General features: G+C 43.0%; 3 protein-coding genes across 3 annotated transcripts; all 3 read right to left on the bottom strand.

The window, feature by feature from the left end:
* Positions 1–25,962: 25,962 nt before the first annotated feature.
* LOC139464700 (uncharacterized) lies at positions 25,963–31,447 on the bottom strand. Its single transcript, XM_071246216.1, has 2 exons — positions 30,164–31,447; positions 25,963–26,883 (listed from the first exon to the last, which is right to left on the bottom strand). The coding sequence occupies exons 1-2, from the start codon at positions 31,445–31,447 to the stop codon at positions 25,963–25,965; spliced, it is 2,205 nt and encodes a 734-aa protein (XP_071102317.1).
* Positions 31,448–33,611: 2,164 nt separating this feature from the next.
* LOC139464699 (uncharacterized) lies at positions 33,612–34,391 on the bottom strand. The gene has a single exon (XM_071246215.1). It carries the CDS (start codon positions 34,389–34,391, stop codon positions 33,612–33,614), a length of 780 nt encoding a protein of 259 aa, XP_071102316.1.
* Positions 34,392–50,743: 16,352 nt separating this feature from the next.
* On the bottom strand, positions 50,744–56,640 carry LOC139464698 (uncharacterized). The gene is made up of 2 exons (XM_071246214.1): positions 55,327–56,640; positions 50,744–51,298 (listed from the first exon to the last, which is right to left on the bottom strand). The coding sequence occupies exons 1-2, from the start codon at positions 56,638–56,640 to the stop codon at positions 50,744–50,746; spliced, it is 1,869 nt and encodes a 622-aa protein (XP_071102315.1).
* Between the last annotated feature and the right edge of the window lie 15,449 nt (positions 56,641–72,089).

Below are 72,089 nucleotides of genomic sequence, written 5' to 3'. Positions count from 1 at the left end.
GGTGTGGTGTGTCGTGTATGGTGGTGTTTGTGTCGGGTATGGTGGTGTCAAGGTGTGGTGGTGTTTGTGTCGGGTGTGGTGTGTCGTGTATGGTGGTGTCGGGTGTGGCGGTTTTGGGTGTGGTGGTGTTGGGTGTGGTGGTGTTTGTGTCGGGTGTGGTGTGTCGTGTATGGTGGTGTTTGTGTCGGGTATGGTGGTGTCAAGGTGTGGTGGTGTTTGTGTCGGGTGTGGTGTGTCGTGTATGGTGGTGTCGGGTGTGGCGGTTTTGGGTGTGGTGGTGTTGGGTGTGGTGGTGTTTGTGTCGGGTGTGGTGTGTCGTGTATGGTGGTGTTTGTGTCGGGTATGGTGGTGTCAAGGTGTGGTGGTGTTTGTGTCGGGTGTGGTGTGTCGTGTATGGTGGTGTCGGGTGTGGCGGTTTTGGGTGTGGTGGTGTTTGTGTCGGGTATGGTGGTGTTGGGTGTGGTGGTGTCGGGCGTGGTGGTGTCGTTTATGGCGGTGTCGTGTATGGTGGTGTTTGTGTCGTGTATGGTGGTGTCGGGTGTGGTGGTGTTTGTGTCAGGTATGGTGGTGTTGGGTGTCGTTGTGTCGGGTATGGTGGTGTCGGGTATGGTGCATCTTCCCGAGGCAAGAGAGTTTAAAAGTCCAGTTTCCACCCTTGCCGAACTAGGCTGGAATTACTGGGCTCGATCGTAGCGCCACTAGTGGCTATTACGAGTTATGTCATGTCCATACCTCTCCTATTGACCAATCAGATTCAACCTCTCGTATCACTTGCATTTGCTTCAAACAAAACGCTGGCGCCCACTCAAGACGATCTGATTGATAATCAAGATATACTAGTATATTGTGATAAAACGAGTCTTACATCGCGAAGTGCATCAAATCACGTGAGCACCTTCATTAAAAGCGTGAAAAGATTGAGAAAATATCTGTTGACAACGACTTAGCGGTGCACATGCTTTGCAAATCCTGCAGTCGACCGAAATCTGCATGACACTTTACGAACCGGATTTCGATTTCAGTGCGCGATTTTGATTGGACTATATAGACTCGTTAGTCCAGCTAAAATGTAACTCCATAATACCAGCCTAGTTCGGCACGGGTGGAAACTGGACATTTATAGTCAGTTAACTCACTTGCCTCGGGAAGATGGGTATGGTGGTGTCAGGGTGTGGTGGTGTTTGTGTCGGGTGTGTTTGTGTTGGGTATGGTGTAGTCGGGTATGGTGGTGTCGGGTGTGGTGGTGTTTTTATCGGGTATGGTGGTGTCGGATGTGGTGGTGTCGGGTATGGTGGTGTCGGGGTGTGGTGGTTTTGGGTGTGGTGGTGTCGTTTATGGTGGTGTCGGGGTGTGGTGGTGTCGAGTATGGTGGTGTTGGGTGTGGTGGTGTCGGGTATGGCAGTGTCGGGTGTGATGTGTCGTGTATGGTGGTGTTGGGTGTGGTGGTGTTTGTGTCGGGTATGGTGGTGTCGGGGTGTGGTGGTGTTTGTGTCTGTCGGGATGGTGTCGGGTATGGTGGTGTTGGGTGTGGTGGTGTCGTTTATGGTGGTGTCGGGGTGTGGTGGTGTCGGGTATGGTGGTGTTGGGTGTAGTGGTGTCGGGTATGGCAGTGTCGGGTGTGATGTGTCGGGTATGGTGGTGTTGGGTGTGGTGGTGTCGGCCGGTTGGTGTCAGGTATGGTGGTGTCGGGTATGGTAGTGTCAGAGTGTGGTGTGTCATGTATGGTGGTGTCGGGGTGTGGTGGTGTTTGTATCGGGTGCGGTGGTGTCGGGTATGGGGGTGTTGGGTATGGTAGTGTCAGGGTGTGGTGTGTCATGTATGGTGGTGTCTGGTGTGGTGGTGTTTGTGTCGGGTATGGTGGTGTCGGGTATGGTGGTGTCTGGTGTGGTGTGTCATGTATGGTGGTGTCGGGGTATGGTGGTGTTTGTGTCGGGTGTCATGGTGTCGGATTTGGTGGTGTTTGTGTCGGGTGTGGTGGTGTCGGGTATGGTGGTGTCGGGTATGGTAGTGTCGGGGTGTTTTGGTGTTTGTGTCGGGTGTGGTGGTGTCGGATTTGGTGGTGTTTGTGTCGGGTGTGGTGGTGTCGGGTATGGTGGTGTCGGGGTGTTGTGGTGTCGGGTATCTCAGTGTCGGGTGTGATGTGTCGGGTATGGTTTTGTCGGGGTGTGGTGGTGTTTGTGTCGGGTATGCTGGTGTCGGGGTGTGGTGGTGTCAGGGTGTGGTTGTGTCAGGGAAAGTTGGTGTCGGGGTGTGGTTGTGTTGGTGTCGGGGTGTAGTGGTGTTGGATGTGATGGTGTCGGGTGTGGTGGTGTAGGGTGTGATGGTGTCGGGTGTGGTGGTGTCGGCATGTGGAGGTGTCGGGTGTGGTGGTGTTGGGATGTGGAGGTGTCGGGTGTGGTGGTATCAGGATGTGGAGGTGTCGGGTCGTATTGGTGTTGGGTGTGGTGGTATAGGGATGTTGGGGTGTGTTGATGTCGGGTATGGTGGTGTTGTTGTCGGGTGTGGTAGTGTTGGGATGTTGAGGTGTCGGGGTGTGGTGATATCAGGATGTCGAGATGTTGGGGTATGGTGGTATCGGGATGTGGTGGTGTCAGGTGTTGTGGTATCGGGATGTGGTGGTGTGGGGTGTGGTGTTGGGTTTGGTGGTGTTGGTGTATGGTGGTGTTGGTGTGTGGTGGTGTTGAGTTGGTGTTTTTGGTGTGTGGTGGTGTTGGGTTTGGTGGTGTTGGGGTTTGGTCTTGTTGGGGTTTGGTGTTGTTGGGTTTGATGGAGTTGGGTTTGGGGGTGTTGGTGTGTGGTGTTGTTGAGTTTGGTGGTGTTGGTGTGTGGTGGAGTTGGGTTTGGTGGTGTTGGTGTGTGGTGTTGTTGAGTTTGGTGGTGTTGGGGTGTGGTGGTGTTGGGTTTGGTGGTGTTGGTGTGTGGTGGTGTTGGGTTTGGTGTTGTTGGGTTTGGTGGTGTTTGGTGTGTGGTGGTGTTCGTGTGTGATGGTGTTGGGTGTGGTTGTGTTGGGTTTGGTGGTGTTGGTGTGTGGTGGTGTTGGGTTTGGTGGTGTTGGGGTTTGGTCTTGTTGGGGTTTGGTGTTGTTGGGTTTGATGGAGTTGGGTTTGGGGGTGTTGGTGTGTGGTGTTGTTGAGTTTGGTGGTGTTGGTGTGTGGTGGAGTTGGGTTTGGTGGTGTTGGTGTGTGGTGTTGTTGAGTTTGGTGGTGTTGGGGTGTGGTGGTGTTTCGTTTGGTAGTGTTGGGGTGTGGTGGTGTTGGGTTTGATGGTGTTAGGGTGTGGCGGTGTTGGGTTTGGTGGTGTTGGGGTTTTGGTGTTGTTGGGGTTTGGTGGTGTTGGGTGTGGTGGAGTTGGGTTTGGTGGTGTTGGTGTGTGGTGGTGTTCGTGTGTGATGGTGTTGGGATGTGGTTGTGTTGGGTTTGGTGGTGTTGGGTTGTGGTGGTGTTGCGTTTGATGGTGTTGGTGTGTGGTGGTGTTGGGTTTGGTGGTGTTGGGGTGTGGTGGTGTTGCGTTTGGTAGTGTTGGGGTGTGGTGGTGTTGGGTTTGATGGTGTTAGGGTGTGGCGGTGTTGGGTTTGGTGGTGTTGGTGTTTGGTGTTGTTGGGGTTTGGTGGTGTTGGGTGTGGTGGAGTTGGGTTTGGTGGTGTTGGTGTGTGGTTGTGCTGGGTTTGGTGGTGTTGGGTTGTGGTGGTGTTCGTGTGTGATGGTGTTGGGTGTGGTTGTGTTGGGTTTGGTGGTGTTGGGGTGTGGTGGTGTTGCGTTTGGTAGTGTTGGGGTGTGGTGGTGTTGGGTTTGATGGTGTTAGGGTGTGGCGGTGTTGGGTTTGATGGTGTTAGGGTGTGGCGGTGTTTGGTGTGGTGGAGTTGGGTTTGCTGGTGTTGGTGTCTGGTGGTGTTGGGTTTGGTGTTGTTGGGGTTTGGTGGTGTTGGGTTTGGTGGTGTTGGTGTGTGGTGGTGTTGGGATGTGGTGGTGTTCGGATGTGTTGGTGTTTGGATGTGGTGGTGTTTGGATGTGGTGGTGTTGGGATGAGGTGGTGTTGGGATGGGGTGGTATTGGGATGTGGTGGTGTTGGGATGTGGTGGTGTTGGTGTGTGGTGGTGTTTGTGTGTGGTGGTGTTGGGGTTTGGTTGTGTTGGTGTGTGTTGGTGTTGGTGTGTGGTGGTGTTGGTGTGTGGTGGTGTTGGGGTGTGGTGGTGTTGCGTTTGGTTGTGTTGGTGTGTGTTGGTGTTAGTGTTGTGTGGTGTTGGTGTGTGGTGATGTTGGGGTTTAGTGGTGTTGGTGTGTGGCGGTGTTGGTGTGTGTGTGTTGGTGTGTGTTGGTGTTGGGTTTGGCGGTGTTTGTTTGTGGTGGTGTTGTGGTGTAGTGTTGGTGTTGGTGTGTGGTGATGTAGTCGTGTGATGGTGTTGGTGTGGTGGTGTGTGGTGTTTTTAGGGTGTGGTTATGTTGACGTTTGGTGGTGTCGGAGTGTGATGGTGTAGGGTGTGATGCTGAGGTATGGTATTGTCGGTTTGTGGTGTTCTTTGAATGCGCTCGTTCTGGAGTGTGATGATGTCGGGTGTGGTGGTGTTGAGGTGTTGTGTCGGGTGTAGTGGTGCGATTGTGTTGGGGTGTGGTGGTGTCTGCATGTGGTGGTTTTGGAGCGTGGTGGTGTTGTGGTGTGTTTTTGGAGTGTTTTGGTGTCGGGTAAAGTGATGTTAAGGTGCGGTTGTATCGGGGTGTGGTGGTGTTTGGGTGCCGTGGGGATGGGGTGTGGTGTGTTTGGGTGCCGTGGGGATGGGTGGGGTGTGGTGGTGTTTGGGTGCCGTGGGGATGGGGTGTGGTGGTTTTAGGGGTGTGGTGGTGTTTGGGTGCCGTGGGGATGGGGTGTGATGATTTAGGGGTTAGGTGGTGTTTGGGTGCTGTGGGAATGGGATGGGGTGGTGTTTGGGTGCCGTGGGGATGGGGTGTGATGGTTTAGGGGTGTGACGATGTTGGGGTTCATCTGTATCAAGGTGTGGTTGTTTTAGTGGTGTTGTTTCAGGATGTTTGTTAGCATCAAATGTTAAAAGATATACCTGCTTACTAGTTTCTTTAAACCAAGAGAAGCTATCTATGAAGACAATCAACTTGGATGTGCTAATTAGTCTTCTCCCTTTACATGCTATACGGGAAATTATCTTGAATGATAGGGTCAGATACGGGAAGTACGTGATAATTAGATACAGGAGATATGTAGCAGGTAATAGGTCTAATACACATTAAATACATGAACAGGAAGATAAGGAGCAGTTATGGCTGGCGACACCACTAATTAGGAAAATTCAGATCGTCTTACTTTATAATTTGTATTGATTCTGGTCAACAATAACAGTGAGCGGTATTTATAATAAGTAAGTTAGGCATGTTTACCAAGTCCTTTCAAGTTTATTTGAATAGAATATGTTTAAACTACAAATCAAGGTTGCTGTCCGGAGATTCACGGGTGCATGGACACGTGGTAGATCATAAAAATGGCTGTCTGGAAACCAGATTTGTATTTTAAACTGGTGAGCCTTTTTTCTCTCTCTAAAACATACATTGCAACAATGTAATTTATAAATACACAAGCTTGAACATCTAGATTGGCACAAAACCGTGAAAGTGTCATGTAAGTCTGCATGTAGGGCTGCAAATAATCCTTGCCATCAAAGCTTTGTTTGTTTGTTTGTTGTATAACGCCGCACTTAGCAATATTCCATCTATATGACGGCAGTCTGTAAATAATAGAGTCTGGACCAGACAATCCAGTGATTGACATCACGATCCACGCCATAGAGATACGACGACATGTATGAACCAAGTCAGCGAGTCTGACCACCCGATCCCGTTAGTCGCCTTTTACGATAAGCATAGTCGCCCTTTACGGCAAGCATGGGTTGCTGAAGACCTATTCTACCCCGGATCTTCACGGGTCTTTGCTATATATGAGACATGATATTGGCTGGAACTGTGTGAAGGTTACATAGCTTGTTAAATGCTGTAGACTGTAGAATTCAAAAAGTACATTTCATCCATAACCATTTACCGTTTAGTTAATTCTAACATGAAATTCTTGTTAACTTATAAATAATGGACTACGTTTTCATCTTGTAAAAGAACCTTCAGGATTAATATAGATTTTTAAATTTGAGTTTTTCCGATAAACTAATTTTTATCATGAATTAAGATTCATTGCAAGCAACTCAAGCTAAATGTATTTTTTATGTGTTTAAAATAGTGATAGTGAAGGTGTATGGATGAAAAATGTCTGAAAACTTAATTCCGTTCGTGTAAGTTAGTATCTGGTGTGTCTGCCATTTTGAGCGATAGGTGCATAACACCTCGATGGCATACTGTTGACAAAGTGACGTATTACTAGCCTTATTTCCTGACGGTGCTTTATACAAAATTCAACAAAAATAAATTTAATCTGAAATTAAATAATGCCCTTTTCAATATATATTCATAAAGACATCTCGACTTTAAGGTTGTGGTTCACGTGCTTCTTAATGCGCCCCCCACAAATTAGATGTTTGCGTGTTTGTTGGGAGCAGTATACTCATACACGTGTTTTTTTTAATGTCAACAGCACACAATGTTTGTTTAGCTATCAGGTGATCATAAAAGCACTTTTGTTTAACCGTATATAACGCTAACGCAATGTAACGGCTTGCTAAAAATCATGTTCATCAAAACACAATATTATCTCTTTGGAGACGTGATCTATAGCAGGGTCGTCTACGCGTGACTTCAAGTCAACAAGACAACCATATTCGGTTGGTGCATCTTCGGAATCGATGCCAAACTACCACATAAACAGCTGGGACTATTCCTGGTTTGAGAGCAATTAGTGACAGAACCATACGCAACCGGTTGAGGGAGCACAACATCCGGTCCCGATGTCCGGGATACGCCCAATTTTGCTTCCACCTCACCGGCAGTGTGGTGTAGACAGCATCAGAGGATCAGTATGCATGACTAGGACAGTATATATTCTTCACAGATGAGCCAGATTTCATATGGACAGCTCTGATGGTCATGAATGGGTCTTCAGGCGCCCAGTAGAACGTTTAAGCGACGCTTGCGTTAGTCAACGTCGTCAATACAGGGTTGAATTACAACTCTTGGGAAAACGCAACTCATCATTGTTAATGGCAACTTGAATTGAGTACGATGACGGAACGACATCGTTCGAGTTCCAAGCTCTACCCTTGCCGGGACGCAGCGTCACCGTGCAGCAGGATAATGCCCGCCCACATGTTGCATGCGTTGTAGCAGTTTTGGAGGCAGCATAACAGTGTTTCTCCATACCTCTCCCAAATAGGTCATGTCTGCGATGAGATGGAGCGACACCTACACCAGCACTAGAACCAGCCGGTAACGCTAGCTCAGTTGAGCTTATGTTTGGTTGACCTTTGCCACTATATTCGCCGATGTTCTTGTTTCTTCAATCTACGGGACGGTCGGGTAGCCTAGTGGTTAAAGCAATCGTCACGCCGAAGACCCGGGTTCGATTCCTGACATGGGTACACTGTGTGAAGCCCATTTCTTGTGTCCCCCCGCCGTGATATTGCTGGAATATTGCTAAAAGTGGCGTAAAACCATACTCACTCACTCACTCACTCACTCACTCACTCACTCACTCACTCACTCACTTCTTCAATCTAGCACCACTATCATGGTTTTATTTTCAATAACACAAGATTTACACCACTTTGTAAGAGACACAATTACTTTTTCCCGCTTGTATATCTTTAAATATGCCCGTTCTAGTTTACACATTTTGCATAGTTTTATAGTCATTGTGTCTCGTAATACGTCTGGTTGTGCAGGCTATATATGCGTGAAAGTATATCCTGATTTTACTTTATACACTCTTCAAAAAAAGAAACACACAGGTAGTATGTACTTAATTGAACCTGACTCCACAAAAATCCGGTATATAAATTGGATATATGTTATTGGAAAATGTTGGTGGTCACAACGCAGCCATTGTCGATTTGCAATGTCTTAAACGGTATTGTTTTCACATTTGTTCAAAAAATGTCATGGAGGAAAACAGTGAAGCAAAATGCCCTTGCAAGTTATGGCATTCGTAACTCGTGGTAGTGGCTATGAAAAGGCAAGCATAAGCCAATAATTTGTCATTCATTTTTCAAGTTCGAAAATGCTGAGACTCGGGGCTGTCGATCGGAACATCGCCATAGGACGTAACCAAAGAGGGGAATCGCAGTCTTCTGTTGCACTCCACTTCAAAGTCCACCACAATACCATTTGCCGCCTTTGGGACCGATACACACAGTTCAATTCCACTGCAGTCCGTCCGAGAACCGGCCAACCAAGAGTTACTACCCCTGCACAGGGTCGCTACATTCGACTGTTCCACCAACGTCATCGCAATGCCACAGCTACGGAGACTGCAGGGCTAATACACATAAATTACGTGTAGAAACAGGAAGATAAGGAGCAGTTATGGTTGGCAACACCACTAATTAGAAGAATTCAGATCATCTTACTTTACAATTTGTATTGATTCTGTGTGACCTTTAAGTTTTGACGTCAACAATAACAGTGAGCGGTATTTATAATAAGTCAGTTAGGCATGTTTACCAAGTCCTTTCAAGTTACTTTGAATAGAATATGTTTAAACTACAAATCAGGTTTGCTGTTCGGGGATTCACGGGTGCATGGACACGTGTTAGTTCATAAAAATGGCTGTCTGGAAACCAGATTTTCAATTTATACTGATGAGCCTTTTTTTCTCTCTAAAACATACATTGCAACAATGTAATTTATATATACACAAGCTTGAACATCTAGATTTGCACAAAACAGTGAAAGTGCCATGTAAGTCTGCATGTAGGGCTGCAAATAATCCTTGTCATCAAAGCTTTGTTTGTTTGTTTGTTGTATAACGCCGCACTTAGCAATATTCCATCTATATGACGGCAGTCTGTAAATAATAGAGTCTGGACCAGACAATCCAGTGATTGACATCACGATCCACGCCATAGAGATACGACGACATGTATGAACCAAGTCAGCGAGTCTGACCACCCGATCCCGTTAGTCGCCTTTTACGATAAGCATAGTCGCCCTTTACGGCAAGCATGGGTTGCTGAAGACCTATTCTACCCCGGATCTTCACGGGTCTTTGCTATATATGAGACATGATATTGGCTGGAACTGTGTGAAGGTTACATAGCATGATAAATGCTGTAGACTGTAGAATTCAAAAAGTACATTTCATCCATAACCATTTACCGTTTAGTTAATTCTAACATGAAGTTCTTATTAACTTATAAATAATGGACTACGTTTTCATCTTGTAAGAAAACCTTCAGGATTAATATAGATTTTTAAATTTGAGTTTTTCCGATAAACTAATTATTATTATGAATTAAGATTCATTGCAAGGAATTCAAGCTAAATGTATTTTTAATGTGTTTAAAATAGTGATAGTGAAGGTGTATGGATGATAAATGTCTGAAAACTTAATTCCGTTCGTGTATATCAGTATCTGGTGTGTCTGCCATGTTGAGCGATACGTGGATGACACCTCGATGGCATACTGTTGACAAAGTGACGTATTACTAGCCTTATTTCCTGACGGTGCTTTATACAAAATTCAACAAAAATAAATTTAATCTGAGATTAAATAATGCCCTTTTCAATACATATTCATAAAGACATCTCGTCTTTAATGTTGTGGTTCACGTGCTTCTTCATGCGCCCCCCACAAATTAGATGTTTGCATGTTTGTTGGGAGCAGTATACTCATACACGTGTTTATATTAATGTAAACAGCAGACAATGTTTGTTTAGCTATCAGGTGATCATAAAAGCACTTTTGTTTAACCGTATATAACGCTAACGCAATGTCACGGCTTGCTAAAAATCATGTTCATCAAAACACAATATTATGTCTTTGGAGACGTGATCTATAGCAGGGTCGTCTACGCGTGACTTCAAGTCAACAAGACAACCATATTCGGTTGGTGCATCTTCGGAATCGATGCCAAACTACCACATAAACAGCTGGGACTATTCCTGGTTTGAGAGCAATTAGTGACAGAACCATACGCAACCGGTTGAGGTAGCACAACATCCGGTCCCGATGTCCGGGATACGCCCAATTTTGCTTCCACCTCACCGTCAGTGTGGTGTAGACAGCATCAGAGGATCAGTAGGCAAGACTAGGACAGTATATATTCTTCACAGATGAGCCAGATTTCATATGGACAGCTCTGATGGTCATGAATGGGTCTTCAGGCGCCCAGTAGAACGTTAAAGCGACGCTTGCGTTAGTCAACGTCGTCAATATAGGGTTGAATTACAACTCTTGGGAAAACGCAACTCATCATTGTTAATGGCAACTTGAATTGAGTACGATGACGGAACGACATCGTTCGAGTTCCAAGCTCTACCCTTGCCGGGACGCAGCGTCACCGTGCAGCAGGATAATGCCTGCCCACATGTTGCACGCGTTGTAGCAGAGTTTTGAAGGCAGCATAACAGTGTTGTGCTGCCAGGGCAGGCTGTTTCTCCATACCTCTCCCAAATAGGGCATGTCTGCGATGAGATGGAGCGACACCTACACCAGCTCTGGAACCAGCCGGTAACGCTAGCTCAGTTGGACTGATGTTTGGTTGACATTTGCCACTATATTCGCCAATGTTCTTGTTTCTTCAATCTAGGGGACGGTCGGGTAGCCTAGTAGTTAAAGCGTTCGCTCGTCACGCCGAAGACCCGGGTTCGATTCCTGACATGGGTACAATGTGTGAAGCCCATTTCTTGTGTCCCCCCGCCGTGATATTGCTGGAATATTGCTAAAAGTGGCGTAAAACCATACTCACTCACTCACTCACTCACTTCTTCAATCTAGCACCACTATCATGGTTTTATTTTCAATAACACAAGATTTACACCACTTTGTAAGAGACATGTTGCACTGGGCGAACAGGGCAGAAGTTCCAGTCGCTCAAGTTTTGGAAGTCCCAGGACTCCCAGTCTGCTTGGATGTTCCCTGACCGTCCAAAAGTCCCATAAGCCATTGGTTATCCGTACCAACGTTGGAGAGTTGGTCCCTCCCAAACAGTTCAGACATTTATCATAGCATCACTCATCAAACTCTGTTAATGCTCAATAGATTGAAAAAGGATATTTTAACAAGATATTAACAAACTACAGAATAATGTCGTTTGCATGCTTTCAGTTATTACGATATTAAAATTTGCCACAAGAAAAGACGACTAAACGTGCACCAAGGTTGTCAATAACTAATTTCCAAACAAACAATTAAATACTTAAATCATCTTCCCTATCCATTTATTGTAGCTTTGCTTAAGATTGTTGATAACTGTTTTCCCACAACAAAACAAGTTAAACATCGCCCCTATCTATTTATGGTATCTTTGCTTAAGATTATCGATAACTATTTTCCCAAAACAAAACAAGTTAAACATCGCCCCTAACTATTTATTGTATCTTTGCTTAAGATTAACGATAACTATTTTCCCAAAACAAAACAAGTTAAACATCGCCCCTATCTATTTATTGTTTATCATCCAAAACTGGCTCCCACGGGAGATATGATCGCTTGGATGAGATTAAGCGATATCTACACTGTAGATATCGCTGCAATAAAATTACATCACAATGGTTTGCAGAACCATACACGTGCACGTGCTCGTGGGTGTCGCCAAATGTGGTAAACGTCTGAGACCTGCATCACTTCGGGCTTCCCTCCCACATTAAGCTGAAACGCCGTGATATAACTGTAATACTGTTAAAAGCGGCGTTAAGCCAACCCCACTCACTCACTCACTCTCATTTGTTTCGACGGTGTCCCGGATGTAGCAGCATATGTGTCTTGGGTGTTCTTATTGTAGTCGGCAGTTTCTTGATGCGAGGTGGGTTCGAGTTGGACTTTGCGAAGAGTTGACAACAACAGACAGGCTTTCTGATTTCTTGCAAGTCTTAATACTCTGGGTCAACATTAATAAACATTTGTACATTACAGTTTACTGAAATATTTCTAGAAGTGTGTTTAACATTATTTCCTGAATGTCTTTTGGGTTGTTTTTCGTTCAACTTTAGTTGGTTTATTCAGTTTTTCAGTATTTAATTTCCTTTTATTACCTTTATTAGTTTTGAACTGTGTTATTAAGATGTTGCCAGATGTTTCGCTTATTGGTTGTGCAGTTGTTCATTTTTCTGTTTGTTTCAACATATAAATAACGATTTTTCTGCGGAGTGAGTGAGTGAGTGAGTGAGTGAGTTATATATAAATCAGGCAGGTCACACATTGTAACGATCCGCTCCGTCAGTGTACGATAATGTATTGAATATATGCACAACTCGTAATATTTGCTGGTCGTCTTTTCGTAGACATTTAAAAAAGAAACGCTGGTAAGTGTTTGTGTTGTTGCGTGAACGGTGCAAGGATATATGCTGTTCACTGTCAGTCTTCACCGAGATTGTAATTTAAAACTGATCCTTCTAAAATACTAGCGACTAATAGGAAATCACTCCAGGAAATCCATGTAGGAAACTGACCCAACAGATGAGACGCCTAAATGACACGTCCCAACGATACAAGAAGTTATCAATAGACGAGTCAACACCAATAGTATTGTTACTGTAGTCTGTAATAAACAGTGTCACCTTTATCGAGGTGGTCTGTAGTCAACAACAGCAGTGTTAATGCGGTAGTCTGTAATAAACAGTGACACCTTCATCGAGGTGGTCTGTAGTCAACACAAACAGCGTTAATACGACAGTCTGTAATCAACAATGACACTTTTATCGTGGTGGTCTGTGGTCAATACCAACAGCGTTATTATGTAGTCTGTAATAAACAGTGACACCTTTATCGAGGTTGTCTGTAGTCAACACCAACAGCGTTATAACAGTAGTCTGTAAGAAGCAGTGACACCTTTATCGAGATGGTCTGTAGTCAACACCAACAGCGTTATTATGTATTCTGTAATAAACAGTGGCACCTTTATCGACGTGGTCTGTAGTCAACAACAGCAGTGTTAATACGGTAGTCTGTAATAAACAGTGACACCTTTATCGAGGTGGTCTGTAGTCAACACCAACAGCGTTAATACGACAGTCTGTAATAAACAATGACACTTTTATCGTGGTGGTCTGTCGTCAACACCAAGAGCTTTTTATGTAGTCTGTAATAAACAGTGACACCTTTATCGAGGTTGTCTGTAGTCAACACAAACAGAGTTATTACGTAGTCTGTAATAAACATTGACACCTATATCGTGGCGATCTGTAGTCAACACACTGTAGTTATTGGTGAGTTGGTAGGAAACAATGACACCTTTATCGAGGTTGTCTGAAATGACGTCATCCCGACAAGTGAGTTAGTTTTAACTTTTATAAACCTCCAGTGACGTCATCCTATTGTTCGCTAGTCGGGTTAAATGTCATGAACAGGGATGTTATAATATCTCGGGGATTTTATTTATACAAAATCAAGCGACATTGTGAATGTCTCTCGTTAAAGTTTTAGTTTGAATGTAATGAGTGAGTGAGTTGTGTTTAACGACGCTTCTAACAGTTATATCACAGCTTGTCAGCTTAATGTGGGAGGAGAGCCTGAAGTGATGCAGGTCTCAGACGTTTACCATTTCGGTGAAACCCACGAGAACGGGTTTGGTGCTGACAAACCTAGAAACGTAATCGGGGCGAACCGGGATTCGAACCCACAATCATAGATTTCTGGCGTGCCCAAAGGACGCAACTCTGCACAGCGAATCGCGGAGCCCTAGACGACTGGGCCACCCGTGCCCCAGTTTGAATGTAAACACATTGTTCATGATGCTGGATGACGTAGAGTCACATGACAAATGTTTTGTTTATATTTCGGTCGATCCAACTACCAACCTTCGTATCTGGAGCTCAATGAGTGAACTAGTTTAGTGCAGTATAGGGGCGCTGATGAACGACTGCTTTTGAGAAACAAATCTACTTTTGAAGTGCCTGTTCACAACAGAAGATATTTTACGCCCGTTTCCAAAGATTCACGGAACGTTAGTTTGAAACATAAAATTGTTGATAAATGTTGTTTTAAATTTCTTTCTTCGGTTTATAAGTTAGACATAACACTTCCCCTCAGGATTTTAGATTTAAACCTCTCTCATTCCTACACATAACAGTACCGTATTCGACGTATTAAGGGCTCTGATCCAAGAAACGCACCTCTCACCAAATTCTAGACCAATCTGCAAGTAATCTTAATAAGCGCCCCCTACTAAGACTGAGAATATTCATGACAGTCCACATTGTCCTGTGTATATAACATATTTTGTACAGCAGTCGAGTTATTGACCAGTTACTATTGTCGCAAAAGATTAGTTTCATCGACGTTTGAAATAGGTTTATTCACTACCGCTCGAGCTCTGAAATTCGATTTGCTCGTATGTTGTTCAATAAGCGCTCCCTTTGTCAATTTTCTAAGCGTCCGGGGATCTTATTATGGCGAATACAGTATTGCAGTTTTATCACGGCGTGTCAGCTTAATGTGGGAGAAAAAACCCCGAGGTGATTCAGGTCGTGGGGAGACCCACGAGGAGGGTCATATAAACCAAGGATCTTTACAGCGAGTTGCGGCGTCTGCTGGACGACGACTATGCCTCCACACCCTCTGAACTCGGTCGTTAGGGTAGCCAAGTGGTTAAAGAGCTTGCTCAGCACACCGACGTTCCGGGTTCGAATCGGCACATAGGTACACTGTGTGAAGCCTTCTTCTCGTGTCACCCAGCCTTGATTTCGCTGTAATATTTCTAGATGCGGCGTAAAATCCTAACGTAACTCAGTCACTCACTGAAGTTTCAGAAATTATTAACTTTTGTAGATACATTGGATAGTTGTTGCGTAGCTTGATGAGTATGGTGGGTATATTTCTGTCACAACAGCTGTAATAAAATATTAAGTTGTTTTTAAATCTTCCTTTTCTGCCCAGTTGATAATATATATGTTTTTTATTTGAAGTATTGACCTTACCTCATGGTTTCTAAAATACTGTAGGGAATACCTCCACCCCCACCCCCTCTCTCCCCAACCCCTCTCTCCCCACCCCCTCTCTCCCCACCCCCTATTCCCTACATTCCATGCTTGTGGTATGATCGGAATCGTTCTTTGGGCTCTGCTTTTCAGCTGATATTTCTTGAAGAATTTCATCATGCTAAAAATAAAGCGTTTGCTGTAAGTGTTTCAGTTATTCAACAAATCTTATGAATGAAAAGACGACTAAAACGTGCACCAAGGTTGTCAAAAACTAATTTCCAAACAAACAATTAAATACTTAAATCATCTTCCCTATCCATTTATTGTAGATTTGCTTAAGATTGTTGATAACTGTTTTCCCACAACAAAACAAGTTAAACATCGTCCCTATCTATTTATTGTATCTTTGCTTAAGATTATCTTTGCTTAAGATACTGTAGATATCGCTGCAATAAAATTACATCACAATGGTTTGCAGCACCATACACGTGCTCGTGGGTGTCACAAAATGTGGTAAACGTCTGAGACCTGCATCACTTCGGGCTTTCCTCCCACATTAAGCTGAAACGCCGTGATATAACTGTAATACTGTTAAAAGCGGCGTTAAACCCACCCCACTCACTCACTCACTCTCATTTGTTTCGACGGTGTCCCGGATGTAGCAGCATATGTGTCTTGGGTGTTCTTATTGTAGTCGGCAGTTTCTTGATGCGAGGTGGGTTCGAGTTGGACTTTGCGAAGAGTTGACAACAACAGACAGGCTTTTTGATTTCTTGCAAGTCTTAATACTCTGGGTCAACATTAATAAACATTTGTACATTACAGTTTACTGAAATATTTCTAGAAGTGTGTTTAACATTATTTCCTGAATGTCTTTTGGGTTGTTTTTCGTTCAACTTTAGTTGGTTTATTCAGTTTTTCAGTATTTAATTTCCTTTTATTACCTTTATTAGTTTTGAACTGTGTTATTAAGATGTTGCCAGATGTTTCGCTTATTGGTTGTGCAGTTGTTCATTTTTCAGTTTGTTTCAACATATAAATAACGATTTTTCTGCGGAGTGAGTGAGTGAGTGAGTTATATATAAATCAGGCAGGTCACACATTGTAACGATCCGCTCCGTCAGTGTACGATAATGTATTGAATATATGCACAACTCGTAATATTTGCTGGTCGTCTTTTCGTAGACATTTAAAAAAGAAACGCTGGTAAGTGTTTGTGTTGTTGCGTGAACGGTGCAAGGATATATGCTGTTCGCTGTCAGTCTTCACCGAGATTGTAATTTAAAACTGATCCTTCTAAAATACTAGCGACTAATAGGAAATCACTCCAGGAAATCCATGTAGGAAACTGACCCAACGGATGAGACGCCTAAATGACACGTCCCAACGATACAAGAAGTTATCAATAGACGAGCCAACACCAATAGCGTTGTTACTGTAGTCGGTAATAAACAGTGCCCCCTTTATCGGTCTGTAGTCAACAACAGCAGTGTTAATGCGGTAGTCTGTAATAAACAGTGACACCTTCATCGAGGTGGTCTGTGGTCAACACCAACAGCGTTATAACAGTAGTCTGTAAGAAGCAGTGACACCTTTATCGAGGTTGTCTGTAGTCAACACCAACAGCGTTATAACAGTAGTCTGTAAGAAGCAGTGACACCTTTATCGAGGTTGTCTGTAGTCAACACCAACAGCGTTATAACAGTAGTCTGTAAGAAGCAGTGACACCTTTATCGAGATGGTCTGTAGTCAACACCAACAGCGTTATTATGTATTCTGTAATAAACAGTGGCACCTTTATCGAGGTGGTCTGTAGTCAACAACAGCAGTGTAAATACGGTAGTCTGTAATAAACAGTGACACCTTTATCGAGGTGGTCTGTAGTCAACAACATAAGCGTTAATATGACAGTCTGTAATAAACAATGACACTTTTATCGTGGTGGTCTGTGGTCAACACCAACAGCGTTATTATGTAGTCTGTAATAGACAGTGACACCTTTATCGAGGTGGTCTGTAGTCAACAACATCAGCGTTAAGACGGAAATCTGTAATAAACAGTATCACCTTTATTGGGTGGTCTGTAGTCAACACCAACAGCTTTTTATGTAGTCTGTAATAAACAGTGACACCTTTATCGAGGTGGTCTGTAGTCAACACAAACAGCGTTATTACGTAGTCTGTAATAAACATTGACACCTATATCGTGGCGATCTGTAGTCAACACACTGTAGTTATTGGTGAGTTGGTAGGAAACAATGACACCTTTATCGAGGTTGTCTGAAATGACGTCATCCCGACAAGTGAGTTAGTTTTAACTTTTATAAACCTCCAGTGACGTCATCCTATTGTTCGCCAGTCGGGTTAAATGTCATGAACATGGATGTTATAATATCTCGGGGATTTTATTTATACAAAATCAAGCGACATTGTGAATGTCTCTCGTTAAAGTTTTAGTTTGAATGTAATGAGTAAGTGAGTTGTGTTTAACGCCGCTTTTAACAGTTATATCGCGGCTTGCTTAATGTGGGAGGAAAGCCTGAAGTGATGCAGGTCTCAGACGTTTACCACTTCGGTGAAACCCACGAAAACGGGTTTGGTGCTGACAAACCTAGAAACGTAATCGGGGCGAACCGGGATTCGAACCCACAATCATAGATTTCTGGCGTGCCCAAGGGACGCAACTTTGCACAGCGAATCGCGGCGCCCTAGACGACTGGGATACCCGTGCCCCAGTTTGAATGTAAACACATTGTTCATGATGCGGGATGACGTAGAGTCACATGACAAATGTTTTGTTATGTGGTTTTTAAATCTTCCTTTTCTGCCCAGTTGATAATATATATGTTTTTATTTGAAGTATTGACCTTCCCTCATGGTTTCTAAAATACTGGAGGGAATACCCCCACCCCCACCACCATCCCCACCCCAACCCCCTCTCTCCCCACCCCCCATTCCTTAGTTTCCATGCTTGTGGTCTGATCGGAATCGTTCTTTGGGCTCTGCTTTCAGCTGATATTTCTTGAAGAATTTCATCATGCTAAAAATAAAGCGTTTGCTGTAAGTGTTTCAGTAATTTAACAAATCTTATGAATGCAAATTGTGTTTTCATAACCCAATTTAGAAAAAATAAAAAGAAGCTAAGTTGTGTATGTTTGGGGTTGCATTCCAAAATCCTGACTAATAAGAGAGATATTTAGTTATATTAGATTATTAGATATATTCCTTATCCTCGTTTTGTAAACTAATATCTTTACATTGGTCAGAACCCGTGAAGATCCGGGTTAAATTTGGTCTTCCGAAAAAGAAGGATCTGGTTTGAATGTAATGAGTAAGTGAGTTGTGTTTAACGCCGCTTTTAACAGTTATATCGCGGCTTGTCAGCTTAATGTGGGAGGAAAGCCTGAAGTGATGCAGGTCTCAGACATTTACCACTTCGGTGAAACCCACGAAAACGGGTTTGGTGCTGACAAACCTAGAAACGTAATCGGGGCGAACCGGGATTCGAACCCACAATCATAGATTTCTGGCGTGCCAAAGGGACGCAACTTTGCACAGCGAATCGCGGCGCCCTAGACGACTGGGATACCCGTGCCCCAGTTTGAATGTAAACACATTGTTCATGATGCTGGATGACGTAGAGTCACATGACAAATGTTTTGTTTATATTTCGGTCGATCCAACTACCAACCTTCGTATCTGGAGCTCAGTGAGTGAACCCGTTTAGTGGAGTATAGGGGCGCTGATGAACGACTGCTTTTGAGAAACAAATCTGCTTTTGAAGTGCCTGTTCACAACAGAAGATATTTTACGCCCGTTTCCAAAGATTCACGGAACGTTAGTTTGAAACATAAAATTGTTGATAAAGGTTGTTATAAATTTCTTTCTTCGGTTTATAAGTTAGACACAACACTTCCCCTCAGGATTTTAGATTTAAACCTCTCTCATTCCTACACATAACAGTACCGTATTCGACGTATTAAGGGCTCTGATCCAAGAAACGCCCTTCTCACCAAATTCTAGACCAATCTGCAAGTAATCTTAATAAGCGCCCCCTTCTAAGACTGAGAATATTCATGACAGTCCACATTGTCCTGTGTATATAACATATTTTGTACAGCAGTCGAGTTATTGGCCAGTTACTATTGTCGCAAAAGATTAGTTTCATCGACGTTTGAAATAGGTTTATTCACTACCGCTCGAGCTCTGAAATTCGATTTGCTCGTATGTTGTTCAATAAGCGCTCCCTTTGTCAATTTTCTAAGCGTCCGGGGATCTTATTATGACGAATACAGTATTGCAGTTTTATCACGGCGTGTCAGCTTAATGTGAGAGAAAAACCCCGAGGTGATTCAGGTCGTGGGGAGACCCACGAGGAGGGTCATATAAACCAAGGATCTTTACAGCGAGTTGCGGCGTCTGCTGGACGACGACTATGCCCCCACACCCTCTGAACTCGGTCGTTAGGGTAGCCAAGTGGTTAGAGCGCTGGCTCAGCACACCGATGTTCCGGGTTCGAATCGGCACATAGGTACACTGTGTGGAGCCTTCTTCTCGTGTCACCCAGCCTTGATTTCACTGTAATATTTCTAGATGCGGCGTAAAATCCTAACGTAACTCAGTCACTCACTGAAGTTTCAGAAATTATTAACTTTTGTAGATATATTGGATAGTTGTTGCGTAGCTTGATGAGTATGGTGGGTATATTTCTGTCACAACAGCTGTAATAAAATATTAAGTTGTTTTTAAATCTTCCTTTTCTGCCCAGTTGATAATATATATGTTTTTATTTGAAGTATTGACCTTCCCTCATGGTTTCTAAAATACTGGAGGGAATACCCCCACCCCCACCACCATCCCCACCCCAACCCCCTCTCTCCCCACCCCCCATTCCTTAGTTTCCATGCTTGTGGTATGATCGGAATCGTTCTTTGGGCTCTGCTTTCAGCTGATATTTCTTGAAGAATTTCATCATGCTAAAAATAAAGCGTTTGCTGTAAGTGTTTCAGTAATTTAACAAATCTTATGAATGCAAATTGTGTTTTCATAACCCAATTTAGAAAAAATAAAAAGAAGCTAAGTTGTGTATGTTTGGGGTTGCATTCCAAAATCCTGACTAATAAGAGAGATATTTAGTTATATTAGATTATTAGATATATTCCTTATCCTCGTTTTGTAAACTAATATCTTTACTTTGGTCAGAACCCGTGAAGATCCGGGTTAAATTTGGTCTTCCGAAAAAGAAGGATCTGGTGGTCAGACTCGCTGACTTGGTTGATGCATGTCATCGTATCCCATAACAAACAAACACAAACAACAATCAATAGCTGTTGTCCAGTTGTCCAAGGGATCGCTGATTGGAAATGGACGAGTGGCTTTTCACACAGAATACATTTGGTCCCGAAACTTAAATCAAAAACAAACACAGCCTACTTCACTTCCAAATTATTTTTATTTGTCATATTGCAGACAGCTGGGTTATATAAAGAACCATGCAATTGCCTTTGGGGCATATGGAACGCAACAGAATGGACAATGTGACAAAAGTCAAAATTTAGTTTTTGAGCCAAGTCATTGTTACGCATTATATGTCCATGCCCTGTTAGGTATAAGCAGTCAAATGTTTAGCCAAAAAGAATGAACGTGTGTTGACACTAAATGTATTTCATCCAAATACGTTAACGTGATCTGCTTGTCGAGCGAGGACGGAAGGACATTGACCTGGCATCCAAGTTACCTTCGTGTTCAAATCAATACACGGATCTGCTGTGAATGTTGTCACAGACATTCTTGTACGACCACATTGGGTACAGCAGCATCATTAAACTCAGATACTGTACCCAAATACTGTGCCCAAATACTGTACTTCTCTCCATCGACGATGAACCGTATCGAATTGGAGTGAAGTTTGCATGTTACGGACGGATGGACAACGGGTTGACAGATGGTATATCATAAGATCACTTGCGACTTTGCACCTTTGGTTTCGGATCCACTCGGCTTATTCCGTTACCTACGTCATACTCTGGACTGCAGTAGAGGGGTGATATTGAATGATTTCATTTTAAATTGCACACCCACTGATGTCTTTAGTGCCGACAAAATAAGGGGTGGTTTTAAATGGTTGAAGAATATCATATGATACGCAAAAAATCTGATATCTAGCAACGTTTGTATGATGGTCAGACTGCCACCGAAGTGTGACATCGAAGTCACGTGAACAGATGACCTTGTGAAATATGGATTCCCACCAATGCTGACCAAGATGTCCTATGGTGTTGAGGTGGGTCAAGTGACCTTTTGTCTTGATAAGATTACAATAAAACTTTCTATGCATGATCGAAATACCGGCGTATTGTGTACAGTCATGTATGAAATGAAAGTGGAAGTGACTATTTTTTTAACACACTACACAAGACCAAAGAACAACACTGGTTTATATCTAGAATGATAAACACATGTTTTAATTAAGTTCTTGACAAGCAAATGGTTTTCTTCAAACACCATACTGTCAACAAATAATCACAGTGCTGCAGCGGAATGATCCCTGACCTGAAGGATTGTTGTTTACGTTAAGTGCTGCAAACGAATAGTCATATCTTCCTGACGTTATTCACTTCAGGGCTTTATCAAGCAAACTAATTTGGGATAACTATTTAATAATATTAAATAAGCAGCAACTCCCGATATCACTAGTTGACTGTTTTTTCTTACGACTTTACCTCATTTTGTAAAGTTAATACTGGTCTTCATCCACGGCATCCGGGTACTCTGGTTCATTTGTTCTGAGGGATGACCAGCGTACACGGATGCATCCACGGGAATTCCAGTAGAAATTGAATCGACAGATTTGAGAAAACTGTATGGTGTTGAAAGCACGTTTACAATACAAAACCTATAACATTTCACACAACTAGAAAAGTGTTTGCACGACATAAACCCGGAAGCAGACCCGTCTCCACATTTTCCCCGAATGCCCCAAAATTATGCTATTGATATGTCTCATGCAATTAGCAGCCTGGTTCCATGGGTATGTTGCGCTGGCGCTACACTGACCCAGGCAATGGCTACACAATGGCCGCCTCCACTAGAAGAACAAACATGGCAGACACGCCATGTATTTTCTATAGAAATCCTCTAGAACGTGTGGTTAAATTTCTTTCTTAGCATTCTCATGAATGCTCTTGCAATGTATATGTCACGAGAATAACGTCCATTCTCGCTTTTAGTAAAGGAAAACATTATTTAAGCTGTTAGATGAAATATCTGTGTACGAAATTATCTACAAACAAACTACTCAAATAAAGAAATTAAGTTACATTATTGTTCAAGCAAAGGAAAATCCCAGTATGATCTTGATGGTAATGAATAACATTAAATGTGCACAGAAATTGTAATATTTGAGAATAAAAGCTGGAGACATGTGTACTTTCCACTATTTATTTGTGAACTGTTTAACTAGGCGTAATGATTACCAGTACCAATGGAACCTGTCTTGACTAGGAGTACCATAGTTTTATGTTTATGACAATAGACAGATGGGAACATAATACATTTTAACAACAGCTTAGCTTTTCACCAAATATGTCTTTGATAAACTACAGCCCTTGAAAGTGTGTGTTTCAAACATAGTTTCCTATGGTTTTCTTGACAAAATCAGAGGCCACTTTCAGGACAAACTGTTTGGGTGTCTGGATCTCAAACATGGCATTGGTATCTAGTAGAATTTCATGACATAGTGATTTTCCATATCAACTAGAAAACCTGCCAATGGTGTAATTTATAATAAAGTTGTCTATAACCTCATACTGTGTCCTCAGTTGATTAATTGCCACACCAGGACTACTGTTACATTTCTATTTATCATCCTGTTAAAAAGAGAATACACATGGACGTGTATGCCACTGTACTAAATTAATTCAAAATAATGAACATATTCTTTATTATTATGCCATTCACACCCGACATTTTTACAAGCACATACATAGTTAAAAAACACTAGATTGGAATGAATCAATTATTAGATTTATTTATGATTAATTTCATTTTGTACTGAGAAAACCAATGCCCAATAGATGGCTTTTCATGAGAATAAAATCCAAAGGCCAAATGTCAGAACCAATGACAGACGCCATCATTAAATACCATTACGGAACAAAAGTGTTTAATTTTTCTAGTTATTATACTGGGCACTAACTCCTCTAAACCCGCCACTTTACAATGGGAGAAAACGGGGCATAATCGGCGACAATTGCGTAGTCAGATTTTCTAAAATAAAGATGCTAACGGTATTTCATTGACGTGGTCGTTTAATTCCACGTATTATGTATACAATTTCGTGATAACAGTGAGCTGACACGAAATATAAACGCACATAACACTGTTGAAAATGAGGTATGTGTCATTGTTTACATTTCACCGATATGACGACCACTTTCGAGCCTCGAAACAGTTTAAATAATGTTTTCCTTCACCAAAAGTAAGAATGGAAAAAATAAACCACCCGTTCTAGGCTTTTTCTAACGTATATACATGTGGTGTCCGCCATGTTTGTTCGTCTAGTGGAGGTGGCCATTGTGCAGTCATTGCCTGGGTCAGTGTAGCCAGTGGGAACCAAGCTGATGCAATTTGGTACTCTCATTGAAAAGTTATATCCACTTCCGGTTTAATGACATCATTTCCGGTTTGGGAAAACATGTCAATTGACGACCACTTTAAAACAGAAACTACTATGCCTTTCACAAGATTAATGAAAAAATTAAATGCACTTAAATGTCATTACTTCCGGTTTGGGAAAACACATATCTAAGGCATTTGAACAGAACGTCCTATGCCTGCACTTCCGTTTGGATGCTATCACTTCCGGTTTGAGGATATACAGACCATAAGCAGTGCTACTCTAAAACAGAATGTCCCATGCCTCTATAGCTAAACTAACAATGAAACCCTTAGATTTTCATAAGAAATCTCTGCCCCCCCTCCCCCCCCCCAAAAAAAATAAAAATCGAGTTCATTTGATTGTCGAGTTCTTATGATTCTTGAAATGATTTGGTCGTTTTTATTTACATCCACTTCAGGTTTCATAATTTTGCTCCCGAGTTTAAAAAACGCATATGCAATACAAGAAATATTTATGACAGAGAGTACCAACCTCTAGATAAGATTAATGCACTTCCGGTTGCACTGATCTTGATCCTCAATTTTAGCCATAACATCCTTCACTGTTCTGAGTTGAAAACATGGGTTCTTGCTCTTACAAACATCTCGGAAAAACACAGAGGGTTTGTTCAGTATACAAAGAAGCATCACAATACCTCAGGAATGACAATTCCAGTGACTTTGAACTTCAATTACGGTCGCTCAAAGCCTGGCCATTTCAATGCCCTCCCAAAGGATGACATGTGCCAATCACAGTGAACACTTGAGTTATCACGAACATTATACATTTTTTGAGTGCATGACCTAGAAAGTGAATTTGAACGTCAATATCGGTGACATATATTTCAAGAACATTTCAAAGGGCAATCCAGCATATAAATCAAATACGATGTCCTTTGGTAGCATGTGTTTTTCATTAAAAATAGGCCACAGTGACCTACCACTGATGCCACAAGATTATTATCACTTGTCATACTTAGGTATTCAAACATAATAATCACTATATGCATACAACTTTAAACAAATCGGCAGAAAAGGACATTTTAGTGAAATGTGACATTGATTTTCATCAGACTATAATCCTAAGGATGACCTTGATCACTGTCATGAGTGGGCAATGTTCCAAAACGTAGCCATACATGATAGGATTTCCATGAGACGTCCACACTCCGCGTGGTTTCAAAAAGGAAGGTGGCGGGACGGCGTCACCGGTGTAGTAGGCTAAAACGACTCCCCCTACTTTTGACTCTATGGGTTGTCATTTGAACCTGGGGAGTCACTTGAGCCTCCTCCACCGACAAAACTCGAAAACAAAACACCCAAACATTCCCATTCAAACATACACTCAAGAGCGTGGCGTGTCTTGACCACACAGCCAGTGGGACAGAAGATGTTCTTGCCGTATTGTATACTTATATAAGCAAGAGAGACTTTGGTAAATATAAAATGAAAATGTTTCAAATCAAAATACGCTTAAATGCCAAATACATTTATTTTTGTAATTCTATTTTTATGTCATGAGTCATATCACATTTATGGTTTCGGGTGCTTCAGTACATAAACTGCCGGGCAAAAGAAAGTATACACCCATGTTTGATGGTGACTAAAAATGAAACAAACGTCATATAGCTGGAATATTGTTGAGTGCGGCGTTATACAATAAACAAACAAACTCACATCAGGTGACTCGCACACGACGTCTCAAGGGAAAATAGGGGTCGCAATTTCACAGTGAAGCAGGTATTGTTAGTGTACACTTTCGACATGTCCGGCAGTTTATATCAATGGTGTATATTTCAGTGTATACGCTACAGCTATGTATAAGTGAGTGAGAATGGTTTAACGTCGCTTTGTGTTTCAGTTCGGTGTGGCCGCATAGTGTGAGAGAGAAGCAAGAAAACCCCCACTAAATTCATCAACGAAGTGTGAAACACGAAAACAACAAACATCTTAAAAATAATCAATAAAATGTGAAACAATTAACGGTGAATAATCAAGTATGACACTTTGCTATTAGTCAATTCCTTTTAGCAAAAATAATATCAGCATGACACGCAGAAAAATAAGTATATCTAAGTCCAAGCCTTGAGCTTCAGGTGTACATGTTGTGTGGGTGGAGTCGTGGGCTTCAGGTGTACAGGTTGTGAGGGAGGAGTCTCGAGCTCCAGGTGAACATGTTGTGTTGGTGGAGGCTTGAGCTTCAGGTGTATACGTTGTGAGGGAGTAGTATCAAGCTTCAGGTGTACATGTTGTGTTGGTGGAGGCTTGAGCTTCAGGTGAACATGTTACGTGGGAGGAGTCTCGAGCTTCAGGTGTACATGTTGTGTGGGAGTTGTGGAGAGCTTCAGGTGTACATGTTGTGTTGGTGGAGGCTTGAGCTTCAGGTGTACAAGTTGTGTTGGTGGAGGCTTGAGCTTCAGGTGTACATGTTGTGTGGGAGGAGGCTTGAGCTTCAGGTGTACAGGTTGTGTGGGAGTTGTGGAGAGCTTCAGGTGTACATGTTGTGTTGGTGGAGGCTTGAGATTCAGGTGTACAGGTTGTGAAGGAGGAGTCTCGAGCTTCAGGTGTACATGTTGTGTGGGAGTTGTGGAGAGCTTCAGGTGTACATGTTGTGGTTGTGGAGGCTTGAGCTGCAGGTGTACAGGTTGTGTGGGGTTGTGGAGAGCTTCAGGTGTACAAGTTGTGTTGGGAGGAGGATTGAGCTTAAGGTGTATGGGTTGTGTTGGTGGAGGCTTGACCTTCAGGTGTACATGTTGTGTGGGAGGAGTGGACAGCTTCAGGTGTACATGGTGTGTGGGAGGAGCTGACAGCTTCAGGTGTACATTTTGTTTGGATAGAGGCTTGAGCTTCAGGTGTACAGGTTGTGTTTGTGGAGGCTTGAGCTTCAGTTGTACAGGTTGTGTTGATGGAGGCTTGAGTTTCAGGTGTACATATTGTGTGGGGATAGTATCGAGCTTCAGGTGAACATGTTGTGTTGGTGGAGGCTTGAGCTTCAGGTGTACAGATTGTGTGGGGGTAGTATCGAGCTTCAGGTGTACAGATTGTGAAGGAGGAGTCTCGAGCTTCAGGTGAACATGTTGTGAGGGTAGAGGCTTGAGTTTCAGGTGTACACGTTGCGTGGGAGTAGTATCGAGCTTCAGGTTAACATGTTGTATTGGTGGAGGCTTGAGCTTCAGGTGTACAGGTTGTGAAGGAGGAGTCTGGAGCTTCAGGTGTACATGTTGTGTTGGTAGGCTTGAGCTTCAGGTGTACAGGTTGTGTGGGAGAAGTATCGAGCATCAGGTGTAGACGTTGGCTGGAGTGTAAGGTGTTGTGTGGAAGGGAGAAGGGTGTAGTTTCAGGTATTGTGTGGAAGGCTTAAGGTAGGAGTTTCAGGTGTGTTGGAGGCTGGGGGCTGGGGTACCAGGTGTTGAGTGGAAGGAAGCAGACTGGAGTTTCAAGGGTTGTGTGGGAGCCTGTAGTTTCAGGTGTTGTGTTGGAGGCTGGAGGTAGCATTTTTAGGTATTGAGTGTGAGGTTTGAGACTGGAGTTTCAAGGGTTGTGTGGGGGGTTGAGGATTTTGTGACAGAAACCTGATAATCGATCATTGGGTTGGAACGAAGTGGATCACACTTTCTGGGACTGCCAATTTTCACGAGTCTGGTCCCCCTTTAAATATGATTAAACAGAATGTGTGTACAATCATGTGTGAAAGCTTCGTTTACTTCCCTGTCAGCATCAGCAGAAAGAGTCTATCATGAATACTGGCCCCATGCAGTTGGAGACAGTTTGTTGGAGTGTAGCGCTGTTCATAGCCATTTAGGTGGCGACCTGTAAGAGAACAACAGATACAGGAAAATGTTCAGATGCAGCATACACATATGAAACGATGATATGAGTGTAATATTCTTTGACGCAACATCAAACCCCATTTCACCTCCGTATCATAAACATCACTTTAGGAATAACACATATGCATAAAGGCCCGCATAATACAATTCTTATTCCTGATATAGGATATTTACGATACAAAAACACACTCATCTAATAATCTCTATTTAATCAGACAATATGACTGAGAAGATAACAAGGTATCCGTAATCCACCTGGAATCTCTGATTTATCAGGCAATCTATTAAGTTTATTTAAAATTTCAAACAAGATAAATCTGGACACAGGATGTATTTATTTCAGCACTAACCGAAGGCTTAAATGTTTTCTGGAATCTAAACAAGTGGATTTTCTTGGATGCCACTAAGATTTGGTGGTAAAGCGCAAATCCAAAACCAAAAAAAAACTCCTTGTATGTCAGGATGTAAAATCCCAGTTTATGATAAGGTTATATCTAAGGTTTTTATAGCCATGGGACAGAGAGATAATGTTAATGTCAGATAATCATCATCAAAGATTTGAATAAAACTTGGTATTGGGAGGGTCGTCACTTTTCTTCAATAAATATACACAGCAATAGTCTAGTTTAGTGGGAGCTACATGCATACTGATGGTTGAGAGGGTGTCTTTTTATCAATAAATATATATAGTAATAGTCTTGTGTAGGGGCAGTTACGTGCATATTGATGGCAGAGAGGGAAGTGACTTTTTATCAATGAATATATATAGCAATAGTCTAGTGTAGGGACAGTTACGTGCATATTGATGGCAGAGAGGGAAGTGACTTTTTATCAATGAATATATATAGCAATAGTCTAGTGTAGGGGCAGTTACCTGCATATTGATGGCAGAGAGGGAAGTGACTTTTCATCAATAAATATGCATAGCAATAGTCTAGTGTAGTGGCAGTTACGTACATATTGATGGTGGAGGGGGAAGTAACTTTTCATCAATAAATATATATGCTAATAGTCTAGTGTAGGGGCTGTTACGTGCATATTGATGGTTGAGAGGAAAGTGTCTTTTCTTCAATAAATATGTGTGGCAATAGTTTAGTCTAGGGACAGTTTTGTGCATATTGATGGAGGGGCAGTTACGTGCATATTGATGGAGGGACGGTACTGCACATTGATGGAGGGGCAGTTACATGCATATTGATGGTGGAGAGGGAAGTGACTTTTCTTCAATAAATATGTGTGGCAATAGTTTAGTCTAGGGACAGTTTTGTGCATATTGATGGCAGAGAGGGAAGTGTCTTTTCTTCAAGAAATATGTATAGCAATAGTTTAGTCTAGGGACTGTTTTGTGCATATTAATGGCAGAGAGGGAAGTGTCTTTTCTTCAATAAATATGTGTAGCAAAAGTTTAGTCTAGGGACAGTTTTGTGCATATTGATTGTAGAGAGGGAAGTGACTTTTATAAAAAGAAATGCATAGCAGTAGTCTAGTGTAGGGGCAGTGCGTGCATATTGATGAAGGCGTAGTACGTGCATATTGATGGAGGGACGGTACTGCATATTGATGGAGGGGCAGTACGTGCATATTGATTGAGGGGTAGTACGTGTATATTGATGGAGGGGCAGTTTTGGTATATTGATGGAGGGGCAGTACGTGCATATTGATGGTGGAGAGGGAAGTGACTTTTCATCAATAAATATACATAGTAATAGTCTAATCTAGGGGCAGTGCGTGCATATTGATGGAGGGGTAGTACGTGCATATTGATGGAGGGGTAGTACGTGTATATTGATGGAGGGGCAGTTACGTGCATATTGATAGAGGGGCAGTACTGCATATTGATAGTGGAGAGGGAAGTGACTTTTCATCAATAAATATACATAGTAATAGTCTAGTCTAGGGGCAGTGCGTGCATATTGATGGAGGGGTAGTACGTGCATATTGATGGAGGCGTAGTACGTGTATATTGATGGAGGGGCAGTTACGTACATATTGATGGAGGGGTAGTTACGTGCATATTGATGGAGGGGTAGTTACGTACATATTGATGGAGGGGCAGTTACGTACATATTGATGGAGGGGCAGTTACGTACATATTGATGGAGGGGCAGTTACGTACATATTGATGGAGGGGCAGTTACGTACATATTGATGGAGGGGCAGTTACGTGTATATTGATGGAGGGGTAGTTACGTACATATTGATGGAGGGGCAGTTACGTACATATTGATGGAGGGGCAGTTACGTGCATATTGATAGAGGGGCAGTTACGTGCATATTGATGGAGGGGCAGTTACGTACATATTGATGGAGGGGCAGTTACGTGTATATTGATGGAGGAGCAGTTACGTACATATTGATGGAGGGGCAGTTACGTACATATTGATGGAGGGGTAGTTACGTACATATTGATGGAGGGGCAGTTACGTGCATATTGATGGAGGGGCAGTTACGTACATATTGATGGAGGGGTAGTTACGTGCATATTGATGGTAGAAACTAATAGGAAGGACATAACAGTAGGTTGAAGAAGAAAGTAAAATGCAGAAGTAATTTGCAGTTAGAAACAGGATAACCCTACCTGCCCATTTCGCACTACATAACATCATTTGTCTATTTCATGTAATTTGGATCTGCATCCTGACATTTGATTACATACCGGTCTATTACTGACGTCATCACTTGTATTGGAACTGACGTCATCCTTTGCACCGTTTGGTCTCGCCGTGTCGCCATGGTACAAAGAACAGGTGCTGGTGAAGCCATGGTTAACTCTTCCAATATTCCCCTTCATCTCGGTTGCCTCATTCATCTGTATCGGAGTAGATCTGGCAGCCTCTCCATGGCCTTTGTCATCAAGCCTGTGGTTGATCTTTGTTGCAGTCTGGTCTTTCCCCTGTGGCAATTTGCCTCGATCGCCAGAGGGCCCCGATGAAGATCCCGATGCTAGGTGTTGACAGAAGATTTGGGAGGCAACTCGACGGTAGGATTTGAAGGCCAACAGAAACAGGGGTAGCTTGAAGACAAGGTACGCATAGTTCAGGAAATTAAGGCTGTTTTCAATAATGACGAGAAGAATGCCATTGTCACTTTTATAATTAATGTTGATGAAGTCAAAAACGAACAGGGGACAAAATGTTACAATGTAGGTGATATATACGACAAAGATGCCCTTTGCTTGACGGACATACCGCTTGTTAGCGGAGGCGGATGTGATGGAAACGTTCTCTTTCTTGCGCATGTGGAGGCATATGCGTGTGAAGGCGATAATCATCATTGCAAGTGGCAGAATGATGTTACAGCACAAATCGACAAACCAGGTATTCTGTTTAGTAACATTCCACATTATGATAGAATTATCTTCCTGAATTAAGAAGTTGTCAGCTGTTAATGCTAAAATGCTACATCCAGTGACCACGAGCCAGGATACTACTATGATGATAGTGATTACTTTTGGATTGTTGTTGACTTTGTAGAGAATAGGATTGCAGATGGCTATGTGGAGGGCGAAGAGTGTCATGGCAAATGACAGTCCAGACACACAAGAAAAGACGCTAATGGCGACCCCTTGTAGAAGGATGGCCGTCTGCGGGGGATCTCTCTGAGGGTTGGTGTAAATGTTCCCATAGAAAACAAGCCATGATAGTCCCATTCCTGCGTCGGCAACAGCCTGATTCACGAGGAGGCGTCCTGAAGCTTCCATTTTTGTCGTGGCCTTGTAGATCAGCAACATCAAGACAGCGTTACCAAGTACGTTCAGAACATCACAGCATGTGAAAGTGATCTCTATGATGTGCTGAATGCTATCAAACAAATGATTAGTTTGGTTAGCGTCATGACCTTCGCATCCAGATGACATGTTAGTAGCGTTGCATTCTGCGGCTATTTCCTGAGGAGGTAAAATGTCAGAGATGTTAAAACTCACGGCTGATGTGTTGTCCATGTTGGTGTGCTGTCCACTCTTCGGTGAAGTGGCGTCAACATACGCCTGTACATGGCAGCAGGTGCAGCTGACCAATGACAGACCCTGCCTTGGGTAATCAATAACTGACCAATGATAGGCTAGAGTAATGTGACCACGGAAGTCCCGATAGATTTAAACATTTCTTAGCAACCATAAGGATAATTCATTTTAGTCATACCTCTTTGCAATACCACAAAATTTAAGGTGCATGAATGGAATATTTAGCAATATACTACTTGTTATCGTGTGTCTCGTTTTCAACTAAAAGAAATTAGTTTTAAATCCAATATATTCATTCAGCCAGCTCCACCATACCCAACACCCTGGTGGTGTCGGGTGTTTGGTATGGTGGTGTCGTTTATGGTGGTGTCGGGTGTGATGGTGTTTGTGTCGGGTATGCTGGTGTCGGGTGTGGTGGTGTCAGGGTGTGGTTGTGTCAGGGAAAGGTGGTGTCTTGGTGTGGTGGTGTTGGTGTCGGGGTGTGTTGGTGTCGGATGTGGTGGAGTCGGGTATGGTGGTGTCGGGATGTGGTGGTGTTTGTGTCAGGTATGGTGGTGTCGGGGTGTGGTGGTGTTTGTGTCGGGTATGGTGGTGTCGGGTGTGGTGGTGTCGGGTGTGGTGGTGTCGGGTATGGTGGTGTTGGGTGTGATGTTGTCGGGTGTGGTGGTGTTTGTGTCGGGTATGGTTGTGTCGGGTGTGGTGGTGTTGGTGTCGGGGTGTGGTGGTGTTGGTCTTGGTGTCGGGTGTGGTGGTGTCAGGGTGTGGTGGTGTCGAGGTGTGGTGGTGTTGGGTGCTGTGGTGTTGGCCGGTTTGTGTCAGGTATTGTGGTGTTTGTGTCAGGTATGGTCGTGTCGGGTGTGGCGGTGATGGGTGTGATGGTGTGGGGTGTGGTGGTGTTGGGATGTTAAAGTGGTGTTGGCCGGTTTGTGTCAGGTATGGTGGTGTTTGTGTCAGGTATGGTCGTGTCGGGTGTGGCAGTGATGGGTGTGATGGTGTCGGGTCGTATTGGTGTTGGTGCGTGTTGGTGTTGGTGTGTGGTGGTGTTGGTGTGCGATGGTGTTGGTGCGTGGTGGTGTTGGTGTGTGGTGGTGTTGGTGTGTGTTGGTGTTGGTGTGTGGCGGTGTTGGTGTGTGTTGGTGTTGGTGTGTGGTGGTGTTGGTGTGTGGTGGTGTTGGTGTGTGGTGGTGTTGGTGTGTAGTGGTGTTGGTGTGTGGTAGTGTTGGTGTGTGGTAGTGTTGGTGTGTGGCGGTGTTGGTGTGTGGTGGTGTTGGTGTGTAGTGGTGTTGGTATGTGGCGGTGTTGGTGTGTGGTGGTGTTGGTGTGTAGTGGTGTTGGTGTGTGGTGGTGTTGGTGTGTGGTAGTGTTGATGTGTGGTGGTGTTGGTGTGTGGTAGTGTTGGTGTGTGGTAGTGTTGGTGTGTGGTGGTGTTGGTGTGCGGTGGTGTTGGTGTGTGGTAGTGTTGGTGTGTGGTGGTGTGTGGTGGTGTTGGTGTGTGGTAGTGTTTGGTGTGTGGTAGTGTTGGTGTGTTGTAGTGTTGGTGTGTGGTAGTGTTGGTGTGTAGTGGTGTTGGTGTGTGGTAGTGTTGGTGTGTGGTAGTGTTGGTGTGTGGTAGTGTTGGTGTGAGGTAGTGTTGGTGTGTGGTAGTGTTGGTGTGTAGTGGTGTTGGTGTGTGGTAGTGTTGGTGTGTGGTGGTGTTGGGTTTGGTGGTGTTAGGTTTGGTGGTGTTGGTGTGTAGTGGTGTTGGTGTGTGGTGGTGTTGGTGTGTGGTGGTGTTGGTGTGTGGTGGTGTTGGTGTGTGGTGGTGTTTGGTTTGGTGGTGTTGGTGTGTGATAGTGTTGGTGTGTGGTGGTGAGGGGTTTGGTGTTGTTGGGTTGAGTGTTGTTGGTGTGTGGTGGTTTGGGGTTTGGTGGTGTTGGGGAGTGGTGGTGTTGGGTTTGGTGGTGTTGGGGTGTGGTGGTGTTGGGTTTGGTGGTGTTGGGGTGTGGTGGTGTTGGGTTTGGTTGTGTTGGTGTGTGGTTGTGTTGGGATGTTGTGGTGTTGGGGTTTGGTGGTGTTTGTTTGTGGTGGTGTTGTGGTGTAGTGTTGGTGTTGGTGTGTGGTGATGCTCTCGTGTGATGGTGTTGTGTGGTGGTGTGTGGTGTTTTTAGGGTGTGGTTATGTTGAAGTTTGGTGGTGTCGGAGTGTGATGGCGTAGGGTGTGATGCTGTGGGAGGGTATTGTCGGTTTGTAGTGTTCTTTGAATGCGGTGGTTCTGGAGTGTGATGATGTCGGGTGTGATGGTGTTGAGGTGTTGTGTCGGGTGTGGTGGTACGATTGTGTTGGGGTATGGTGGTTTTTGAGTGTGGTGGTGTTGTGGTGTGTTTTTGGAGTGTTTTGGTGTCATGTGTGGTGTTTTTTGAGTGTGATAGTCTAAAGTGTGGTGGTGTTGAGGTGTGGTGGTGTGGTGGTGGTGGTGTGGTGGTGTCGGGTGTGGTGGTGTTGAGGTGTGGTGGATGTCAGATGTGATTGTGGTTTTGTGATGGGGCAGTTTCTGGTAAAGTGATGTTAAGGTGGGGTTGTATCGGGGTGTGGTAGTGTTTGGGTGCCGTGGGGATGGATGTGATGGTTTAGGTGTGTGGTGGTGTCTGGGTGCCGTGGGGATGGGTGTGGTGGTTTCAGGGGTGTGGTGGTGTTTGGGTGCCATGGTGATGGGGTTTGATGGTTTAGGGGAGTTGTGGTGTTTGGGTGCCATGGTGATGGGGTTTGATGGTTTAGGGGTGTGGTGGTGTTTGGGTGCTGTGTTGATGCGTTTTGATAGTTTAGGGGTGTGGTGGTGTTTGGGTGCCGTGGGGATGGGGTGTGATGGTTTAGGGGTGTTATGGTGTTTGGGTGCCGTGGGGATGGGATGTGATGGTTTAGGGGTGTGGTGGTGTTGGGGTGCCATGTTGATGGGTTGTGATGGTTTAGGGGTGTGGTGGTGTTTAGGTGCCGTGGGGATGGGGTGTGATGGTTTAGGGGTATGGTGGTGTTTGGGTGCTGTGGGGATGGGGTGTGATGGTTTAGGGGTGTGGTAGTGTTTGGGTGCCGTGGGGATGGGATGTGATGGTTTAGGGGTGTGGTGGTGTTTGGGTGCCGTGGGGATGGGTGTGGTGGTTTCAGGGGTGTGGTGGTGTTTGGGTGGTTTGGGGATGGGATGTGGTGGTGTTTAGGTGCCGCAGGGATGGGGTGTGATGGTTTAGGGGTGTGGTTTTGTTGGGGTGCCGTGTTGATGGGTTGTGATGGTTTATTGGCGTGGTGGTGTTTGGGTGCAGTGGGGATGGGATGTGACGGTGTTCGGGTGCCGTGGGGATGGGGTGTGATGGTTTAGGGTGTGGTGGTGTTTGGGTGCTGTGGGGATGGGATGTGGTGGTGTTTGGGTGCCGTGGGGATGGGGTGTGATGGTTTAGGGGTGTGGTGGTAGTTGGGTGCTGTTGGGATGGCATGTGGTGGTGTTTGGGTACTGGGGATGGGATGTGATGATTTAGGGGTGTGGTGGTGTTTGGGTGCTGTGGGGATTCGGATGTGGTGGTGTTTGGGTGCCGTGAGGATGGGGTGTGATGGTTTAGGGGTGTGACGGTGTTGGGGTTCATCTGTATCAAGGTGTGGTTGTTTTAGTGGTTTTGTTTCAGGATGTTTGTTAGCATCAAATGTTAAAAGATATACCTGCTTACTAGTTTCTTTAAACCAAGAGAAGCTATCTATGAAGACAATCAACTTGGATGTGCTAATTAGTCTTCTCCTTGTACATGCTATACGGGAAATAATCTTGAATGATAGGGTCAGGAATGTGAAGTACATGCTAATTATATATAGGAGATATGTAGCAGGTAATAGGTCTAATGTACATTAATTACGTGCAGAAGCAGGAAGATAAGGAGCAGTTATGGCTGGTGACAATACTAATTAGGAGAATTCAGATCGTCTTACTTTATAAATTGTATTGATTCTGTGTGACCTTTAAGTTTTGACGTCAACAATAACAGTGAACGGTGTTGATGATAAGTCAGTTAGGCATGTTTACAAGTCCTTTCAAGTTACTTTGAATAGAATATGTTTAAACTACAAATCAGGTTTGCTGTTCGGGGATTCACGGGTGCATGTACACGTGTTAGTTCATAAAAAAGGCTCTCTTGAAACCAGATTTTTAATTTATACTGATGAGCCTTTTATTCTCTCTAAAACATACATTGCAACAATGTAATTTATATATACACAAGGTTGAACATCTAGATTTGCACAAAACAGTGAAAGTGTCATGTAAGTCTGCATGTAGGGCTGCAAATAATCCTTGCCATCAAAGTTTTGTTTGTTTGTTTGTTGTATAACGCCGCACTTAGCAATATTCCATCTATATGACGGCGGTCTGTAAATAATAGAGTCTGGACCAGACAATCCAGTGATTGACATCACGATCCACGCCATAGAGATACGACGACATGTATGAACCAAGTCAGCGAGTCTGACCACCCGATCCCGTTAGTCGCCTTTTACGATAAGCATAGTCGCCCTTTACGGCAAGCATGGGTTGCTGAAGACCTATTGTACCCCGGATCTTCACGAGTCTTTGCTATATATGAGACATGATATTGGCTGGAACTGTGTGAAGGTTACATAGCATGATAAATGCTGTAGACTGTAGAATTCAAAAAGTACATTTCATCCATAACCATTTACCGTTTAGTTAATTCTAACATGGAGTTCTTATTAACTTATAAATAATGGACTACGTTTTCATCTTGTAAAAGAACCTGCAGGATTGATATGGATTTTTAAATTTGAGTTTTTCCGATAAACTAATTTTTATTATGAATTAAGATTCATTGCAAGCAACTCAAGCTCAATGTATTTTTAATGTGTTTAAAATAGTGATAGTGAAGGTGTATGAATGATAAATGTCTGAAAACTTAATTCCGTTCGTGTAAATCAGTATCTGGTGTGTCTGCCATATTGAGCGATACGTGCATAACACCTCGATGGCATACTGTTGACAAAGTGACGTATTACTAGCCTTATTTCCTGACGGTGCTTTATACAAAATTGACCAAAATAAATTTAATCTGAAATTAAATAATGCCCTTTTCAATACATATTCATAAAGACATCTCGACTTTAATGTTGTGGTTCACGTGCTTCTTCATGCGCCCCCTACAAATTAGATGTTTGCGTGTTTGTTGGGAGCAGTATACTCATGCACGTGTTTATATTAATGTAAACAGCAGACAATGTTTGTTTAGCTATCAGGTGATCATAAAAGCACTTTTGTTTAACCGTATATAACGCTAACGCAATGTCACGGTTTGCTAAAAATCATGTTCATCGAAACACAATATTATCTCTTTGGAGACGTGAACTATAGCAGGGTCGTCTACGCATGACCTCAAGTCAACAAGACAACCATATTCGGTTGGTGCATCTTCGGAATCGATGCCAAACTACCACATAAACAGCTAGGACTATTCCTGGTTTGAGAGCAATTAGTGACAGAACCATACGCAACCGGTTGAGGTAGCACAACATCCGGTCCCGATGTCCGGGATACGCCCAATTTTGCTTCCACCTCACCGTCAGTGTGGTGTAGACAGCATCAGAGGATCAGTAGGCAAGACTAGGACAGTATATATTCTTCACAGATGAGCCAGATTTCATATGGACAGCTCTGATGGTCATGAATGGGTCTTCAGGCGCCCAGTAGAACGTTAAAGCGACGCTTGCGTTAGTCAACGTCGTCAATATAGGGTTGAATTACAACTCTTGGGAAAACGCAACTCATCATTGTTAATGGCAACTTGAATTGAGTACGATGACGGAACGACATCGTTCGAGTTCCAAGCTCTACCCTTGCCGGGACGCAGCGTCACCGTGCAGAAGGATAATGCCCGCCCATATGTTGCACGCGTTGTAGCAGAGTTTTGTAGGCAGCATAACAGTGTTGTGCTGCCAGGGCAGGCTGTTTCTCCATACCTCTCCCAAATAGGGCATGTCTGCAATGAGATGGAGCGACACCTACACCAGCTCTGGAACCAGCCGGTAACGCTAGCTCAGTTGGACTGATGTTTGGTTGACATTTGCCACTATATTCGCCAATGTTCTTGTTTCTTCAATCTACGGGACGGTCGGGTAGCCTAGTGGTTAAAGCGTTCGCTCGTCACGCCGAAGACCCGGGTTCGATTCCTGACATGAGTACAATGTGTGAAGCCCATTTCTTGTGTCCCCCCGCAGTGATATTGCTGGAATATTGCTAAAAGTGGTGTAAAACCATACTCACTCACTCACTCACTCACTCACTCACTTCTTCAATCTAGCACCACTATCATGGTTTTATTTTCAATAACACAAGATTTACACCACTTTGTAAGAGACATGTTGCACTGGGCGAACAGGGCAGAAGTTCCAGTCGCTCAAGTTTTGGAAGTCCCAGGACTCCCAGTCTGCTTGGATGTTCCCTGACCGTCCAAAAGTCCCATAAGCCACTGGTTATCCGTACCAACGTTGGAGAGTTGGTCCCTCCCAAACAGTTCAGACATTTATCATAGCATCACTCATCAAACTCTGTTAATGCTCAATAGATTGAAAAATGATATTTTAACAAGATATTAACAAACTACAGAATAATGTCGTTTGCATGCTTTCAGTTATTACGATATTAAAATTTACCACAAGAAAAGACGACTAAACGTGCACCAAGGTTGTCAATAACTAATTTCCAAACAAACATTTAAATACTTAAATCATCTTCCCTATCCATTTATTGTAGCTTTGCTTAAGATTGTTGATAACTGTTTTCCCACAACAAAACAAGTTAAACATCGCCCCTATCTATTTATTGTATTTTTGCTTAAGATTATCGATAACTGTTTTCCCAAAACAAAACAAGTTAAACATCGCCCCTATCTTTTTATTGTATCTTTGCTTAAGATTAACGATAACTATTTTCCCAAAACAAAACAAGTTAAACATCGCCCCTATCTATTGGATGAGATTAAGCGATATCTACACTGTAGATATCGCTGCAATAAAATTACATAACAATGGTTTGCAGCACCATACACGTGCACGTGCTCGTGGGTGTCGCCAAATGTGGTAAACGTCTGAGACCTGCATCACTTCGGGCTTCCCTCCCACATTAAGCTGAAACGCTGTGATATAACTGTAATACTGTTAAAAGCGGCGTTAAACCCACCCCACTCACTCACTCACTCTCATTTGTTTCGACGGTGTCCCGGATGTAGCAGCATATGTGTCTTGGGTGTTCTTATTGTAGTCGGCAGTTTCTTGATGCGAGGTGGGTTCGAGTTGGACTTTGCGAAGAGTTGACAACAACAGACAGGCTTTCTGATTTCTTGCAAGTCTTAATACTCTGGGTCAACATTAATAAACATTTGTACATTACAGTTTACTGAAATATTTCTAGAAGTGTGTTTAACATTATTTCCTGAATGTCTTTTGGGTTGTTTTTCGTTCAACTTTAGTTGGTTTATTCAGTTTTTCAGTATTTAATTTACTTTTATTACCTTTATTAGTTTTGAACTGTGTAATTAAGATGTTGCCAGATGTTTCGCTTATTGGTTGTGCAGTTGTTCATTTTTCTGTTTGTTTCAACATATAAATAACGATTTTTCTGCGGAGTGAGTGAGTGAGTGAGTGAGTGAGTTATATATAAATCAGGCAGGTCACACATTGTAACGATCCGCTCCGTCAGTGTACGATAATGTATTGAATATATGCACAACTCTTAATATTTGCTGATCGTCTTTTCGTAGACATTTAAAAAAGAAACGCTGGTAAGTGTTTGTGTTGTTGCGTGAATGGTGCAAGGATGTATGCTGTTCACTGTCAGTCTTCACCGAGATTGTAATTTAAAACTGATCCTTCTAAAATACTAGCGACTAATAGGAAATCACTCCAGGAAATCCATGTAGGAAACTGACCCAACGGATGAGACGCCTAAATGACACGTCCCAACGATACAAGAAGTTATCAATAGACGAGTCAACACCAATAGTATTGTTACTGTAGTCTGTAATAAACAGTGTCACCTTTATCGAGGTGGTCTGTAGTCAACAACAGCAGTGTTAATGCGGTAGTCTGTAATAAACAGTGACACCTTCATCGAGGTGGTCTGTAGTCAACACCAACAGCGTTATAACAGTAGTCTGTAAGAAGCAGTGCCACCTTTATGGAGATGGTCTGTAGTCAACACCAACAGCGTTATTATGTATTCTGTAATAAACAGTGGCACCCTTATCGACGTGGTCTGTAGTCAACAATAGCAGTGTTAATACGGTAGTCTGTAATAAACAGTGACGCCTTTATCGAGGTGGTCTGTAGTCAACACCAACAGCGTTAATACGACAGTCTGTAATAAACAATGACACTTTTATCGTGGTGGTCTGTCGTCAACACCAACAGCGTTATTATGTAGTCTGTAATAAACAGTGCCACCTTTATTGAGGTGGTCTGTAGTCAACACCACCAGCGTTATAACAGTAGTCTGTAAGAAGCAGTGACACCTTTATCGAGGTGGTCTGTAGTCAACAACATCAGCGTTAAGATGAAAATCTGTAATAAACAGTGACACCTTTATCGGGTGGTCTGTAGTCAACACCAACAGCTTTTTATGTAGTCTGTAATAAACAGTGACACCTTTATCGAGGTGGTCTGTAGTCAACACAAACAGAGTTATTACGTAGTCCGTAATAAACATTGACACCTATATCGTGGCGATCTGTAGTCAACACACTGTAGTTATTGGTGAGTTGGTAGGAAACAGTGACACCTTTATCGAGGTTGTCTGAAATGACGTCATCCCGACAAGTGAGTTAGTTTTAACTTTTATAAACCTCCAGTGACGTCATCCTATTGTTCGCTAGTCGGGTTAAATGTCATGAACAGGGATGTTATAATATCTCGGGGATTTTATTTATACAAAATCAAGCGACATTGTGAATGTCTCTCGTTAAAGTTTTAGTTTGAATGTAATGAGTGAGTGAGTTGTGTTTAACGACGCTTCTAACAGTTATATCACAGCTTGTCAGCTTAATGTGGGAGGAGAGCCTGAAGTGATGCAGGTCTCAGACGTTTACCATTTCGGTGAAACCCACGAGAACGGGTTTGGTGCTGACAAACCTAGAAACGTAATCGGGGCGAACCGGGATTCGAACCCACAATCATAGATTTCTGGCGTGCCCAAAGGACGCAACTCTGCACAGCGAATCGCGGCGCCCTAGACGACTGGGCCACCCGTGCCCCAGTTTGAATGTAAACACATTGTTCATGATGCTGGATGACGTAGAGTCACATGACAAATGTTTTGTTTATATTTCGGTCGATCCAACTACCAACCTTCGTATCTGGAGCTCAATGAGTGAACTAGTTTAGTGCAGTATAGGGGCGCTGATGAACGACTGCTTTTGAGAAACAAATCTGCTTTTGAAGTGCCTGTTCACAACAGAAGATATTTTACGCCCGTTTCCAAAGATTCACGGAACGTTAGTTTGAAACATAAAATTGTTGATAAAGGTTGTTTTAAATTTCTTTCTTCGGTTTATAAGTTAGACATAACACTTCCCCTCAGGATTTTAGATTTAAACCTCTCTGATTCCTACACCTAACAGTACCGTATTCGACGTATTAAGGGCTCTGATCCAAGGAACGCACCTCTCACCAAATTCTAGACCAATCTGCAAGTAATCTTAATAAGCGCCCCCTACTAAGACTGAGAATATTCATGACAGTCCACATTGTCCTGTGTATATAACATATTTTGTACAGCAGTCGAGTTATTGACCAGTTACTATTGTCGCAAAAGATTAGTTTCATCGACGTTTGAAATAGGTTTATTCACTACCGCTCGAGCTCTGAAATTCGATTTGCTCGTATGTTGTTCAATAAGCGCTCCCTTTGTCAATTTTCTAAGCGTCCGGGGATCTTATTATGGCGAATACAGTATTGCAGTTTTATCACGGCGTGTCAGCTTAATGTGGGAGAAAAACCCCGAGGTGATTCAGGTCGTGGTGAGACCCACGAGGAGGTCATATAAACCAAGGATCTGTACAGCGAGTTGCGGCGTTTGCTGGACGACGACTATGCCCCCACACCCTCTGAACTCGGTCGTTAGGGTAGCCAAGTGGTTAAAGAGCTGGCTCAGCACACCGACGTTCCGGGTTCGAATCGGCACATAGGTACACTGTGTGAAGCCTTCTTCTCGTGTCACCCAGACTTGATTTCGCTGTAATATTTCTAGATGCGGCGTAAAATCCTAACGTAACTCAGTCACTCACTTAAGTTTCAGAAATTATATACTTTTGTAGATATATTGGATAGTTGTTGCGTAGCTTGATGAGTATGGTGGGTATATTTCTGTCACAACAGCTGTAATAAAATATTAAGTTGTTTTTAAATCTCCCTTTTCTGCCCAGTTGATAATATATATGTTTTTTATTTGAAGTATTGACCTTACCTCATGGTTTCTAAAATACTGTAGGGAATACCTCCACCCCCACCCCCACCCCCTCTCTCCCCACCCCCTCTCTCCCCACCCCCTATTCCCTAGATTCCATGCTTGTGGTATGATCGGAATCGTTCTTTGGGCTCTGCTTTTCAGCTGATATTTCTTGAAGAATTCCATCATGCTAAAAATAAAGCGTTTGCTGTAAGTGTTTCAGTTATTCAACAAATCTTATGAATGAAAAGACGACTAAAACGTGCACCAAGGTTGTCAATAACTAATTTCCAAACAAACAATTAAATACTTAAATCATCTTCCCTATCCATTTATTGTAGATTTGCTTAAGATTGTTGATAACTGTTTTCCCACAACAAAACAAGTTAAACATCGTCCCTATCTATTTATTGTATCTTTGCTTAAGATTATCTTTGCTTAAGATACTGTAGATATCGCTGCAATAAAATTACATCACAATGGTTTGCAGCACCATACACGAGCTCGTGGGTGTCACAAAATGTGGTAAACGTCTGAGACCTGCATCACTTCGGGCTTTCCTCCCACATTAAGCTGAAACGCTGTGATATAACTGTAATACTGTTAAAAGCGGCGTTAAACCCACCCCACTCACTCACTCACTCTCATTTGTTTCGACGGTGTCCCGGATGTAGCAGCATATGTGTCTTGGGTGTTCTTATTGTAGTCGGCAGTTTCTTGATGCGAGGTGGGTTCGAGTTGGACTTTGCGAAGAGTTGACAACAACAGACAGGCTTTCTGATTTCCTGCAAGTCTTAATACTCTGGGTCAACATTAATAAACATTTGTATATTACAGTTTACTGAAATATTTCTAGAAGTGTGTTTAACATTATTTCCTGAATGTCTTTTGGGTTGTTTTTCGTTCAACTTTAGTTGGTTTATTCAGTTTTTCAGTATTTAATTTCCTTTTATAACCTTTATTAGTTTTGAACTGTGTAATTAAGATGTTGCCAGATGTTTCGCTTATTGGTTGTGCAGTTGTTCGTTTTTCAGTTTGTTTCAACATATAAATAACGATTTTTCTGCGGAGTGAGTGAGTGAGTGAGTTATATATAAATCAGGCAGGTCACACATTGTAACGATCCGCTCCGTCAGTGTACGATAATGTATTGAATATATACACAACTCGTAATATTTGCTGATCGTCTTTCCGTAGACATTTAAAAAAGAAACGCTGGTAAGTGTTTGTGTTGTTGCGTGAACGGTCCAAGGATATATGCTGTTCGCTGTCAGTCTTCACCGAAATTGTAATTTAAAACTGATCCTTCTAAAATACTAGCGACTAATAGGAAATCACTCCAGGAAATCCATGTAGGAAACTGACCCAACGGATGAGACGCCTAAATGACACGTCCCAACGATACAAGGAGTTATCAATAGACGAGTCAACACCAATAGCGCTGTTACTGCAGTCTGTAATAAACAGTGTCACCTTTATCGAGGTAGTCTGTAGTCAACAACAGCAGTGTTAATGCGGTAGTCTGTAATAAACAGTGACACCTTCATCGAGGTGGTCTGTGGTCAACACCAACAGCATTATTATGTAGTCTGTAATAAACAGTGCCACCTTTATCGAGGTGGTCTGTAGTCAACACCAACAGCGTTAATTCGACAGTCTGTAATAAACAGTGCCACCTTTATTGGGTGGTCTGTAGTCAACACCAACAGCGTTATTATGTAGTCTGTAATAAACAGTGCCACCTTTATTGGGTGGTCTGTAGTCATCACCAACAGCGTTAATACGGTAGTCTGTAATAAACAATGACACCTTTATCGTGGTGGTCTGTGGTCAACACCAACAGCGTTATTATGTAGTCTGTAATAAACAATGACACCTTTATCGAGGTGGTCTGTGGTCAACACCAACAGCGTTATTATGTAGTCTGTAATAAACAGTGCAACCTTTATTGGGTGGTCTGTAGTCATCACCAACAGTGTTAATACGGTAGTCTGTAATAAACAGTGACACCTTTATCGAGGTGGTCTGTAGTCAACACTAACAGCGTTAATACGGTAGTCTGTAATAAACAGTGACACCTTTATCGAGGTGGTCTGTAGTCAACACCAACAGCGTTAATACGACAGTCTGTAATAAACAATGACACTTTTATCGTGGTGGTCTGTGGTCAACACCAACAGCGTTATTATGTAGTCTGTAATAAACAGTGACACCTTTATGTAGTCTGTAATAAACAGTGACACCTTTATCGAGGTGGTCTGTAGTCAACACCAACAGCGTTATTACGTAGTCTGTAATAAACATGGCACCTATATCGTGGCGATCTTTTGTCAACACACTGTAGTTATTGGTGAGTCGGTAGGAAACAGTGACACCTTTATCGAGGTTGTCTGAAATGACGTCATCCCGACAAGTGAGTTAGTTTTAACTTTTATAAACCTCCAGTGACGTCATCCTATTGTTCGCTAGTCGGGTTAAATGTCATGAACAGGGATGTTATAATATCTCGGGGATTTTATCTATACAAAATTTAGCGACATTGTGAATGTCTCTCGTTAAAGTTTTAGTTTGAATGTAATGAGTGAGTGAGTTGTGTTTAACGCCCCTTTTAACAGTTATATCGCGGCTTGTCAGCTTAATTTTAGGAGGAAAGCCTGAAGTGATGCAAGTCTCAGACGTTTACCACTTCGGTGAAACCCACGAGAACAGGTTTGGTTCTGACCAACCTAGAAACGTAATCGGGGCGAACCGGGATTCGAACCCACAATCATAGATTTCACGGCGAATCGCGGCGCCCTAGACGACTGGGCCACCCGTGCCCCAGTTTGAATGTAAACACATTGTTCATGATGCGGGATAACGTAGAGTCACATGACAAATGTTTTGTTTATATTTCGGTCGATTCAACTACCAACCTTCGTATCTGGAGCTCAGTGAGTGAACCAGTTTCGTCGAGTATAGGGGCGCTGATGAACGACTGCTTTTGAGAAACAAATCTGCTTTTGAAGTGCCTGTTCACAACAGAAGATATTTTACGCCCGTTTCCAAAGATTCGTAGTTTGAAACATAAAATTGTTGATAAATGTTGTTTTAAATTTCTTTCTTCGGTTTATAAGTTAGACATAACACTTCCCCTCAGGATTTTAGATTTAAACCTCTCTGATTCCTACACATAACAGTACCGTATTCGACGTATTAAGGGCTCTGATCCAAGAAACGCCCTTCTCACCAAATTCTAGACCAATCTGCAAGTAATCTTAATAAGCGCCCCCTACTAAGACTGAGATTATTCATGACATTCCACATTGTCCTGTGTATATAACATATTTTGTACAGCAGTCGAGTTATTGACCAGTTACTATTGTCGCGAAAGATTAGTTTCATCGACGTTTGAAATAGGTTTATTCACTACCGCTCGAGCTCTGAAATTCGATTTGCTCGTATGTTGTTCAATAAGCGCTCCCTTTGTCAATTTTTTAAGCGTCCGGGGATCTTATTATGGCGAATACAGTATTGCAGTTTTATCACGGCGTGTCAGCTTAATGTGGGAGAAAAAACCCCGAGGTGATTCAGGTCGTGGGGAGACCCACGAGGAGGGTCATATAAACCAAGGATCTGTACAGCGAGTTGCGGCGTCTGCTGGACGACGACTATGCCCCCACACCCTCTGAACTCGGTCGTTAGGGTAGCCAAGTGGTTAAAGAGCTGGCTCAGCACACCGACGTTCCGGGTTCGAATCGGCACATAGGTACACTGTGTGAAGCCTTCTTCTCGTGTCACCCAGCCTTGATTTCGCTGTAATATTTCTAGATGCGGCGTAAAATCCTAACGTAACTCAGTCACTCACTGAAGTTTCAGAAATTATATACTTTTGTAGATATATTGGATAGTTGTTGCGTAGCTTGATGAGTATGGTGGGTATATTTCTGTCACAACAGCTGTAATAAAATATTAAGTTGTTTTTAAATCTCCCTTTTCTGCCCAGTTGATAATATATATGTTTTTTATTTGAAGTATTGACCTTACCTCATGGTTTCTAAAATACTGTAGGGAATACCTCCACCCCCACCCCCTCACTCCCCACCCCCTCTCTCCCCACCCCCCATTCCCTAGATTCCATGCTTGTGGTATGATCGGAATCGTTCTTTGGGCTCTGCTCTCAAGAATTTCATCATGCTAAAAAATAAGCGTTTGCTGTAAGTGTTTCAGTTATTCAACAAATCTTATGAATGCAAATTGTCTTTTCATATCCCAATTTTTGAAGAAATATAAAGAAGTTGTCTATGTTTGGGGTTGCATTCGAAAATCTTCACTAATAAGAGAGATATTTAGTTGCTTTTACATTCCTTATCCTCGTTTTGTAAACTAATATCTTTACTTTAGTCAGAACCCCTGAAGATCCGGGTTAAATTTGGTCTTCAGATCGATGCGCATTATGTGAATCACTGGATTGTTTGATCCAAACTCAATTATTTACAGACCGTCATCATACAGCAGGAATGTTGGTGAGTGCGGCGTTCAATACGAACCAACCAACCAACCAACCAACCAACCAGCCAACCAACCAACAAACAAACAAACAAACAAACAAACACAAACAACAGCTGTTGTCCAGTTGTCCAAGAGCTCGCCATGGTCATGACGCTTTCCACCCCGGACTACTGACGCTGATGGCAAATGGACGAGTGTCTCTTCACACAGAATACATTTGGCCCCGAAACCACAATAACAAACACAGCCTATTTCACTTCCAAATCATTTTTATTTGCAGACAGCTGGGTTTTGTAAAGATCCATGCAATTACCTTTGGGGCATATGGAATGCAACAGAAAGGACAATGTGACAATTGTCAAAATATAGTTTTTGAGTCAAGTCATTGTTACGCATCATATGTCCATGCCCTGTTAGGTACAAGCAGTCAAGTGTTTAGCCAAAAAGTAAGAACGTGTGGTGGCACTATATGTATTTCATCCAAATAAGTTAATTGGATCTGCTTGCTGAGCGAGGACGGAAGGACATTGACCTAGCATCCAAGTTACCTTCGTGTTCAAATCAAAACAAATGGATTTTTACAAGCATTCTTGTACGACCACATTTGGTACAGCAGCATCATTAAACTCAGACACCGTACCCAAATTTGATACCTCTCTCCATCAACGATGAACGGTATCGAATCGGAGTGAAGTTTGCATGTTACGGACGGATGGACAACGGGTTGACAGATGGTATATCATAAGATCACTTGGACCTTTCGATTCGGATCCACTCGGCTTATTCCGTTACCTACGTCATACCCTGGACTGCAGTAGAGGGGTGATATTGAATGATTTCATTTTAAATTGCACACCCACTGATGGCTTTAGTGCCGACAAAATAAGGGGCGGCTTTAAATGGTTGAAGAATATCATATGATACGCAAAAAATTTGATATCTAGCAACGTTTGTATGATGGTCAGACTGCCACCGATTGTGTTACATCGAAGTCACGTGAACAGATGACCTTATGACTCCCACGATTGCTGACCAAGATGTCTTATGGTGTAGAGGTGGGCCAAGTGACCTTTTGTCTTGATAAGATGACAATAAAACTTTCTATGCATGATCGAGATACTGGTGTTATTGTGTACAGTCCCGTGTGAAATGAAAGTGGAAGTGACTATTTTTTTAACACACTACACAAGACCAAAGAACAACACTGGCTTATATCTAGAATGATAAACACATGTTTTAATTAAGTTCTTGACAGGCAAATGGTTTTCCCAAAACACCAAGACATAACGCCAATACATATATCACAATGCTGCAGTGGAATGTTCCTTGTGCTGAGGAATTGTTGTTTACGTTAAGTGTTAAAAACGAATAATCCTATCTTCCTTACGGTATTCACTTCAGGGCTTTATCTAGCAAACTAATATGGGAAAACTATTTAATAATATTAAATAAGCAGCAACTCCCGATATCACTAGTTGACTGCTATTTCTTATGATTTTACTTTGTTTAGTAAAGTTAATACTGGTCTGCATCCGCAGCATCCGGGTACTCTTGACCATGTGTTCTGAGTGATGACCAGCGTACATCACGGATGAATGCACGGGAATTCCAGTAGAAGGTTAATCGAGAGATTTGAGAAAGCAGTATGATGATTTCAGCACATACAAAAGACAAAATTTATAACATTTCACACAAGAAAGGTATTTGCACGACAAAAACCCAGAAGCAGACCCGTCTCCACCGTTTCCCGAATGCCCCAAAATTATGCTACAGAAATGTCCCATGCAATAAGGTACCTGCATTGAAAGGTTATATGCACTTCCGGTTTAATGACATCATTTCTGATTTGTGAAAACATTGTCTAATGCACGACCATTTTAAAGCAGACACTACTATGCCTTTCAAAAGATTACTGAAACAATTAAATGCACTTTTTAGTGATATTACTTCCGGTTTGGAAAAACACATATCTAAGGCATTTGAACTTAAATAAGAACGTTATATGCACTTCCGGTTTGAGGACATACATACCATAAGCAGCGTTACTTTAAAACAGAAAGTCCCATGCTTCAATAGCTAAACTAACAATAAAACCTTTCCATTTCATAAGAAATCTCTACCCAAAAACGTGTCCAGTTCGTTTGATTGTGGAGTTCTTATGATTATGGAAATGATTTTGTCGTTTTTATTTACATGCACTTCTTCACAACTTTGCTCTGGGGTTAAAAAAACCGCATATGCCAAACAGAAAATATTTATAACAGAGAGTACCAAGCTCTAGATTACTTGATAATAACGATTTATGCACTTCCGGTTGCACTGATCTTGATCCTCAAATTTAGCCAATCGCGCATCCTTCATTGTTTTGAGTTGAAAACATAGGTTCTTGCTCTTACAAACATCTCGGACAAACACAGAGGGTTTGTTTAGTACACAAAGAAGCATCTCAATACCTTAGGAATGACAATTCCAGTGACTTTGAACTTTAATTACGGTCGCTCAAAACTTGGCCACTTCCATACCCAATCACTGTGAACACTTGAGTTATCACGAACATCATACATGTTTTGAGTGCATGACCTAGAAAGTGAATTGAACGTCAGTATCTGTCACGTATATTTCAAGAACATTTCAATTGGCAATCCAGCATATAAATCAAATACGATGTCCTTTGGTGGAATTCAACGTAACAACGAAACATGTAGCATGTGTTTCCATTAAACATAGGTTACAGTGACCTACCAGTGATATTACAAGATTATTATCACTTGTCATACTAGGCAGGTAGTCAAACAAAATAATCACTATATGCATACAACTTAAAACAAATCGGCAGAAAAGGTCATTTTAGTGAAATGTGACATTGATTTTCACCAGTCTATAATCCTTAGGATGACCTTGATCACTGACATGTCTTGACAATGTGCCAAAACGTAGATATACATGATAGGATTTCCATAAGGCGTCCAAGCTCCGCGTGGTTTCAAAAAGGAAAGTGGAGCGACGCCGGCAAAACTCGAAAACAAAACACCAAAACATTCCCATTCACAAAGGGCTGAATACCAATTCAAACAAACGACATTTTTCTTGATACTTAACAACAAACTACGTGTTAATCATGAAGGTGCTGACACTAAATACACTCAAGGGCGTGGCTTGTCTTGACCACAAGGGGTATCACAGCCAGTGGATGTTCTTGAACAAATACTAATATAAGCAAGACAGACTTTGATAAATGTAAACTGAAATTGTGGAGTCTTGGGCTTCAAATGTACAGGATGTGGGGGTAGAGGCTGAAGCTTCAGGTGTACATGTTATGAGGGTTGAGGCTTGAGCTTCAGGTGTGCATGTTGTGTGTGTGGAGTCTTTAGCTTCAGGTGTGCATGTTGTGTGTGTGGAGGCTTGAGCTTCAGTTGTGCATGTTGTATTGGTGGAGGCTTGAGCTTCAGGTGTACAGGTTGTGTGTGTGGAGTCTTTAGCTTCTGGTGTGCATGTTGTGTGGGTGGAGGCTTGAGCTTCAGTTGTACATGTTGTGTGAGTGGAGTCTTGGGCTTCAGGTGTGCATGTTGTGTGAGTGGAGTCTTGAGCTTCAGTTGTACATGTTGTGTGAGTGGAGTCTTGAGCTTCAGATGTACAGGATGTGGGGGTAGAGGCTGAAGCTTCAGGTGTACATGTTATGAGGGTTGAGGCTTGAGCTTCAGGTGTGCATGTTGTGTGTGTGGAGGCTTGAGCTTCAGGTGTGCATGTTGTGTGGGTTGAGGCTTGAGCTTCAGGTGTACAGGTTGTATTGGTGGAGGCTTGAGCTTCAGGTGTACAGGTTGTGTGTGTGGAGTCTTTAGCTTCTGGTGTGCAGGTTGTGTGTGTGGAGTCTTTAGCTTCTGGTGTGCATGTTGTGTGAGTGGAGTCTTGGGCTTCAGTTGTATATGTTGTGCGAGTGGAGTCTTGAACTTCAGGTGTACATGTTGTGTGGGTGGAGGCTTGAGCTTCAGTTGTACATGTTGTGTGAGTGGAGTCTTGGGCTTCAGGTGTGCATGTTGCGTGGGTGGAGGCTTGGGCTTCAGTTGTATATGTTGTGTGAGTGGAGTCTTGAACTTCAGGTGTACATGTTGTGTGGGTGGAGGCTTGAGCTTCAGTTGTACATGTTGTGTGAGTGGAGTCTTGGGCTTCAGGTGTGCATGTTGCGTGGGTGGAGGCTTGAGCTTCAGTTGTACAGGTTTTGGGGGTAGAGGCTGACGCTTCAGGTGTACATGTTGTGAACGTGGAAACTTGAGCTTCAGGTGTTCGTGTTGTGGAGGTGGAGTCTTAGGCCGCAGGTGTACAGGTTGTTAGGGTGGAGAATTGAGCTTCAGTTGTACATGTTGTGTGGGTGGAGTCTCGAGTCTCGGGTATGCATGTGGGGGAGGAGTCTTGAGCTTCAGTTGTACATGTTGTGTAGGCGGAGTCTTTGGCTTCAGTTGTACATGTTGTGAGGATAGAGGCTGAAGCTTCAGGGGTATATGTTGTGTGGGTGGAGTCTTGAGCTTCAGGTGTACAGGCTGTGTGGGTGGAGTCTTGAGTTTCAGGTGTACAGGCTGTGAAGGTAGAGACTTGAGCTTCAGTTGTACATGTTGTGTGGGTGGAGGTTTGAGTTTCAGGTGTACAGGCCTTGAGGGTAGAGGTTTGAGCTTCAGGTGTACATGTTGTGTGGGTGGAGACTTGAGCTTCAGGTGTACATGTTGTGTTGGTGGAGGCTTGAGCTTCAGGTGTACATGTTGTGTGGGTGGAGTCTTAGGCTGCAGGTGTACAGGTTGTAATGCTAGAGGCTTGAGCTTCAGTTGTACATGTTGTGTGGGTGGAGGCTTGAGCTTCAGGTGTTTGTGTTGTGTGGATTGAGTCTTAGGCTGCATGTGTACATGTTGTTAGGGTGGAGAATTGAGCTTCAGGTGTTTGTGTTGTGTTGGTGGAGTCTTGTGTACTTGTAGTGTGGATGGAGGCTTGAGCTTCAGGTGTACTTGTAGTGTGGAGGTGTAAGTTTCAGCGTATGGGAGGATGGTTCTGAGTTCTGTGTGGCAGGATGGAGGGTGGCGTTTAATGTGTTGTGTCGGAGGCTGGACGCTTGATTTTCAGGTGTTGTGTGGGAGGGAGTAGACTGGAGTTTAAGGTGTTGTGTGGAAGAGTGGATGGTGGCGTTTCAGGTGCTGTGTGGGATTGAAGATGGTGGAGTTTCAGGTTTTGTGTGGAGTCTGGAGGCTGAGTGTCAGGTGGTGTGTGAGGCTAGAGGCATGAGTTCCAGGGGTTGTGTGTGAGGCTAGAGGCTGGAGTACCAGGTGTTGTGTGAGAGGCTAGAGGCTGGAATACGAGGTGTTGTGTGAGAGGCTAGAGGCTGGAGTACCAGGGGTTGTGTGAGAGGCTAGAGGCTGGAGTACCAGGGGTTGTGTGTGAGGCTAGAGGCATGAGTTCCAGGGGTTGTGTGTGAGGCTAGAGGCTGGAGTACCCGGTGTTGTGTGAGAGGCTAGTGGCTGGAGTACCAGGTGTTGTGTGAGAGGCTAGAGGCTGGAGTACCAGGTTTTGTGTGAGAGGCTAGAGGCTGGAGTACCAGGTGTTGTGTGAGAGGCTAGAGGCTGGAGTACCAGGGGTTGTGTGTGGGGCTAGAGGCATGAGTTCCAGGGGTTGTGTGTGAGGCTAGAGGCTTGAGTACCAGGTGTTGTGTGAGAGGCTAGAGGCTGGAATACGAGGTGTTGTGTGAGAGGCTAGAGGCTTGAGTACCAGGTGTTGTGTGTGAGGCTAGAGGCTGAAGTACCAGGTGTTGTGTGAGAGGCTGGAGGCTCGAGTACCAGGTGTTGTGTGAGAGGCTAGAGGCTGAAGTACCAGGTGTTGTGTGAGAGGCTGGAGGCTGGAGTACCCGGTGTTGTGTGGGAGACTGGAGGCTGGAGTACCCGGTTTTGTGTTGGAGGCATGAGGCTGGAGTACCTGGTGTTGTGTGGGAGGCTGGAGGCTGAAGTACCTGGTGTTGTGTGGGAGGCTGGGTGCTGGAGCACTCGATGTTGTGTCAGAGGCAGGAGACAGGTGTTGCAAGGGTTGTGTGGGAGGGGGGATGGAGGCGGGAGTTTCAGGGGTTGTGTGGGAGGTTGGAGGATTTTGTCATCTAAGATCTATTCACGTATACATTCAGTTCAAATGCCGTTCAAAGATCACAGAACCCCGAGAACAAACCATAAACATGAGATAGATCCATATCACATTTACCCATAAGAAGCCAGCCAAGCCACATACGAGTATTTGGACCCATGACTCTGGTTGTTGAAGTACATGCATCAGCCTTTCACAAGGGCTTAGAATTGATGAAACCGTTGCAGACACTTTCAAGGAGGATTACACTCATGGGTCTGTTGGCCATTTGTCTAGCACCAGGCGTTTTAATTATTGCCTGCAAGATTAATATACATGATAAAGTAAGAGGAAGCAGACTTGTGTTTGAACGAAGTGGGCCACACTTGCTGGGACTGCCAATTTGCTCGAGTCAAGCTCCCCATTGAATGTGATTAAACGGAATGTGTGTACAAACAGGTGTGAAAGCTTTATTTACTTCCCCGTCAGCATCAGCAGAAAGAGTCTGTCCAGAATGCAGTCCCCATGCAGTTGGAGACAGCATGTTGGAGTGTAGCGCTGTTCATAGCCATTTAGGTGGCGACCTGTAAGAGAACAACAGATACAGGAAAATGTTCAGATGCAGCATACACATATGAAACGATGAGGTCATTGAAAGGATGCTGTCGAGAGTCCGGTAATAAAAGAAGGAATGAACGTGTCAGTTTTGTATCGAAATGGAATATGATTGTACAAATCACAACATGTTTTGATACTCTATTATTCTTTTACATGAAGAGTGAGTGAGTGTGTTTTACGTCGTTTTTAGCAATGATACAATGATACGTAGGACGTTCCCTGTATCATTAGATAGTGGTGTCCCTATGTGTGAGTGCTTAATATGTAAACAACCATTGATGCAAATCAGTTGGCACTATATAAAATGGGGCGGTTCACTCGGGCTTTATATTCCTTAGGAATAAAACAGATACATAAAGGCTCGCATAATACAATTCTTATTCCTGATATAGGACATTTACGATACAAAAACACACTCGGCTAATAATCTCTATTTAATCAGACATTATGACTGAGAAGATAACAAGGTATCCATAATCCAACAAGAATCTCCGATTAATCAGACAATCTATCAAGTTCATTTTAAATTTCTGACAAAATAACTCAGGACAGATTATTTATTTATTTCAGAAATAACCGAGGGCTTAAATGTTTTCTGACAAGATATTTCACGAGACATATGGAATATTCTATCTATTATATACTTTTTTTCTGTAGATATTCTCCCTACCTACAGGGACGTTTCACCATTCCTTGTATTTGCGACTTAAAAAATAGTTTCGTCTTAAAAAATATAAACAAAAGTATCAAAATATATATACAAAAACAGCTTTTACAAAAAAATATCCTCGAAAACTAGGAAACCGCTGTTGGAAGCGAAAGAAAACACGCTGGTCAAGTAACAAAAATGGCGCTTTGCAAAACGAACAGTCTCGATTGACAAGTTAAATGAGAAGTTTACAGTTTATAACAAAACATTTTCAAGAGAATAACAAACGGCAAGAAGTGATATTAACTATATTAATGACCGTCTGTCATTATTTTGCCTTGTCAACTAACGTACAAAGGTCCTCAACAGTTTGTATACCGACCAGACACTGAAGATAAAGGGAGATAATATAAGGGAGGTAACTTCTGTATGACAATAGTTCCGTCAACGTGTTATGTTCACTGCAATAGAAGTATCACTTTTCTCAACTTCAGAAAACTCTTTGACGTATAGAATATATCATGTGATTTGAAGCTGCATCCAGGTACGTAGGTACGCTTTTAAAATGATTATTACAGATATTATCTTGTTATTGTTTTAGGGTTATGGTTAGTTGTAATAATAGTTGTAATAATTGTAGTGAGGTGAAATTGGGTTTAATGTCGCGTCAAAGATTATTGCACTTATATAGCGACGTGCATGTACGTGTTTGTGTGGCTGCATGCACTAGTCCGGACTAATGCCGATTTATAGGGCTAGCACACTGAGATACTACCATGCCGCAGTTTAACATGAATACCCCACTCAGACACAGTATACTGACTCCGAGCCGACCAGTCCTTGTTTTAACCCCTTAATGCCGAGCGCCACACAGGGTAACAACAAGTACCATCTTTTAACGTCTTTTGGTATGACGCGGTCGGGGATGGAACCCCGGACCTTCCGCTCTCCGGCCCGACGCTCTACCATGAGAGGGGCGGTCGGGTAGCCTAGTGGTTAAGCGTTCGCTCGAAGACCCGAGACCCGAGTTCGATTCCCGACATGGGTACAATGTGTGAAGCGCCTTTCTGGTGTCCCCCGCCGTGATATTGCTGGAATATTGCTAAAACCGGCGTAAAACCATACTCACTCACTCACTCACTCACTCACTCACTCTACCACTAGACCACGGAGGCGGTCTAATAATGGTAGTAGTTGCTGAAGTAGCAGTAGGTTGTTTGCTATAGTCCAGTCGGCGACCTTTAAATAATATTGTTTACATTCAAATCTAGACCAGATGTGCCGTTGATTGATATTTTGAGAAACGTTCCTCGCCGTCGGGGTACGGTGACACGCAATCTCCCAAGTAAACGAAACAAAATTGTTATACCTATATTAAGAATTTCATTGGTTTATCCATAACGCGTGACTTCGTCTCCTAGAACAACATGGTGTCTGCGAGTGTCATACACGACTCGCCGAACTTTCTGTAAGTCTCGGTCAAATGTTTTATAACAGTAACAACAGTAACGCTTTATAAATGAATTTCGGTATCAAAAACAATTGATTACTTACCGGTCTGTTACTGACCTCATTGTTTGTAGTGGAACTGACGTCATCGTTTGCACTGATTGTTCTCGCCGTGTCCCCATGGTACAAAGAGCAGGTGGTGGTGGTGATGAAGCCATGGTTAACTCTTCCAATATTCCCCTTCATCTCGGTTGTCTCATCCATCTGTATCGGAGTAGATCTGGCATCCTCTGAAGTTCGTTGGTGGCCAGTGTCATCAAGCCTGTGGTTGGTGTTTGTTGCAGTCTTGTATTTCCTTTGTGGCATTTTGCCTCGACCGTCAGAGGACACCGATGAAGATCCCGATGCTAGGTGTTGACAGAAGATTTGGGAGGCAACTCGACGGTAGGATTTGAAGGCCAACAGAAACAGGGGTAGCTTGAAGACAAGGTACGCATAGTTCAGGAAAATAAGGCTGGTTCCAGTAATGGAGAGAACAATGTCATTGTCACTTTTAAAATGAATTTTGAAGAAGTTAAAAACCCATATAGGGATAAATGTTACTATATAGGTGATACATACGACGAGGATGCCCTTTGCTTGACGGACATAAAGCTTGGTAGCGGAGGCGGATGTGATGGAAACGTTGAACATCTCTTTCTTGCGCATATGGAGGCATATGCGTGTGAAGGCGATGATTATCATTGCAAGTGGCAAAATGATGTTAACGAACATACAAATACATACAAACCAGGCATTTTGTTTACTAACATTAAATATATATATGACAGAATCAGGTTCCTGATAGAAGAAGTTGTCTGCTGCAAATACCAGACTCCAACATCCAATCACCACGAGCCAGGATACTACCATGAAGATAGTGATTAGTATTGGTTTGTAGTGGACTTTGTAGAGAATAGGATTGCAGATGGCTATGTGGAGGGCGAAGAGTGTCATGGCCAATGACAGTCCAGACACACAAGTAAAGACGCTCATAACGACCCCGTGTACAAGGATGGCCGTCTGCAGGAGATCTCTGTGAGGGTAGGTGTACATGATCCCATTCATAACAAGCCACGATAGTCCAATTCCTGCGTCAGCAACAGCCTGGTTCATGAGGAGACGTCCTGAAGCTTCTATCATTGTCCTGGCCTTGTAGATCAGCAACATCAAGACAGCGTTACCAAGTACGTTCAGAACATCACAGCACATGAAAGTGATCTCCATGATATGCTGAATGCTATCAAACAAATGATTAGTTTGGTTAGCGTCATGACCTTCGCATCCAGATGACATGTTAGTAGCATTGCATTCTGTGGCTATTTCCCGAGGAGGTAAAATGTCAGAGATGTTAAAACCCACGGCTGATGTGTTGTCCATGTTGGTGTGCTGTCCACTCTTCGGTGAAGTGGCGTCAACATACGCCTGTACATGGCAGCAGGTGCAGCTGACCAATGGCAGACCCTGCCTTGGGTAATCAATAACTGACCAACGATAGGCTAGAGTAATGTGACCACGGAAGTCCCGATAGATTTAAACATTTCTTAGCAACCATAAAGATAATTCATTTTAGTCATACCTCTTTGCAATACCACAAAATTGAAGGTGCATGAATGGAATATTTAGCAATATACAACTTGTAATCGTGTGTCTCGTTTTAAACTAAAAGAAATTAGTTTTAAATCCAATATATTCATTCAGCCAGCTCGAAGGAAATCAGTTAATCAATAACCATCTATTAATATTACCTTTAATCCCGACTCAAATCGTGGTACGGCCGATTTTTGTTCATGTGGTTTGGAAATGATATCTGATCAGAATATTAACAATAAGAGATATAGGGAGTGGAACAACTAACTCACCAGTCATCCAATCAAACTCATAGAAGAACTGCTGCGTTCTTCCATAACACATACTCAAGATGATATCATCGGAATCGTTCTATGGTCTCTGTTTGTAGCAGATATGATTACGGCAAAGCTTTTGTGAGTTAAGTTACAGCGTGAATGCAAATTTGTATAAATGAAGGAGGGGCATATGTTTGGGGTTGCATTACAAAGGTCTCACAAATAAGAAAGATATGTGGTTGCCTTAATATTCGTTATCCTCGTTTTATAAAAGTAATATCTTTACTTATGTTCCAACTTCATTTAGGCAGGTGAGGTGGATGGAATCTTAGAGGGAAACATTCAGTCGATTGATTATCTTCACGCTCTGGAGACAATAGCTATTTGGTATGGTGGTGTTTGTGTCGGGCATGGTGGTGTCGGGGTGTGGTGGTGTCGGGTATGGTGGTATCGGGATGTGGAGGTGTCGGGGTGTGGTGGTGTTGATGTGTGGTCGTGTCGGTTGTGGTGTTGTCGGATGTGGTGGTATCGGGATGTGGAGGTGTCGGGGTGTGGTGGTGTCAGGTGTAGTGGTGTTGGGGTGCGATAATGTCGGGGTGTGGTTGTGTCGGGTGTGGAGTTTTTGGCGTGTGGTGGTGTTGTGATGTGGTGGTGTCTGGGTGTGGTGGTGTTGTAGAGTGCAGATATCAGGGTTTGATGATGTCGCGGTGTGATGGTGTTTGGTGTGTGCTGTTTTCTGGTGGTGTCTGGATGTGGTGGTGTTGAGTTTGGTGGTGTTTGGGTTTGGTGGTGTTGGGTTTGGTGATGTTGGGGTTTGGTGGTGTTGGTGTGTTAGTTTTGTTGTGGTGTGTTAGTTTTGTTGTGGTGTTGGGGTTTGGTGGTGTTGGGGTGTGGTGGTGTTGGGTTTTGTGGTGTTGGGGTGTGGTGGCGTTAGGTTTTTCTGGTGTTGTGGTGTGGTGGTGTTTGGTTTTGTGGTGTTGGGGTGTGGTGGTGTTGGTGTGTGGTGGTGTTGAGTTTGGTGGTGTTTGGGTTTGGTGGTGTTGGGTTTTGTGGTGTTGGGGTTTGGTGGTGTTTGGGTTTGGTGGTGTTGGGTTTTGTGGCGTTGGGATTTGGTGGTGTTGGGTTTTGTGGTGGTGTCGGGGTTTGGTGGTGTTGGGATGTGGTGTGTTAGTTTTGTTTTTGTGTGTTAGTTTTGTTGTGGTGTTGGGGTTTGGTGGTGTTGGTTTTGGTGGTGTTGGGGTGTGGTGGTGTTGAGTTTGGTGGTGTTTGGGTTTGGTGGTGTTGGGTTTGGTGGTGTTGTGGTGTTAGTTTTGTTGTGGTGTTGGGTTTGGTGTTGTTAGTGTGTGGTTGTGTTGGGTTTGGTGGCGTTGGTGTGGTGTGGTGTTGGGGTGTGTTGGTGTTATTGTGTGGTGTGTTGGTGTGGTGTTGGGACTCGTTGGTGTTGGTGTGTGGTGGTGTTGGGTTTGGTGGTGTTGGGATGTGGTGGTGTTGGGTTTGGTGGTGTTGGGGTGTGGTGGTGTTGGGTTTGGTGGTGTTGGGGTGTGCTGTGTGGTGTGTGGTGTGTTAGTTTTGTTGTGCTGTGTTAGTTTTGTTGTGGTGTTGGGTTTGGTGTTGTTGGTGTGTGGTTGTGTTGGGTTTGGTGGCGTTGGTGTGGTGTGGTGTTGGGGTTCGTTGGTGTTGGTGTGTGGTGGTGTTTGGTGTGTGGTGGTGTTTGTGTTATTGTGTGGTGTGTTGGTGTGGTGTGGTGTTGGGGTTCGTTGGGGTTGGTGTGTGGTGGTGTTGGGTTTGGTGGTGTTGGTGTGGTGTGGTGTTGGGGTTCGTTGGTGTTGGTGTGTGGTGGTGTTTGGTGTGTGGTGGTGTTTGTGTGTTGTGGTGTTGGGATGTGGTGTTGTTGGGGTTTGGTGATGTTGGTGTTTGGTGTTGTTGGTGTGTGGTGGTGTTGGGGTTTGGTTGTGTTGGGGTTTGGTGGTGTTGGTGTGTGGTGGTGTTGGTGTGTGGTGGTGTTGGTGTGTGGTGGTGTTGGGGTGTGGTGGTGTTGGGGTGTGGTGGTGTTGCGTTTGGTGGTGTTAGTGTTGTGTGGTGTTGGTGTGTGGTGATGTTGGGGTTTAGTGGTGTTGGTGTGTGGCGGTGTTGCGTTTGGTGGTATTGGGGTTTAGTGTTGTTGGTATGTGGTTGTGTTGGTGTGTGGTGGTGTTGGTGTGTGTTGGTGTCGGTGTGTGTTGGTGTTGGTGTGTGGTGGTGTTGGGGTTTAGTGGTGTTGGTGTGTGGTGGCGTTGGTGTGTGGTGGTGTTGGTGTGTGGTGGTGTTTGTTTGTGGTGGTGTGTGGCGGTGTTGCGTTTGGTGGTATTGGGGTTTAGTGGCGTTGGTGTGTGGTGGTGTTGGTGTGTGGTGGTGTTTGTTTGTGGTGGTGTGTGGCGGTGTTGCGTTTGGTGGTATTGGGGTTTGGCAGTGTTTGTTTGTGGTGGTGTTGTGGTGTAGTGTTGGTGTTGGTGTGTGGTGATGTTGTCGTGTGATGGTGTTGTGTGGTGGTGTGTGGTGTTTTTAGGGTGTGATTATGTTGACGTTTGGTGGTGTCGGAGTGTGATGGTGTAGGGTGTGATGCTGAGGGATGGTATTGTCGGTTTGTGGTGTTCTTTGAATGCGCTCGTTCTGGAGTGTGATGATGTCGGGTGTGGTGGTGTTGAGGTGTTGTGTCGGGTGTAGTGGTGCGATTGTGTTGGGGTGTGGTGGTGTCTGCATGTGGTGGTTTTGGAGCGTGGTGGTGTTGTGGTGTGTTTTTGGAGTGTTTTGGTGTCGGGTAAAGTGATGTTAAGGTGCGCTTGTATCGGGGTGTGGTGGTGTTTGGGTGCCGTGGGGATGGGGTGTGGTGTGTTTGGGTGCCGTGGGGATGGGTGGGGTGTGGTGGTGTTTGGGTGCCGTGGGGATGGGGTGTGGTGGTTTTAGGGGTGTGGTGGTGTTTGGGTGCCGTGGGGATGGGGTGTGATGATTTAGGGGTTAGGTGGTGTTTGGATGCTGTGGGTGATGGGATGTGGTGGTGTTTGGTTGCCGTGGGGATGGGGTGTGATGGTTGAGGGACGTGGTGGTGTTTGGGTGCTGTGGGAATGGGATGGGGTGGTGTTTGGGTGCCGTGGGGATGGGGTGTGATGGTTTAGGGGTGTGAGGATGTTGGGGTTCATCTGTATCAAGGTGTGGTTGTTTTAGTGGTGTTGTTTCAGGATGTTTGTTAGCATCAAATGTTAAAAGATATATACCTGCTTACTAGTTTCTTTAAACCATGAGAAGCTATCTATGAAGACAATCAACTTGGATGTGCTAATTAGTCTTCTCCCTGTACATGCTATACGGGAAATTATCTTGAATGATAGGGTCAGATACGGGAAGTACGTGATAATTAGATACAGGAGATATGTAGCAGGTAATAGGTCTAATACACATTAAATACATGAACAGGAAGATAAGGAGCAGTTATGGCTGGCGACACCACTAATTAGGAAAATTCAGATCGTCTTACTTTATAATTTGTATTGATTCTGGTCAACAATAACAGTGAGCGGTATTTATAATAAGTAAGTTAGGCATGTTTACCAAGTCCTTTCAAGTTTATTTGAATAGAATATGTTTAAACTACAAATCAAGGTTGCTGTCCGGAGATTCAAGGGTGCATGGTAGATCATAAAAATGGCTGTCTGGAAACCAGATTTGTATTTTAAACTGGTGAGCCTTTTTTCTCTCTCTAAAACATACATTGCAACAATGTAATTTATAAATACACAAGCTTGAACATCAAGATTGGCACAAAACAGTGAAAGTGTCATGTAAGTCTGCATGTAGGGCTGCAAATAATCCTTGCCATCAAAGCTTTGTTTGTTTGTTTGTTGTATAACGCCGCACTTAGCAATATTCCATCTATATGACGGCGGTCTGTAAATAATAGAGTCTGGACCAGACAATCCAGTGATTGACATCACGATCCACGCCATAGAGATACGACGACATGTATGAACCAAGTCAGCGAGTCTGACCACCCGATCCCGTTAGTCGCCTTTTACGATAAGCATAGTCGCCCTTTACGGCAAGCATGGGTTGCTGAAGACCTATTCTACCCCGGATCTTCACGGGTCTTTGCTATATATGAGACATGATATTGGCTGGAACTGTGTGAAGGTTACATAGCTTGTTAAATGCTGTAGACTGTAGAATTCAAAAAGTACATTTCATCCATAACCATTTACCGTTTAGTTAATTCTAACATGAAGTTCTTATTAACTTATAAATAATGGACTACGTTTTCATCTTGTAAAAGAACCTTCAGGATTAATATAGATTTTTGAATTTGAGTTTTTCCGATAAACTAATTTTTATTATGAATTAAGATTCATTGCAAGCAACTCAAGCTAAATGTATTATTAATGTGTTTAAAATAGTGATAGTGAAGGTGTATGGATGATAAATGTCTGAAAACTTAATTCCGTTCGTGTAAGTTAGTATCTGGTGTGTCTGCCATTTTGAGCGATAGGTGCATAACACCTCGATGGCATACTGTTGACAAAGTGACGTATTACTAGCCTTATTTCCTGACGGTGCTTTATACAAAATTCAACAAAAATAAATTTAATCTGAAATTAAATAATGCCCTTTTCAATATATATTCATAAAGACATCTCGACTTTAAGGTTGTGGTTCACGTGCTTCTTCATGCGCCCCCTACAAATTAGATGTTTGCGTGTTTGTTGGGAGCAGTATACTCATACACGTGTTTTTTTTAATGTCAACAGCACACAATGTTTGTTTAGCTATCAGGTGATCATAAAAGCACTTTTGTTTAACCGTATATAACGCTAACGCAATGTCACGGCTTGCTAAAAATCATGTTCATCAAAACACAATATTATCTCTTTGGAGACGTGATCTACAGCAGGGTCGTCTACGCGTGACTTCAAGTCAACAAGACAACCATATTCGGTTGGTGCATCTTCGGAATCGATGCCAAACTACCACATAAACAGCTAGGACTATTCCTGGTTTGAGAGCAATTAGTGACAGAACCATACGCAACCGGTTGAGGGAGCACAACATCAGGTCCCGATGTCCGGGATACGCCCAATTTTGCTTCCACCTCACCAGCAGTGTGGTGTAGACAGCATCAGAGGATCAGTATGCATGACTAGGACAGTATATATTCTTCACAGATGAGCCAGATTTCATATGGACAGCTCTGATGGTCATGAATGGGTCTTCAGGCGCCCAGTAGAACGTTTAAGCGACGCTTGCGTTAGTCAACGTCGTCAATATAGGGTTGAATTACAACTCTTGGGAAAACGCAACTCATCATTGTTAATGGCAACTTGAATTGCGTACGATGACGGAACGACATCGTTCGAGTTCCAAGCTCTACCCTTGCCGGGACGCAGCGTCACCGTGCAGCAGGATAATGCCCGCCCACATGTTGCACGCGTTGTAGCAGTTTTGGAGGCAGCATAACAGTGTTTCTCGATACCTCTCCCAAATAGGGCATGTCTGCGATGAGATGGAGCGACACCTACACCAGCACTAGAACCAGCCGGTAACGCTAGCTCAGTTGAGCTTATGTTTGGTTGACCTTTGCCACTATATTCGCCGATGTTCTTGTTTCTTCAATCTTCGGGACGGTCGGGTAGCCTAGTGGTTAAAGCAATCGTCACGCCGAAGACCCGGGTTCGATTCCTGACATGGGTACACTGTGTGAAGCCCATTTCTTGTGTCCCCCCGCCGTGATATTGCTGGAATATTGCTAAAAGTGGCGTAAAACCATACTCACTCACTCACTCACTCACTCACTCACTCACTCACTCACTCACTTCTTCAATCTAGCACCACTATCATGGTTTTATTTTCAATAACACAAGATTTACACCACTTTGTAAGAGACACAATTACTTTTTCCCGCTTGTATATCTTTAAATATGCCCGTTCTAGTTTACACATTTTGCATAGTTTTATAGTCATTGTGTCTCGTAATACGTCTGGATGTGCAGGCTATATATGCGTGAAAGCATATCCTGATTTTACTTTATACACTCTTCAAAAAAAGAAACGCACAGGTAGTATGTACTTAATTGAACCTGACTCCACAAAAATCCGGTATATAAATTGGATATATGTTATTGGAAAATGTTGGTGGTCACAACGCAGCCATTGTCGATTTGCAATGTCTTAAACGGTATTGTTTTCACATTTGTTCAAAAAATATCATGGAGGAAAACAGTGAAGCAAAATGCCCTTGCAAGTTATGGCATTCGTAAATCGTGGTAGTGGCTATGAAAAGGCAAGCATAAGCCAATAATTTGTCATTCATTTTTCAAGTTCGAAAATGCTGAGACTCGGGGCTGTCGATCGGAACATCGCCATAGGACGTAACCAAAGAGGGGAATCGCAGTCTTCTGTTGCACTCCACTTCAACGTCCACCACAATACCATTTGCCGCCTTTGGGACCGATACACACAGTTCAATTCCACTGCAGTCCGTCCGAGAACCGGCCAACCAAGAGTTACTACCCCTGCACAGGGTCGCTACATTCGACTGTTCCACCAACGTCATCGCAATGCCACAGCTACGGAGACTGCAGGGCTAATACACATAAATTACGTGTAGAAACAGGAAGATAAGGAGCAGTTATGGTTGGCAACACCACTAATTAGAAGAATTCAGATCATCTTACTTTACAATTTGTATTGATTCTGTGTGACCTTTAAGTTTTGACGTCAACAATAACAGTGAGCGGTATTTATAATAAGTCAGTTAGGCATGTTTACCAAGTCCTTTCAAGTTCATTTGAATAGAATATGTTTAAACTACAAATCAGGTTTGCTGTTCGGGGATTCACGGGTGCATGGACACGTGTTAGTTCATAAAAATGGCTGTCTGGAAACCAGATTTTCAATTTATACTGATGAGCCTTTTATTCTCTCTAAAACATACATTGCAACAATGTAATTTATATATACACAAGCTTGAACATCTAGATTTGCACAAAACAGTGAAAGTGCCATGTAAGTCTGCATGTAGGGCTGCAAATAATCCTTGTCATCAAAACTTTGTTTGTTTGTTTGTTGTATAACGCCGCACTTAGCAATATTCCATCTATATGACGGCGGTCTGTAAATAATAGAGTCTGGACCAGACAATCCAGTGATTGACATCACGATCCACGCCATAGAGATACGACGACATGTATGAACCAAGTCAGCGAGTCTGACCACCCGATCCCGTTAGTCGCCTTTTACGATAAGCATAGTCGCCCTTTACGGCAAGCATGGGTTGCTGAAGACCTATTCTACCCCGGATCTTCACGGGTCTTTGCTATATATGAGACATGATATTGACTGGAACTGTGTGAAGGTTACATAGCATGATAAATGCTGTAGACTGTAGAATTCAAAAAGTACATTTCATCCATAACCATTTACCGTTTAGTTAATTCTAACATGAAGTTCTTATTCACTTATAAATAATGGACTACGTTTTCATCTTGTAAGAAAACTTTCAGGATTAATATAGATTTTTAAATTTGAGTTTTTCCGATAAACTAATTATTATTATGAATTAAGATTCATTGCAAGGAATTCAAGCTAAATGTATTTTTAATGTGTTTAAAATAGTGATAGTGAAGGTGTATGGATGATAAATGTCTGAAAACTTAATTCCGTTCGTGTATATCAGTATCTGGTGTGTCTGCCATGTTGAGCGATACGTGGATGACACCTCGATGGCATACTGTTGACAAAGTGACGTATTACTAGCCTTATTTCCTGACGGTGCTTTATACAAAATTCAACCAAAATAAATTTAATCTGAGATTAAATAATGCCCTTTTCAATACATATTCATAAAGACATCTCGTCTTTAATGTTGTGGTTCACGTGCTTCTTCATGCGCCCCCCACAAATTAGATGTTTGCGTGTTTGTTGGGAGCAGTATACTCATGCACGTGTTTATATTAATGTAAACAGCAGACAATGTTTGTTTAGCTATCAGGTGATCATAAAAGCACTTTTGTTTAACCGTATATAACGCTAACGCAATGTCACGGCTTGCTAAAAATCATGTTCATCAAAACACAATATTATCTCTTTGGAGACGTGATCTATAGCAGGGTCGTCTACGCGTGACTTCAAGTCAACAAGACAACCATATTCGGTTGGTGCATCTTCGGAATCGATGCCAAACTACCACATAAACAGCTGGGACTATTCCTGGTTTGAGAGCAATTAGTGACAGAACCATACGCAACCGGTTGAGGTAGCACAACATCCGGTCCCGATGTCCGGGATACGCCCAATTTTGCTTCCACCTCACCGTCAGTGTGGTGTAGACAGCATCAGAGGATCAGTAGGCAAGACTAGGACAGTATATATTCTTCACAGATGAGCCAGATTTCATATGGACAGCTCTGATGGTCATGAATGGGTCTTCAGGCGCCCAGTAGAACGTTAAAGCGACGCTTGCGTTAGTCAACGTCGTCAATATAGGGTTGAATTACAACTCTTGGGAAAACGCAACTCATCATTGTTAATGGCAACTTGAATTGAGTACGATGACGGAACGACATCGTTCGAGTTCCAAGCTCTACCCTTGCCGGGACGCAGCGTCACCGTGCAGCAGGATAATGCCTGCCCACATGTTGCACGCGTTGTAGCAGAGTTTTGAAGGCAGCATAACAGTGTTGTGCTGCCAGGGCAGGCTGTTTCTCCATACCTCTCCCAAATAGGGCATGTCTGCGATGAGATGGAGCGACACCTACACCAGCTCTGGAACCAGCCGGTAACGCTAGCTCAGTTGGACTGATGTTTGGTTGACATTTGCCACTATATTCGCCAATGTTCTTGTTTCTTCAATCCACGGGACGGTCGGGTAGCCTAGTAGTTAAAGCGTTCGCTCGTCACGCCGAAGACCCGGGTTCGATTCCTGACATGGGTACAATGTGTGAAGCCCATTTCTTGTGTCCCCCCGCCGTGATATTGCTGGAATATTGCTAAAAGTGGCGTAAAACCATACTCACTCACTCACTCACTCACTTCTTCAATCTAGCACCACTATCATGGTTTTATTTTCAATAACACAAGATTTACACCACTTTGTAAGAGACATGTTGCACTGGGCGAACAGGGCAGAAGTTCCAGTCGCTCAAGTTTTGGAAGTCCCAGGACTCCCAGTCTGCTTGGATGTTCCCTGACCGTCCAAAAGTCCCATAAGCCATTGGTTATCCGTACCAACGTTGGAGAGTTGGTCCCTCCCAAACAGTTCAGACATTTATCATAGCATCACTCATCAAACTCTGTTAATGCTCAATAGATTGAAAAAGGATATTTTAACAAGATATTAACAAACTACAGAATAATGTCGTTTGCATGCTTTCAGTTATTACGATATTAAAATTTGCCACAAGAAAAGACGACTAAACGTGCACCAAGGTTGTCAATAACTAATTTCCAAACAAACAATTAAATACTTAAATCATCTTCCCTATCCATTTATTGTAGCTTTGCTTAAGATTGTTGATAACTGTTTTCCCACAACAAAACAAGTTAAACATCGCCCCTATCTATTTATGGTATCTTTGCTTAAGATTATCGATAACTATTTTCCCAAAACAAAACAAGTTAAACATCGCCCCTAACTATTTATTGTATCTTTGCTTAAGATTAACGATAACTATTTTCCCAAAACAAAACAAGTTAAACATCGCCCCTATCTATTTATTGTTTATCATCCAAAACTGGCTCCCACGGGAGATATGATCGCTTGGATGAGATTAAGCGAGACCTGCATCACTTCGGGCTTCCCTCCCACATTAAGCTGAAACGCCGTGATATAACTGTAATACTGTTAAAAGCGGCGTTAAGCCCACCCCACTCACTCACTCACTCTCATTTGTTTCGACGGTGTCCCGGATGTAGCAGCATATGTGTCTTGGGTGTTCTTATTGTAGTCGGCAGTTTCTTGATGCGAGGTGGGTTCGAGTTGGACTTTGCGAAGAGTTGACAACAACAGAGAGGCTTTCTGATTTCTTGCAAGTCTTAATACTCTGGGTCAACATTAATAAACATTTGTACATTACAGTTTACTGAAATATTTCTAGAAGTGTGTTTAACAGTATTTCCTGAATGTCTTTTGGGTTATTTTTCGTTCAACTTTAGTTGGTTTATTCAGTTTTTCAGTATTTAATTTCCTTTTATTACCTTTATTAGTTTTGAACTGTGTTATTAAGATGTTGCCAGATGTTTCGCTTATTGGTTGTGCAGTTGTTCATTTTTCTGTTTGTTTCAACATATAAATAACGATTTTTCTGCGGAGTGAGTGAGTGAGTGAGTGAGTTATATATAAATCAGGCAGGTCACACATTGTAACGATCCGCTCCGTCAGTGTACGATAATGTATTGAATATATGCACAACTCTTAATATTTGCTGGTCGTCTTTTCGTAGACATTTAAAAAAGAAACGCTGGTAAGTGTTTGTGTTGTTGCGTGAACGGTGCAAGGATATATGCTGTTCACTGTCAGTCTTCACCGAGATTGTAATTTAAAACTGATCCTTCTAAAATACTAGCGACTAATAGGAAATCACTCCAGGAAATCCATGTAGGAAACTGACCCAACGGATGAGACGCCTAAATGACACGTCCCAACGATACAAGAAGTTATCAATAGACGAGTCAACACCAATAGTATTGTTACTGTAGTCTGTAATAAACAGTGTCACCTTTATCGAGGTGGTCTGTAGTCAACAACAGCAGTGTTAATGCGGTAGTCTGTAATAAACAGTGACACCTTCATCGAGGTGGTCTGTAGTCAACACAAACAGCGTTAATACGACAGTCTGTAATCAACAATGACACTTTTATCGTGGTGGTCTGTGGTCAATACCAACAGCGTTATTATGTAGTCTGTAATAAACAGTGACACCTTTATCGAGGTTGTCTGTAGTCAACACCAACAGCGTTATAACAGTAGTCTGTAAGAAGCAGTGACACCTTTATCGAGATGGTCTGTAGTCAACACCAACAGCGTTATTATGTATTCTGTAATAAACAGTGGCACCTTTATCGACGTGGTCTGTAGTCAACAACAGCAGTGTTAATACGGTAGTCTGTAATAAACAGTGACACCTTTATCGAGGTGGTCTGTAGTCAACACCAACAGCGTTAATACGACAGTCTGTAATAAACAATGACACTTTTATCGTGGTGGTCTGTCGTCAACACCAACAGCGTTATTATGTAGTCTGTAATAAACAGTGCCACCTTTATCGAGGTGGTCTGTAGTCAACACCACCAGCGTTATAACAGTAGTCTGTAAAAAGCAGTGACACCTTTATCGAGGTGGTCTGTAGTCAACAACATCAGCGTTAAGATGAAAATCTGTAATAAACAGTATCACCTTTATCGGGTGGTCTGTAGTCAACACCAACAGCTTTTTATGTAGTCTGTAATAAACAGTGACACCTTTATCGAGGTGGTCTGTAGTCAACACAAACAGAGTTATTACGTAGTCCGTAATAAACATGGCACCTATATCGTGGCGATCTGTAGTCAACACACTGTAGTTATTGGTGAGTTGGTAGGAAACAGTGACACCTTTATCGAGGTTGTCTGAAATGACGTCATCCCGACAAGTGAGTTAGTTTTAACTTTTATAAACCTCCAGTGACGTCATCCTATTGTTCGCTAGTCGGGTTAAATGTCATGAACAGGGATGTTATAATATCTCGGGGATTTTATTTATACAAAATCAAGCGACATTGTGAATGTCTCTCGTTAAAGTTTTAGTTTGAATGTAATGAGTGAGTGAGTTGTGTTTAACGCCGCTTTTAACAGTTATATCACAGCTTGTCAGCTTAATGTGGGAGGAGAGCCTGAAGTGATGCAGGTCTCAGACGTTTACCATTTCGGTGAAACCCACGAAAACGGGTTTGGTGCTGACAAACCTAGAAACGTAATCGGGGCGAACCGGGATTCGAACCCACAATCATAGATTTCTGGCGTGCCCAAGGGACGCAACTTTGCACAGCGAATCGCGGCGCCCTAGACGACTGGGATACCCGTGCCCCAGTTTGAATGTAAACACATTGTTCATGATGCTGGATGACGTAGAGTCACATGACAAATGTTTTGTTTATATTTCGGTCGATCCAACTACCAACCTTCGTATCTGGAGCTCAATGAGTGAACTAGTTTAGTGCAGTATAGGGGCGCTGATGAACGACTGCTTTTGAGAAACAAATCTACTTTTGAAGTGCCTGTTCACAACAGAAGATATTTTACGCCCGTTTCCAAAGATTCACGGAACGTTAGTTTGAAACATAAAATTGTTGATAAAGGTTGTTATAAATTTCTTTCTTCGGTTTATAAGTTAGACACAACACTTCCCCTCAGGATTTTAGATTTAAACCTCTCTCATTCCTACACATAACAGTACCGTATTCGACGTATTAAGGGCTCTGATCCCAGAAACGCCCTTCTCACCAAATTCTAGACCAATCTGCAAGTAATCTTAATAAGCGCCCCCTTCTAAGACTGAGAATATTCATGACAGTCCACATTGTCCTGTGTATATAACATATTTTGTACAGCAGTCGAGTTATTGGCCAGTTACTATTGTCGCAAAAGATTAGTTTCATCGACGTTTGAAATAGGTTTATTCACTACCGCTCGAGCTCTGAAATTCGATTTGCTCGTATGTTGTTCAATAAGCGCTCCCTTTGTCAATTTTCTAAGCGTCCGGGGATCTTATTATGACGAATACAGTATTGCTGTTTTATCACGGCGTGTCAGCTTAATGTGAGAGAAAAACCCCGAGGTGATTCAGGTCGTGGGGAGACCCACGAGGAGGGTCATATAAACCAAGGATCTTTACAGCGAGTTGCGGCGTCTGCTGGACGACGACTATGCCCCCACACCCTCTGAACTCGGTCGTTAGGGTAGCCAAGTGGTTCGAGAGCTGGCTCAGCACACCGATGTTCCTTGTTCGAATCGGCACATAGGTACACTGTGTGGAGCCTTCTTCTCGTGTCACCCAGCCTTGATTTCGCTGTAATATTTCTAGATGCGGCGTAAAATCCTAACGTAACTCAGTCACTCACTGAAGTTTCAGAAATTATATACTTTTGTAGATATATTGGATAGTTGTTGCGTAGCTTGATGAGTATGGTGGGTATATTTCTGTCACAACAGCTGTAATAAAATATTAAGTTGTTTTTAAATCTTCCTTTTCTGCCCAGTTGATAATATATATGTTTTTATTTGAAGTATTGACCTTCCCTCATGGTTTCTAAAATACTGGAGGGAATACCCCCACCCCCACCACCATCCCCACCCCAACCCCCTCTCTCCCCACCCCCCATTCCTTAGTTTCCATGCTTGTGGTCTGATCGGAATCGTTCTTTGGGCTCTGCTTTCAGCTGATATTTCTTGAAGAATTTCATCATGCTAAAAATAAAGCGTTTGCTGTAAGTGTTTCAGTAATTTAACAAATCTTATGAATGCAAATTGTGTTTTCATAACCCAATTTAGAAAAAATATAAAGAAGCTAAGTTGTGTATGTTTGGGGTTGCATTCCAAAATCCTGACTAATAAGAGAGATATTTAGTTATATTAGATTATTAGATATATTCCTTATCCTCGTTTTGTAAACTAATATCTTTACATTGGTCAGAACCCGTGAAGATCCGGGTTAAATTTGGTCTTCCGAAAAAGAAGGATCTGGTGGTCAGACTCGCTGACTTGGTTGATGCATGTCATCGTATCCCATAACAAACAAACACAAACAACAATCAATAACTGTTGTCCAGTTGTCCAAGGGATCGCTGATTGGAAATGGACGAGTGGCTTTTCACACAGAATACATTTGGTCCCGAAACTTAAATCAAAAACAAACACAGCCTACTTCACTTCCAAATTATTTTTATTTGTCATATTGCAGACAGCTGGGTTATATAAAGAACCATGCAATTGCCTTTGGGGCATATGGAACGCAACAGAATGGACAATGTGACAAATGTCAAAATTTAGTTTTTGAGCCAAGTCATTGTTACGCATTATATGTCCATGCCCTGTTAGGTATAAGCAGTCAAATGTTTAGCCAAAAAGAATGAACGTGTGTTGACACTAAATGTATTTCATCCAAATACGTTAACGTGATCTGCTTGTCGAGCGAGGACGGCAGGACATTGACCTGGCATCCAAGTTACCTTCGTGTTCAAATCAATACACGGATCTGCTGTGAATGTTGTCACAGACATTCTTGTACGACCACATTGGGTACAGCAGCATCATTAAACTCAGATACTGTACCCAAATACTGTACCCAAATACTGTGCCCAAATACTGTATTTCTCTCCATCGACGATGAACCGTATCGAATTGGAGTGAAGTTTGCATGTTACGGACGGATGGACAACGGGTTGACAGATGGTATATCATAAGATCACTTGCGACTTTGCACCTTTGGTTTCGGATCCACTCGGCTTATTCCGTTACCTACGTCATACTCTGGACTGCAGTAGAGGGGTGATATTGAATGATTTCATTTTAAATTGCACACCCACTGATGTCTTTAGTGCCGACAAAATAAGGGGTGGTTTTAAATGGTTGAAGAATATCATATGATACGCAAAAAATCTGATATCTAGCAACGTTTGTATGATGGTCAGACTGCCACCGAAGTGTGACATCGAAGTCACGTGAACAGATGACCTTGTGAAATATGGATTCCCACCAATGCTGACCAAGATGTCCTATGGTGTTGAGGTGGGTCAAGTGACCTTTTGTCTTGATAAGATTACAATAAAACTTTCTATGCATGATCGAAATACCGGCGTATTGTGTACAGTCCCGTATGAAATGAAAGTGGAAGTGACTATTTGTTAACACACTACACAAGACCAAAGAACAACACTGGTTTATATCTAGAATGATAACACATGTTTTAATTAAGTTCTTGACAAG

This window comes from Haliotis cracherodii, unplaced genomic scaffold (genome assembly GCF_022045235.1).
Source record: "Haliotis cracherodii isolate W230 unplaced genomic scaffold, xgHalCrac1.p SCAF_17, whole genome shotgun sequence".
NCBI classification, from domain to species: Eukaryota; Metazoa; Mollusca; class Gastropoda; order Lepetellida; family Haliotidae; genus Haliotis; species Haliotis cracherodii.
This window is presented reverse-complemented; position numbering and strand designations above follow the sequence as displayed.

What these genes read in the sequence shown, in the direction of transcription:
- LOC139464700 (XM_071246216.1), bottom strand. Translation starts at nt 31,447, where the DNA reads ATGGACAACACATCAGCCGTGAGTTTTAACATCTCTGACATTTTACCT. An exon ending in ATGACGTCAGTAATAGACCG is followed by an intron (nt 26,884 to 30,163) that starts GTATGTAATCAA and finishes GTACACCTGAAG; the next exon opens with CTCCAGACTCCTCCTTCACA.
- LOC139464698 (XM_071246214.1), bottom strand. Translation starts at nt 56,640, where the DNA reads ATGGACAACACATCAGCCGTGGGTTTTAACATCTCTGACATTTTACCT. An exon ending in ATGAGGTCAGTAACAGACCG is followed by an intron (nt 51,299 to 55,326) that starts GTAAGTAATCAA and finishes GTACACATGCAG; the next exon opens with CCTAAGACTCAATCCACACA.
- LOC139464699 (XM_071246215.1), bottom strand. Translation starts at nt 34,391, where the DNA reads ATGGCACCCCAACACCACCACACCCCTAAACCATCACATCCCATCCCC.